The 57,650-nt window shown below is 43.0% G+C and overlaps 3 protein-coding genes, 1 long non-coding RNA gene and 1 pseudogene across 4 annotated transcripts; 2 read left to right on the forward strand and 3 right to left on the reverse strand.

The window, feature by feature from the left end:
• Positions 1-195: 195 nt before the first annotated feature.
• On the reverse strand, positions 196-1,561 carry LOC100280695 (thiol protease SEN102). Its single transcript, NM_001153614.2, has 2 exons — positions 1,053-1,561; positions 196-938 (listed from the first exon to the last, which is right to left on the reverse strand). Exons 1-2 carry the CDS (start codon positions 1,519-1,521, stop codon positions 337-339), a joined length of 1,071 nt encoding a protein of 356 aa, NP_001147086.2. The 5' UTR covers positions 1,522-1,561; the 3' UTR covers positions 196-336.
• A 5,426-nt stretch (positions 1,562-6,987) lies between these two features.
• LOC103638022 (uncharacterized) lies at positions 6,988-10,064 on the reverse strand. Its single transcript, XR_002265103.2, has 2 exons — positions 7,737-10,064; positions 6,988-7,641 (listed from the first exon to the last, which is right to left on the reverse strand). It is a non-coding gene; the product is annotated as an uncharacterized lncRNA (long non-coding RNA).
• An 8,912-nt stretch (positions 10,065-18,976) lies between these two features.
• Positions 18,977-24,938, forward strand: LOC103639756 (lipase). The gene is made up of 7 exons (XM_008662475.1): positions 18,977-19,018; positions 20,419-20,517; positions 20,700-20,756; positions 23,991-24,147; positions 24,293-24,492; positions 24,586-24,684; positions 24,750-24,938. Exons 1-7 carry the CDS (start codon positions 18,977-18,979, stop codon positions 24,936-24,938), a joined length of 843 nt encoding a protein of 280 aa, XP_008660697.1.
• Positions 24,939-33,325: 8,387 nt separating this feature from the next.
• On the reverse strand, positions 33,326-35,060 carry LOC103638023 (CBS domain-containing protein CBSCBSPB5-like; annotated as a pseudogene).
• LOC103638024 (ervatamin-B) lies at positions 35,059-37,180 on the forward strand. Its single transcript, XM_020544529.1, has 3 exons — positions 35,059-35,156; positions 36,029-36,369; positions 36,494-37,180. The coding sequence occupies exons 1-3, from the start codon at positions 35,059-35,061 to the stop codon at positions 37,096-37,098; spliced, it is 1,044 nt and encodes a 347-aa protein (XP_020400118.1). The 3' UTR covers positions 37,099-37,180.
• Positions 37,181-57,650: the final 20,470 nt, after the last annotated feature.

Below are 57,650 nucleotides of genomic sequence, written 5' to 3' on the forward strand. Positions count from 1 at the left end.
GTAAATATGTTTAGGACCGTCAGTATAGAGCTTCTCTGTACTAGTGGATGATAGTGCCGTGCCTGGGCCGAGGGCCCAGCACGGTGGCACTACCAGGCACGGCACGGATCCTTTATCGTGCCTAACCGTGTCGTGCCGTGCCTGGTCGTGCTAGTGCCAGTGTCGTGCCGTGCCGTGCGGCCCGGTTGACCATCTATACAAACGATAACATCGAACGACATAGGGCAATACACACACTGTTTCGTTGAGTTGTAGTTTATTTAATTCCATGCATCCTTCTCCAAGCATACTAGCTTGTTTAGGATCAGGAGGCAGCCGGTAACTAGTACGGAGATATCACATCACTGGGTAGTAGGGCTCTATGGCGATGGCGCACATGCCCTCCCGAGCCCTGACACGCCTCGCCATCCGCACGTAGCCATTCTCTCCCCATCCCTGACCCCACGAGTTCTTGACGATCCAGTACTTGCGTCCGCCGCTGTCGCTGCCGGTTGATCCGTACCCGACCACCGTGACGACGTGGTTGACGGTGGTGGTGTCGCAGGGGCCCGAGAAGACCCCGCTCTTGTAGAACTGGAAGGCCCTGCTCGCGTCGACGAACACGGCGACCGGCTGTCCCGCCACGGCGCGCTCCAGCTCGGCCTCGTTATTGCGCTGCACCGCCTGGTAGCCACGGATCCTGGCCGCGTGGTGACCAAGCTTGCCGCTCATGCATTGTCTCTGGCTGCCCACGTACGGGTAGTCCGACTCGGTGGTCAGGCCGCCGTTGCGGGTGACCCACTCCATGGCGGATCTAGGGGAACCGCCACGGCAGCCGTTGTCGTTGCCCCCACGGTCGCAGTCCACGATCTCTTGCTCCGACAGCGACACCAGACGACCTGTCTTTATCTGGTGCACACCTTCGATGGACGCCACCGTTGCAAACGCCCAGCAAGAGCCTGCACGCACCAAATCTTTGTCAGGCATGGGTCATAAATACATGCATGGCATTCGCATTCCCTCCGTTTATATTATTTCTAAGACAGAAACACGCATCAAGACGCAAACTTTACCACATTGTTGCTGGTCCTTGACCCGCGTCACTGCTCCCTTGGTCCTCCAGTCCACACTGTTGGGAGCCTCGCCGGTGTTGTTGCCGTTGGACATGCCTGCTGTGCTCATGGTGCCGACGGTCGGTGGCATGGCCTCAGCTGCAGGGGGCTGCTCGTCGAGCTTCATAAGATATGTGTCCTTGAACTCCTCCTCGGTGAGGTCGGTGAACTGGTTCTCACCGAGCTCATATGAGCTCCCGGTCGACAGCTGGTTCATGGTCTTGATGAACCGGACGTTCTCGCTGTAGATCATGAAGCGTTGCTGGAATTCCTCTGGGGTCGCATAGGTGCGGTTGTATTCAGCCTGCCAGGCTTTGAACCGCTCCAACAAGGGTATGGCTATGGTATCATCACTGAACGCCGTGCCTGCAAGGAGAAGGCTGCAGGCGAACATGAGAGCTAGCGAAGCTGAGGCGGTAGCCATGGTCATGTTATGGTGGATGTGATAACTAGTGCCTCTGCTGTCTTGTGAGCTAGCTAGTAGTGTGGCTGGGTTTATATAATGCATGGTGATGCACGGATGTAGTACTAGTACCGATGCTGCATGATATGACTAGCTAGCTAGGTGTGTACCGGTGTATGAGGAAGGGAAAAACAATAGCGTACCTTCCATGTACTTGGTATTTATTAGACAAAGGTTCTTTTCTTCATAGAAAATACGGGAGCAAATAAAGGAAATCAGGAGAATAAGGAGCTCTCTACTGGCTGCTTGTTAGGCAAGTGACCTAACGTCGTTCGTCCTTCGTCTGGGTGTTATCTCAATCATCACGTGCATGAGTGTGAATGCATGCATGGTGAGACAGGAGAGTTTGCCAAGTGCCTCATCAAGTATCAACTCATACACATAGTAAGGGCCCTGTTTTTTATAGTTTTTTTTCAGCTTCTAGCCACCAGAAACTATTGCAGACTGTGAAACGTCTAGCTTTTCAGCCCGCTTCTATGCAATTCAATTTAGTCAATACTATCTGAAATCAACGTGAACACAAAATCAGCCGAGTCGTTGCGATAGCAGGAAACCGTCACTTTCTACATCCTAAACCCTATGGACTCTTATTTTTCTCAACACGTAATCTCCACGATACTCAGATTCTCTGCACAACCAAACTCTCCCCACACAGCCAGATTCTCAGAAAAGCTCCTCAGAAAAAAACTGAATCAAACAGGCCCAAGGTAAAGCCATCCTACCCTGTAGTGTTGGATCGGGCAATAATCCGTTTATTTTGTTCGGTTATTTTGGTACGAATACTACCGGAATCATGTTCTTTGCCGAGTGTCTAGACCGCCGAGTACCTTTTTTCGGACACTCGATAAACCGAGTACATTTTTTCGGACACTACCCATTACCATACCCACCGCCCTATCATTTTTTATCGCGCATACACTTATCTACAACTACACTACTACATCAATTATGTTTATACTACGTTTTCATTTCTCATATACTATAACAAACCGAGAGTTATTTGATTATTTGAGACACTAAATGAATTCATTTGAAAATGTGACCAACTATAAAGTTGCATAACTTTTCAAGATCTACAAGTTATATTTTGATAGTTTCTACATCCGATGTCGTTTACAAAATTTGAATTTCAAATTTGAAAACTTCACACGAATTTTTCAATGATAAGATGATTTCAAATAAAAAATTATCAATTATAAAGTTTCATTATATTTAAAGACCTACAACTTTTATTTTGGTGGGTTTTCCCTTCGAGGTAGTTTCAAAAAATCAAATTTTAAAATTCAAACATAATTTTGCATGACAAAACGATTTCAAACCAAAATATTGTCAACTACAAAGTTTCATAACTCTTCAATACCTACAACTTTCATGTTGGTGGTTTTTTCTTTAGAGATTGTTTTCAAAATTCAAATTTTAAAATTTTAAAATTCATACGTAGTTTTAGGTGACAAGATTACTTCAAATGAAAAAGTTGCCAACTACAAAATTCTATAACTTTTCAAGCTCTACAAAGTTTATTTTGTTTGTTTGATCATTTGTTCATCTAACATGATGATTCTAACAATATGCACAAATCTAATACATCTCTCTCGTAGTTTCATAAACTTTTTTGAAAGTGTAGTTTCTTAAACTACGAGAGAGATATAGGTTTTATGAATAAATTTACTTTTATTTTGTCATATGAAGAAATGTTCAAAATATAAATTGTACATCACGATGAGTTATACAATTTTGTAGTTGAAAACCTTTTCATTTGAATTAATTTAATGCTTTAAAATGTGATTTTTAAATTGTCTTTGCCTTGTATTAAAAAAAGCACTCGGCAAAGGAACCCTTTGCCGAGTGTCAAAAATAAAACACTCGACATAAAGCTTCTTTGGCGATTGATTTCTTTTACCGAGGATTTTTTGCTTGGCACTCGAGCTTCTTTGCCGAGTGTCCGGAAAAAAACACTCGGCAAAGAGCCGAATTCCGGTAGTGGAAGAAACTTCGGTATACAAATTAAAAGGATGTTTGTTTGTGAAATCACTCCATTTAAGATAAGGTGTTGCATCATGAGTCCATTTCTTAAATTTGGTGGGATGATATCAATCCTCATGTTAGTACTAACTAACTATTGGTAATGAGGTGATGATGGATCAACTAATTTCATTCCATGAACCAAAAAAGTGAGAAAATGATTGACTAGCTTATTTTTTTAAACCAAACACCCTATAACAGAACCGTTCGGTGCGTTGTTTCATGAAATCAAGGAATAAAAATCTATATTGATACCGAAAATCAAAGAAATGGGAGGTATAGTTTGGTTTTGGCGTGGTTCGGTTTGTGGTATAAAGATTAGGCTGCAAACCGTATATAGGACATGAAACACAAGCATAGGATTTCAACCGAGGTGATTTGGTTCCATCACAAGAATATATATGTAGTGATCGATCGATATCGTTCCTAGTTATTTGGTCCTTCTTCAGTCGAGAAAAATACGAGAGCAAAGAAAATAACTGGTGATGTACAACTGTACAAATGCTGATGAACTGTATGTACTGTGAGCAAGGAAAACCATGTTGAGATCGAGAGTACTTGCCTATACTTGGTACCTGGGCTAATAAAGATTCTTCAAGAAAAATACGAGAGCAAAGAAAATAAAAGCAGTCTTGGAAACTATTTGTCAATCACCATGCAAGGACTCAATTGCAGTAGGACCAAGTCGGTACACAGTTCAAGATCTATTTGAATCATTTCAGTTTATCTGAAATCAGTGGCGGAGCTAGCCTCAAACTTCACCGACGTTGGCATTCTTAGGATTGGGGTCAACTACAATGGTGAACTGTAGCTTTTCAAAGGATTTGTTGAATTTCATCAGTTCATTGACCCCAACGCTAAGGGCAGATTTAGTGACATGGAAATTGAAAGGATCCATGAGGAGGATATCTCTTTCTATTCAAAATAGCGAGCGAATTCGTGTCCCGTGGATCCCAATTTTATTGTCACCAAACCAGCCCTAAAGGGTAGCTCTACCCTGTTTGGCATGCTTCCTTTTTGTTTTGCTCCATGCGCACCTAGGGCCAGTAAAGGGTCCTCTAATTTAGCCTAGCAAATTTAAGCATGGTGTTGTTATTAAAGGCCGAGCCAAAATACTATACAATTTTGAACTAAAAATAATTAGGACTTAGTTGGATTGGGAAGGAAGCATTAGGGGCCATGATTCATTAGTCATTATCACCACTATATGCACCATAATGCTTAACTAGCTAATTACCTGTTATTTGCTAGGGTTTTTATATCAGAGATATTAAAACCTCACTCGGTTTGGAGCTCTGTCTGCGTTCCGCGTGTTCTCCGGCTATCTCGATGCCGACGCGTGGCCGCGTCCTCGGACCCGAGTTGTCATTCGCTTTGTTTGAGCCGTGCGCTGCGTCTCGTCCTCCCCGGCAGCCGCCGCTAGCGCCGCCCCCCACCCAGCCATCTTCCTTCTCGGCTACCCCGCGAGCTTCTCCTCGCACTCCACAGACGTCACAACCGCCACCTAGCCTGCCCCCTCCTCCGTGCCACCCTACAACCACTCATGTCGTCATGCCGCTGGCGTAGGCGCTTCCTCCTCCTCCTCCGCCCACTCCTAAGCCAGCGCCACCGGTCGTCACTTCACCGATGCCCATGCACACTCGTCCTCTTCCACAACCCCCTCCATCGGGATCCATACCCCTTCTTCCCAACAGCAAACTCGCTGCCGCCAACCCAGCCACTGAGACCCAGTCCTCCTCCTCCAGTGATGGCAGCCTCTCGACGTTCCTGGCCAACATCTCCACCCTCATAACGCGACCCCGCATGCCGCTGACTCCTGCGGCTTCCTCGTTCGAGTAATTTCCATCGCTGAAACCAAGCAGCTAGTGCTTCTTTTCAAAGGCCAGATACTGCTCAACAGGAGGAAACATCCAAGGAACATGCACCAATCTAAGGGCCTGTTTGTTTCAGCTTATAGATTATATAATCTAGATTATAATCTAAATTATATAATCCAGATTATAATCTAGATATATTATAATCTACATGTAGTTTTGTTTGGTAGTTTAGATTATACAAATGTAGATTATTCACAAAGACAACAATACCCTTGTTTGTTTATTTGAGGTGAGAAAAGAAGTATGACATATATTGTAATTTCTATTTACATAACCATGAGTAGTGGGTCTTTTACCAAAATAATCTCAAATAAGGTACTCTTGGGGAGATTATGAGATTATCATAATATGAGTTTTAAATTATATAATCTAAACCCATAATCTAGTTGTTTGTTTACCTAATGAATTATTTGCGCTAGATTATATAATCTGAAGATATTATAATCTGAAACCCCAACAGGGCCATAATAAGCCTCCGCCTCTATGCTCACCTAGGATCTAGGGCGAAATACGACGGAGTGCAGTTTTTTGTCTGATATAGGGTAAATGAAATACGCGTTTAGCTATTTTATGCATCTGGAAGATGTTATTGGACGAGATTGATATTGAAAGCATCATCAATGATTTTGCATCTCGACATGTTATAACTTTATAAGACACTTTTAAGGTAAGATTATACTATGTATTCATTCGTTTACGGTGAACTTTTTATATATGTATGGAGTATTGCTTATATATAATAATGTCAATTATTAAAAAGGCCTCTCTTTTAAGTATCGATCTGGGCCTATGAAATCTCAGGAGGACCACCACTGATCGGATAAAGATTATATATATGACAAGAGAATGGAAGCCCAGGGCTTCCATCAGTACCAGAAAGCTCCAGCCAGGTATAGCCACGTCCCGTACCAGCGTGCGTCCCATCGGGGATGGGTTCTTACTCTACAGATTTTAGTGTAAAACATGAACCAAAACAACGTAAATGATTACGAATTTTAGCGTAAATCGTAGATCTGTTTCGAAACGGCGAATGCGGCCCGAAAAATACGGCGTAAAAATCTCGCGCGTCCCATCTGGCACGGGTTCTTCCTCGGACAGATTTTAGCGTAAAACATGAACCAAAACAACGTAAATGATTACGAATTTTAGCGTAAATCGTATATCTATTTCGTAACGGCGAATGGCGCCCGGAAATTACGATGTGAAAATCTCGCGCGTCGTACACGGGTTCTGACTCGGGTAGATTTCAACGTAAAACGTGAACCAAAATAGCATAAATCATCGATCTGTTTCGTAACGACGAATGGGGCCTAAATTACTGCGTGAAAATCGCACGCGTACAATCATGCGCAAGTTCTGGCTCGGGCGGATTTAAACGTAAAACATGAATCAAAACAACACAGCGTAAATGGGTATGAATTTTAGCGAAATCGTCGATCTATTTCATAATGGCAAATGCCACACATGAGGTTGTCGCAAAACACGTAAATAAATGTCATAAATTGGCGTAAAACATATCAATAGATGTCATAAATTGGTGAAAAAGGCAACACGTGATTTGAGGTAATTATAGCATAAAATGCAAACTAACCATCTACAGAACAGATGTTTCAGATTTTACAATAAGATACAAGAGATAATTATTCTTGTACTCAACAATGAGAAGGACATCTTCTTTTGGCAAGGCTTCATAAAAGAGTATGTAGTCATCATCAGTGTTATCACTAACTTCTACGGTGAACTCCTATGTTCAGTGCTCCGAATTAATGCAATAAAACAGAATTAATAAGGCGTCTTTGAGGTGGTATATGTATGAGTACATGATGAACTGCACAGTCCAAATACTCAGCTGAGTTCAAGAAGAGATCGATAATGGCTTCCCTACTCCCTGCATGCAACCACAGGTTTTATGTTGTTATCAGTCGTCACAGTGCACCAGCTGTAAAATATTTAGATCCAAGCCACTACTGCTAATGAATGCATATGACAATCTAGAGCCGTTATTTTATACCTCAATTATTAGCTCTACACTTGTACAACAAGCTTATCCATCTAAATGCTAGAGTCTATGACCACTTATTACTGCAAACTTATGCGAAGTATGGCCATTAGGAAAGCTCTTGCGCCCATCCTGTAAGAAGTTTTTCTCACCATGGCAAATCACATCACCAGTCACTTGATCGTATAACTGCACCCAATATATCGTAGAGGCACTATGTTAATTTAAGGATGAAAATCATCTCTAGGAAAGAACTATCTACACGCAAATGAATACAAGTATACCTGCTTTCCATCAGGAAAGCATCGCCAGAAGTCTAGCCTTGGTCTCCCTACTGCAGTCTTTATTAAATCAGTAAAGGCCACAGTTATCAACACAACAAAAAGAACACCTGGAGGATTTATATGAATTATTCAGCGACATGTGAATCAACAACTCAGCACAATGAAGAAGTAAACAAACAGAAGATAGCAGAGACATTTAAAAAAACATAGTGCTGCCGGATGCAGATCATAAATGGCTCTCGTGGAAACATATATGGATATGAAAATGAGCCAGGGACAGAGTATAGAGACCATCTAGCAAAAGGTTGAACACCCCACATCAGTGCTGAATAGAGTGAGTTCGAGCTTGCATCAGAGAACATAATTGTAAGGTAGTGTCATAAACATACAACGGAGCCCAAAAACTTCACTGCATGTATCACACAGTAATATTACTTACTTGTTGAGGGAGTTGTGGACATATAGTGCACACAAATGTCAACATGACAATAGCAGATCAATGATGCATCATAAGTTATTTATGACAATATAAAATAATCCCTATTTAACAGTAAAAGTATGTGGATGTTAACTTTAGAGAATTGATTAAATAAGAACAGAAAAAGTAAACTAGGTTAGGTAATATTTTATTTTTCTTGTCACATACTTAACCAGATGAATAAAAATATTAGTTGCAACAGACCTCATCAACCAAATAATAAAATTAATATCTGCATTATTTTAGGTAGAACCTATATTGTGAACATTTGTAGTTTTGTTAGTAGAGGAAATGATAGCTAACAATTCACTACGGAACCTATATGTTGAGAGTAGGAACTCCTGCAAACTCGCTGGATACAAAATCACTGGACATTAACGATCCTATGCAATACTAATAAAAACAAATCTTGAACAATCAACCCTAGGCCTATGTTTTGACGGATGATGCCACATATGGGGACCAGATGGGAAGACGACACAGATGAACCACTCTGAACAACAGATCGAATCACTAGAATCATGGATCTATACCTCCAGGTGACATACGAAGCAGTTGGAGCTGAAAAACGGCGGTGAGCCCGTTGGCGGTGTGGATCTGGTCAGTGGAGGGGAGGCCAAGTCGCCGCAGACACAGCGGTTGGCACGCGAGGGGCGTCCTCACAGGGGACGATGCGGTTGGCGTCGCCTGGAGAGTCGAAGTAGAGCGTGTTCCTATGATCGTCGATTTCGCTGTCGCGCCGCGGAACGCTACCGGCGCTAGGAACAACAGTCGTGCAGTCGCCGCTAGGAAGATGAAGATAGGGGAAGAAGAAACTGGCAACGACTACGTGCCTTCGGGAGATAAAGATGGGAGCAGTTAGGGTAAAGAAATGTGTGGGTAAAATGGGCCATCAAAAAAGTTCACGTGGGGACTAGTATGGATGCCCAGATTGTGGGAGCATAATCTTCTCGTGGGCCCAGAAAGCTAAATCGTGCACAAACTATATTTGCATAAATGGCAATACACATCATCGTAACTCATATGTTAATTTGGCGTAAGCAGTCGGGGATAGTAAACCAAAAACGGTCTGGTGCGGTCTGCACACCTAGTTGGTCGGCCCGGGCGGTAGGTGGTCGGGCTTCCTGTAGTTAAAGAGAGCCCAGGGCTCTAAATACATACATATATATATATATATATAGTTGACTATTTATATCATTGTTAATATATATAAATGCTAAGGTATATACACATGATGGGTGTACACCATTTGTACATGTTCGTGCGGAAGTAATGAAAAACGTTGATTTTTATGCTAAACATAATGTAGGGAGGTGCATGCGATACAAAATGAAAAGGCATGAATATGAATAAAAAAATGTATAGAGTAGTCACTAATTAAAAAACAATCAAAATGAGAGAGTAGTAGGTAAGTTGTTTTGCTAACTAGTTAAAAGTCTAGCTTCTAAATAATTTTCAAATACAATAGCCTTTCAAAATAGTAGCCCATGCGGAAGCACAGGTTGATGGACTACTAGTGTACTCTATTGTAATATGTTTGGATAGTACATTTACTTTGGTATTGTAAGTCTTGATACAATTTTTTCAATAACTAGGTTAAGTTGGCTAGGATAAATGCAAAAAGAATGACGGAAAAAATACATACAAACATAAGAGAATTCGGAACAGAGGAAACACCGACAAGAGGGTAAGGGATAGATCGGGACCTGCGTCATCCAAATCAATATCTATATCTATATCTCTACTACTCTATATGATGGTAGAGTGGGCGTCCACCTTTTTTTGGTGAAGCACGCCAAGCGCCCCTGCCCGCAATCCTAGCTCTCTCTCCTGCATCCCCCGCTCACACCACGCGTAATCCCCGCCTGCAATCCCACGCCCGCGTAGTCGCATTCTCCGCTCTCCCCGCCCACAATCCCCACCCACGCCGTTGATGGCTCTCCCCAGATGATACTGCCCCAGGAAATCTCACGTCCATGAAATCCCGCGACGTTTGATGCCTCGCTCCAGGAAATCTCGCGTCCACCACCTCCTCCTCGTCGATTATTATACCACGGCACCGCCCTCGTGTTCGTGTTGCCCGCCCCAATCGTGCGGCTGCCACGCCCGCCGCTGCCACACTGCTTCTGTAACACCCCGGGCTTTAAGGGACAAAGCCGGGTGCATCTCATACATGCGCCAAAGAAGACAACATATATAATAACAGAGTGTATAGAGATAAATGTCACAATATAATCAGAGTATTTATTACAATATAAGTTGGTCAAAATTTTATTAGCAATTACTAAGTATAAGTAAATACCAAACCTTAGTAAATAATAAGTAAAAGTAATAATAGAATAATCCTAATGCGATGCAAATGACAAATTGAGTTTTAATTTCATAGATTAATCATGTGAAGGTCCGAGCCGCTCATGGTCGTGAGCACGACTAGTATACCAGTTTTACGCTCTATAGAGGTTGCGCATCTTTACGCACAAGCCGTGTTACCCATCTGCCACGGGGTCATAAATCCCATACACCTCTACCAAGGAAGCGAGGCAGGGTAACACTACGAGGCATTTACAAAGTTCCACTAGCTTTAGAAAACCCGCTACAGTTTATAAGAAGCTCCAGTGCAGGAATCCCTCGCCTGATCGCCATCGCAGCAAAATCAACCCAAGGACCTCCCTACACTGACCACTCCCCTACTGCCCTTGCCCCTTTCGGGTAAGGTAGTCATCCACTAGCTTTCCTAGTTAATCAGCCAAGGGCGTCCCATTAAACCCTTGTGGTAGCACTGTTTTCCCGGGTGGTCGCTCCATGTTCCAATTAACATAATGATCTTATCATGAACATAAATTACATAACATAATAATTGGAACATGGATATAATAAAATATTAATCCCAAAACCATATAGAGCAATAACATAACTACCCAAGTGATTCAGGGGTAAAACAAGGTAAAAAGAATAAACAGACTAGGGTAACCTATTGGGTCCCATCAAAATTAAACCTATGCATTGAATAATGATAATAAAGAACATTATTGGGTAACAAAAGTGGATCAAGGGCACAACTTGCCTGGCACTTGAGATTCCAGTTACCAGGGTGATTCTTCGGATCCTCGAAACCTCACTGCTAGTCGCAGCAATGCAAACAAACATGGTATAGATAAAATTAACATCACACCAAACATACGTACAAACTGAATAATAATGATCTACGTGAAGCTACGAGATCGCGGGAACGAGAACCACTAAAATCGTAGTTACGGTTAAGGAGTTATAATTTTATAGATGATTTATGTGACTAAAATATTAAACTATATTATAAATTGGTTAATATAAATCATGTAAGAGGTTATTCTACAAATAATTATCTCAAATTTAATTTAAGTTATAAATTAACCATAGATCATATTCTAGTAATTTAGATTGATATGCAGTTTAACCAACTTATATTAAATAAAGATCTAATTATAAAAGAATGAGCCATGGTATAATAAATGTTGTTAATGCGTAGTAAATATTCATATGAGACTAACGCAACTTGAACGGATCAAAACGGAGTCAAAACAGGGGAGTTATGAATTTCCTAAGGTTTTATGTATTAGATACGAGATTAATTAAAAGATAAGTTTTAATATGTTTTTCATGTCAAAACAGAGGCAATAGGTGATAAACAACATTATTATAAAATTATAGAAACTGGAATGAACTGAAAAGGAGCTAGTATGAATTTCTTATGAATTATACAAGTTTTTCCAATTAATTTCATACTAGAAATCAATTTCCATATTTATTTATTTATTACACTGATTTCTGGACTGCGCGCGTAATAAACAGAGAGCGCAGGGGCTTCCTTATAAATAAGCCGAGACTCAACCAACAGTGATATTGGATGGCGGGTTCTATTCTAAAGGAAGGTGGGGTTTCTTTTGCGAAACCGGCACACTGAAAGGGTATCCACCAATTCTGGCCGCACGATCAAAATCCGATGGCTAACAATAGATCATGAACCGGTACGTGGCAGTCGCTACCGGATCAGGATCCGACGGCTCAAATTTTATAAGGTTTGATCCGATCCAACCCCTCGGATCAAAAGCATACGGCTGCTATCAACCGAGCGAAGGGGTATGAAGGCTTCTAATCCTAGCCGTTGAATACCAGATCGACGATCAGGGCGCCCCTTCACGCTTTCCTCTCTTCCCTGCTCACTCCGGCTGGTGGTGAACCCAATCTTGCGGCGGCGCCATTGACTGTGTCACGCAAACAGGCTAACCCGCGCACATCCCCGAATACCGAACGATCCTACACGAAGTATAGCGTATGGCAAATCTAATGGCGGGTTGTTTACCTGATGGGGTGGTGGCAGATTGGCTAGCCACGGCGGGAGGCGGACCCGCGGCGACGAAGGAGCGACCGCGAGAAATTCGACAGGTTATGGCGACGCCCACACCCGATTGCCAGCTTGCGCAGGATCCCCGGTCGCTGGTGAACGTCCCTGACCCCTCCTCGGTCCCCGATCGGCGGCACAGAGGGTGATAGGCAACGGCGGAATCCGACAACGCAGCGCAGATGCCCCGGCTTCCTCTCCCGCTAGACAATGGAGGCGATGGCGGTGGCGATTAGGGTTCCCCCCCGTTGATGGGTTGCAGCAGGATTTCAAGGCCGACTAAATAGCTGGGCGAGGCTAGCCACGACCGAGCAAGAAACAGAGATCATCACAGCACCGACTGCTGGTGAATGGATTTCCCGGTATACGCGGCCAGGAGGATGCGAGCTTCGGCCTTTATACTCCAAGCGGAGAGGGAAAAACGGAGGGTCCGGTTGGACGAACTACCGGAGCGAGCTTGTAGAGGGCGGCGAGATCCCCGGCGGAAACGACAGAGTCCGCTGCGAATCCTCCGCGAGGTGGGTGACGAACCCGACTGATGGGTCCCACCAAGTTTCCACCGCGCGCTTGATGAGTGGCTATCCAGTGGCCCCAGGCCGCCAGCGGCACCGCGAAGGGGCGATGTTTGCCGCGCGCGCAGAGTTAACGGGTGCTGGTGGGCTGACTCAATGGCCCCACAAGACAGTGGCGCCCCGCGCGTAGTGTGGCTGGCCCGTGAGCCCACCATGTCGGCGCAATATCTCTGCTGATAGGGGCATGCACGAGTTGGGCCGCGCAGGAGTCAGGCTGGCGTGGAGGGGATTTTGGGCCGAACGAATGGTGGCCCAATAGCGCAAGTAACTATTTTTTCCTTTTTCTTTTCTATTTCTTTTCCTTTCTTATTTCAAATTCAAATTTTTGTGCCCAAATTTGTATTCAGATCAAGTATGAAGTTTGAACACCCTAGTATGGGATGAATCCATTATTTAAATTTATTTTTCTGCCTTTGTGTAGTATTTTTCTCCTATTTTGATTTCTTTCAAATTTTCAAAATCAAACCTGTTTCAACTTTATGTTTGGATTTCAGATTCCCATTTCTCAAATATAAACCAAATGTGAATATATACTCTATTGTTTAATATTTTTTTATTTATGGGAGGAATAAATGGTTTCATGATAAATCCCTTTTCTCATTTTATATGTTTTCCTTTAAAATTGGAGATCTAATTACATGTTTTCAATAAAATGCATCACCACAAAATCAACAACAAATCAACCTTTCTTAACTATTTATTGGTCCCTTAATCTTCTATTACTTTTTGATGATGAGGAGAGAGAGTCCTAATAGATTTTCAAAGGTCTTCAAAATTCTCACAACCCTATTATATATACTCTTATTTCCTTATTCTATTATTTTATAATATATGTATTTATTTATCTATTTATTTTTATTTTTATTTTTTCCAATTTCAGGTCTTACAGCTGCCTCCCCCACCGCGACAACGCCCCCATACCCTAACGCATCTCCTCCACCGCGCCGCTAGCCTCACCACAGCGGAGTTCCTCCGCCTATTCCTCAACGTGGGACCTTCGCCCGGCCACATTGGGTGAGTCTTCACGTGCCACACCACAACGTTGTGATCTTTCTTCAGCGGGATCCATGTCGATTTTGGTCACGCGCCAGTCAATCGGTGGAGGCTATTGGAATCTAATGGCTGAGTCCTACACCGTCCTTGTTCCTTCCCGCGACAGCCACCCAGATCCTCCTCGCCTGACCTCTCCTTTCTCATTTTTAGGCCTTCCACTATATCTGCAATAAAGAGAAGGATCCAAGGATACTCCGTTCGGAGGAGCAAGGTAAGTCGACTGGCTCTATTCGGACCAAATGCTTTAAGGGCTACTCCGTTCGGAGGATCTGGTGGTTATTGTGGTCGTCACTAACAGTGTTCTACCTTGGACCAACTAGGAATGAGGTTAATTAAGGAACTTAAAGGGCAAACTCTGAGAGCATGTGCATAGATCCATAAAAGTGCTAGCATATGAAACAAAAATAGTGTATAGTCTACTTTACCTTTTTAAGACTGGTCGTCGATGAGAGATTAAATGGGTAGTATCTTATTGATGTATGTCAAACCTTGGTGCATGTAGTTCCAGAAAATTTGTGGCCTTGTGGACATGCTTCCGTTGTCAACAAAATATTTTGTCTCTCGGTTACTCAGTAGTATCATTGGTAGGAGTATTAATAAACCTGAGCGTAGATCAATGATTCTCATAGCCACATTTGCATAGGTCTCACTATCATGGCAAAACATGAGCGTGACTAACCACATTTGCATAGCCACAATTCCACTTCAAGACTCTATGTGATTATATCATGGCAATCCAAGACAATACGACACTAGAGTAAGTGCTCATTGATTTATCTATTTTAGGGTTTACCAACTACTTAGATTATTGATATAGACTTTCGTCATGCTATATTACAGGATGAAATGGGTGCGAAGTTTCAATCCTTTTAAGATAGAAATATTTGCCAAAGTCCTGCAAAACATATTAATGATAAATCAAGATATGACTCTAAAATGTTTTGACATGGTCGTTCGGCTGCTTGCTAATAAAGAGTCACGTAGGCCAAAAGGAGAAATCATAAAGAATATAAAGCATTATATGGACATGCGTTTCCGGGTAAGTTTGTTTCCAATCAATAATGTACTAATATATAGTATCTATATCTAATCCTAGCTCATGTGAAAATATATATACATATCCAGAGAATGGTTAGTTTTGATAAACTTTCAAAGTACCATCAGGACCCTACAGCTGAAGAGTTAACCAAAACACTCGATTGTTGGCCATCAATGAATTATTATATCACGGGATGTAGATATGTAAGTATGTGTTCATTTTGAATGTATTTATAAAGGGCACTTCTTTGCAATCCTAATGACTGATATTTTGCAGGTTCTTATGCCATGGAAATTCAACGGATGTTACGCCCTTTTCATAATAGATCATGTTAAATAGCATGTGACTTTTATCGACTTTACACCGACTCAAGATTGGTATAAGCACATGCCGTACAAGAGGTTTGCGGAAGCGATTATCATGGCCTCAAAAAATATAAGATTGCATACAACAAGAAACGTTCTGGATGGGCATATGATTTTTTAAGTGGGAACATACAATTCAGACTGGTGTTCCAATTGACTTAAGAGGATATTTTCTTCATACCACCTTCTCAGCAGTTTAAATTTTTTCTATGATAATCATTGTATATAACATAGTTGGCCAAACATTATTCTATAGGCTTAATAACAGCTACCTCGTTTTACAAGCTATGACCATGTGGGGGAATGACAGACGAATGGAATTTATTAGGGTGAGTGTAGTACCTTCGTTTCATGTTCAAACATACATTCCGGTTACATAATACAAATTTAATGTTTTGTTCTCTTATGTTTTTGTATGTAGGATGCAAAGATTCTTTGAAGGAAATTTGTGATTGATCTGTTAAGTTATTAGGACAATTCGTGCCGATATGTCATCCCTGCAAACTTACAACAATGACTTATCGATATCGCTAAAAAGAATTAGATTAGTGCATGGTTGTCGACACATTTGTATGTCATTACAAAATTCTAAATTGACTCTTTAGAAATAATTTGTTTGATATTGATAATGTTTACCACACGAATTTTGCAAATCATAGTGATGTTTGTCGTTACATTTCTATGTTTCATACAATTTTTTTACTTTCGTCGCAACGCACGGGCACTCACCTAGTTACTGTATTAAGAACCTAATGTGGGCACCTAGTGCTACCACGACTTCACCGTCCGCACTGACACTCTAGGCCCGCTCCACACGTCCCGACTGGTTCTCCCGCCCCGTGGTGCCATGTGAGCCCCATACCCAGCGCCTGCAGCGCTTTTTTAGCTACTGCCCTGTGGACCTCTAGCGCCTACCCATCACCCTACACTGTCCATGCAAAAAATAGTGAAGAGCGAGCACTCGAGCCCACGCTCTCCTACTCCAAAAATTTAGTGCGGCTAACCACCAAAGCACACATACCTTAGTGTTTAGAAATAAACAATAATTATATTTGAATAAATATTCTAATACATATTTATATGATATATAAAAACCGTAGCAAAGCATGGACAACTAGCTAGTTAAGCATTATGGTGTATATAGTGGTGGTAATGACTAATGAATCATGGGAGGGCCCTTAATGCTTCTTAAACCCTAAAACCCTAATGCTTCCTTCCAAATCCAACTAAGTCCTAATTATTCTTAGTTCAAAATTGTATAGTATTTTAGCTTGCCCTTAATAACAACATCAATCCTTAAATTTGCTAGGCTAAATTAGAGGACCCTTTATTGGCCCTAGGTGCGCATGGAGCAAAACGACACTAGTACAAAGAAGCTCTATAGTGACGGTTGTAAACCTATTTTCATTGGCGTTTTTTAAACCGTCGATGCTAGAGACCAGTAAAAATCATCATTTTTACAGGCGGGTAACTGAGGACCGCCAGTGAAAATCGATTTCCACTGGCGGTTGAGTTAAGAAAACCGCCAGTGGAAATTGATTTTCACTGGCGGTCGACATAATAAATCCGCCAGTGAAAATTATTGTCAGAAACATTAAACGAGTTTTAAAAATAGCAAAAAAAAATATTTAAGGAGCCCATCCCACCCGTCTCCGTCGCAAGTTGCGGCATTTTTCGCGCAAAATTCGCACGCGCGCGGTTATTAAGGAATTGAACTGCCGACCTCAACCTCGCGCATTCCCTCCGCTACCACTCCGCCTATGGTATGCTTTGTATCTAATTTGTAGTTATTTTGTCCACATATTACAACCAACTGAGTGTAAATTGTTTTTTGAGACCATAAATAAATTCAAATAAAAACGTTATTAACTACAAAGTTGAATAACTTTTGAAGTTCTACAACTTTTATTTTGACACTTTTTTCATCTGAGGTAGTTTACAAAATTTGAATTTTAAATTTGACATACTTAGATTCAATTTTTTAGAACCGAAATGAGTTCAAATAAAAAAGTTGTCAACTACAAAGTTGAATAACTTTTTGATATCTACAACTTTTATTTTAGTGGTTTTGTCATACGAGGTCATTTGAAAAACTAAAAAAATTAAGGATAAAAATGATTTCTAGTGGCGGTTCCTTAAGAAAACCGCCACTAGAAATCGATTTCTACAGACGGTTCCTTAAGAAAATCACCAGTAGAAATAATGAATTTTTATAGGCGGTTTTCTTAAAGAATTGCCTATAGAAATACAATTTCTAGTGGCGGTTTTCTTAAGGAACCACCACTAAAAATAGCACAGACGGTTGATAACCGAATCCATCTGTAAAAATATATCGCTCCGAAGGCTTTGAGCATTTTTGTACTAGTGCAAAAAGAAGCATGCCAAACAGGGTAGAGCTACCCTTTAGGGCAGGTTTGGTGACAAGAAAAATGTGATTCACACGAGAGGAAACCCTCGCTATTTTGAATAGCAAGAGATATCCTCCTCGTGGATCCTTTCGATTTCCCTATCTCCAAATCAACCCTTAGCGTTGGGGTCAGTGGACCAATGAAATTCAACAAATCTTATGAAAAGCTACAGTTCACCATTGTAGTTGACCCCAATCCTAATAATGCCAACGTCGATGAAGTTTGAGGCTGGCTCCGCCCCTGATTGACAGATAATGTCACACCCGGTTTTAAGGAACAAAGCCGGGTGCATCTCATACATGCGCCAAAGAAGACAACATATATAATAACAGAGTGTATAGAGATAAATGTCATAAAATAATCAGAGTATTTATTACATAGCGGAAGTCTTACAAAATAAAAGATGAATATAGCAGGAACTAAAATCTATCCTTGGCGCCAGAAAGCTGACTGGGAGACGCTACCTAGATTAAATCGAATGCCTCAGAGTTAGGCGGCTCCTCTTCGACCACCTGTTCTTCTCCTGTGGGGGGGGGGGGTGTGAGACAGCAAGAGTGAGCTCACATACGTTCATAGCTCAACAAGTCATGGGGAATAATGTGCATGAACTCACCAAAGGTGGGAGTTCATGTGAAGTGTAAGGCTGATCAACAAAATAGAGGCTGAGGCTGAGCATTGCTTTTATAAGTTGGTCAAAATTTTATCTGAGTGCCGGTGTGGGGAACAGTTCGACCTGGTGCGGTTCGTGAAGGTTGTTACACACGCCAGGTTGTTCTTGATCCTACGCATTGGGTCTTATGTGGCCACTGGTTGGAATCGTGGGTCACCTTCCTTTCTTCACTGTTACGTGATTAGTTGTAATTTTTAAGAGTTTTTTGGGTTTACCTGGCCATCAATATACCCATTGTCTATGGAGTTGCAGAAGCGTGCCGGTGTGGTTGCACTACATGCCAGGAATGATTTTCAGGACAAACAACGAGCCATTGAAGGTGCGTTGGACAATATGAATTTTATCTGAGTGTCTCTATTGATTATTAGTTTGGTTCTAATTGTAGTTGAAAGGGAAATAGGGTCAAACCTTTTCCTAAATAATTTTGGTGGTTGAATTTCCCAATATAAATAATTGGACTAACTAGTTTGCTCTAGATTATAAGTTCTACACGTGCCAAAGGTTCAACACAAACCAATAAAAAGTCCAAGATAGGGTTCAAAAGAAAGGAGCAAAAGAAAACCGAAGGCTGCCCTGGTCTGGCGCACCGGACTGTCCAGTGTGCCACCGGACAGTGTCCGGTGCACCAGGGTGGATCAACTCCAACTCGCTACCTTCGGGTTTCTGGAAAAAGCCCTCCGCTATAATTCACCGGACTGTCCGGTGTGCCAGCGGAGCAATGGCTACAGCGCAACGGTCGACTCCAACGGAAACCTAAAAAGCGCTACAGTGCGCGGACAGTGCACGCAGAGTCGGTGCAGGCGCCAGAAGGCGCACCGGACAGTGAACAGTACCTGTCCGGTGCACCACCGGACTGTCCGGTGGCCCCAGCTATCAGAGCTCCAACGATCGAACCCTAACGGCTGGGTGACATGGCTGACGCACCGGAGCGTGTCCGATGGCGCACCGGACTGTCCGGTGCGCCCATCGACAGCAGCCCAACCCCAACAGTTGGTTTGGTGGTTGGGGCTATAAATACCCCCAACCACCACCACTTCAAGGCATCCAAGTTTTCAGACTTCACATTCAATACAAGACACAAATCCAATAGAATCAAAGCCTCTCCAAGTCTCATTTCCACTCCAAGCAAATAGTGACTAGAGAGAGAGTTTTTGCTCATGTTCTTTGAGCTCTTGTTCTTGGATCGCTTTTCTTCTTCCCCATTTCTTGTTCTCAACTCCTTTGTAATCAAAGCAAGAGACACCAAGTTGTGGTGGTCCTTGTGTGGTCTAAGTGACCCATTTGATTGAGGAGAAAAGCTCACTCGGTCTAGGTGACCGTTTGAGAGAGGGAAAGGGTTGAAAGAGACCCGGTCTTTGTGACCACCTCAACGGGGAGTAGGTTTGCAAGAACCAAACCTCGGTAAAACAAATCACTGTGTCATCCACTTTATTTGCTTGTGATTTGTTTTCGCCCTCTCTTTCGGACTCGACTTTATTTCTATCGCTAACCCCGACTTGTAGTTGTGCTTAAAGTTTATAAATTTCAGATTTGCCTATTCACCCCCCTCTAGGCGACTTTCAGTAGTGTTTTTTCTGAATGTTGTACCATATGAAGAGTTTCACAACATACATCGTGAATATGATGAAGAAAGATGAGCTCTTCACTTCTTAGGGAGGGAATATTATCCTAGCTCGGGTCATAATGATGCATTCTTATTATTTTTTGTTGTTTTTGCAGGCCGTGGTGGGTGTGATCCTTGTCCTCAAGTTTGGAAAAGGCGAGGAACTGAGCAAGGGCGTGAGCACAGTGCTGGTGGTGTCCATCTGCCTCTTCGTGGTGGCCTACAAATGATGTCGCGTTGTGCCACCTCCGGTAGCTGTCTTCGTGCTCTTCACCTCGTTCATTATCGCCATGTCCATCTTCATCATCCTCTTGCTGATGGAGACCAAACATGTGCCCATCGAGGATATCTGGATGCTCTTTGATAGGCACTGAAACTGGAAGCGCATCTTCTGTAGGGACACAAATTAAGGCAACCTCCACCAGCAGCAGGAGACATCCAGAGCATGAACATGGTATGCAATGTGGTTTGATAAGTTTTCTACTCCTAAACATATAGGACGATTACTACTTGATGCAATCGAAATAGACTCATAGTTTAAGACGAAGTGCATAGTTTAGAGCGAAATAAGACTCACATATAACTAACACTACACATTGTGACATGATTGCAGCATGTCATACAAATACAATGTTATCATTTAGTTTCCAAAGAACGTTTCCATAAACCACCAATATCGTAGCTCCAGTTCATAGATCAGTTCTATTGTAGTATAAATTTAAAACAAGGACAATTCTTTAACAGAATATGATGACCATACCTTGACCTCGCCATACAGTTTCCTCTCCCAGAAATAGAGCTTCTCGGTGTTTCAAAAGTCTTTTACTCAAAAGTTGTTCCAATGGTGTTACCGTATTGTATCTTAGGTTACTATTGGATCATCACATTTCATTTCTAACATGTTCAAGCTAACATCCATGCTTCTTCGCTTTCAGACATGGACATGGTCCTCTTCTCCCTTTATGTTTAAGCCTCTGCAACTTGGTCTATTTGTGCCAAAAACTTGGGCTGTTTGTGCAAAAAAACTTCATGTTTATACTGTTCTGCACTATTGCAGTCGACAATACCAGCCTGCTTAGTTGCCACCATAGCTTCATCAAGATCCTGGACCCTGACACCATGCTGCACTGATCTGAATTCTGTTTTTTGTGTGCTAAGCTCCTTTGTCCAAACCTTTATGTAATTTGGTCATTTGGTCTATTGTCACTATATTTTTGGTATTATGCATCCTCAGGACAGGTTGTTGTGCTGCCATAACATGATTAGTAAGTTTTACTGTTCCTTCTTCTTGCTTAAGAGATCTTCTAATGATAGAAACTATTATGCATCTTCACATAATAGTTGGGTTGTATTATCTTGTGATCTAATATTAGATGAAGAATTTAAAACCTATAAATGATGGTATATTGCCACGTAAGACCTATTTGTTTGTGTATCTTTGTGTTATGCACTACATGTTTAGCTGAAAAATGCGAGCATGATGATTCTTTCATAGGGGTGAGTGTGCGTGTGTTGTGAAGCATTCTATAAGGTGTAATTCTTTTATAGAAAAACAGTTGTAATTAGGAAGAAACACACATTTTGTTGAACTTACTAAGAGCACAATAAAAAGCTTTAAAGAGGGGCTTTGTTATCCTTAAACCCAAGAGAAAATAAAAAAAATCAATTTTGTCTCATAGAAATCAAGTTTTAGCCACCATGATAGCCTTCTCATGTTATTTTACCCTAAAATTGTTACCCATTTGGAAATTTGATCATCACGTCTGCATCTCTTTTTTTCAAGTGGAGAGTGGTGGTTCTATATGCCTCTATCTACAAGGATGTCCCCATATTGGTTAACCTTTATGGTCGGTTTCATTTGGATAAAGGCATTGAAGAGCGCTAAGGGGACATGTCTAGCCTATATTGAGCGCTACTCTACATAAACCATATCTTCTATCTATAATTTTTTTACCTTTCCTATAAATAAGTTCTTTTATTTATTTCAGCTTACTCATCCTCATGTAGCTTCAATCCATCTGTCATAGGTCTCCAGCAAGCAACTTCGTGATGATTTGATGACCATGCTCATTGCTGGTCATGAGACTTCTGTAGCAGTCTTGGCATGGACATTTTATCTTCTATCCAATGCATGCTATATCAGTATCCAAAGCCCGCTCTGTAGTAACTTATAATATCCAATGCAGTGGTGTTCTTTTATATTGTCTTCGTAACTTACAGGTAGCTTAATATTTGTGTATTTGATTCGATTTCACCATCTTATAGTAGATGATGATGAGAAACCTCAGCATATAGACACACTTCCTAGATTAATATTGAGTTTTATGGTTAGTTGTAGTAACCTTTTAAACCATAGTTCCTGGACTTATCTTGATCAATACTTGTGACGTTTAGAAGACACTGATTGATTTTGGAATATGTAGCAACAATGAATAGAGGATAAGTAGTCACTTTTAGACACGGTGTATGAAAAGTAATATGTTTGTGCTCAGGTACCTAAATTTAAGGCACCTGAATTTTAACAACTTCAAGGGGCAGGGAATTCCAAAGGTCTTCCCAAGTACTTCCAAGTAAGTATTTTTTTCATTTTCAGTGTTTCCATTTTCTCTCACTACTGCTTCAGTCACCTTTCCTACCTATCTCATACCAGCTTTACATTACTACAATTTTTTCTTCATCAAATCCTTTTTGGGAGGCTTGGAAAGGTAATTTAGTACATAAATGTTGTGCTTTAAAAATGATTGATGCAGATTTATGTTGTGGTTTTTTTCTAGACTTCAGTTAATCATTTTATATGAGTCATTTAAAAGCATAGTAAAAGCCTCCATAGGTTTAATCCTATGAAATAATCTATTTTAGACTAGCATCTTACTTCCTTTGATCATTAAAGAATGGACAAAAAATTCTGGTCTTCTCATCCTTCACAAAGTGTAGACCAACTTCTAGGAAACCTTTTTGTTATAAATAAGGAATCATAGCCACATCTAGGAGTTCTTAGGCCTTTGAGATAGTAGAAATAATATAGGATACCTACCGTCACTTCGTTCAGGAAAATAAACGTAAGAGTGTGGTACAGTTCAATTGGTTGTTTATGTTCCCTAAATTAAAGACAATAGGATGTCTACTAGGTGAAGTTTATGTGGTAGGCTATAGTACACATGATGAGTTAGTTGACTGTATCATATCAGAATCCGATGGATTCGCTTTTCTCTTAAGTTTGATGTTTGCTATTAGTGTTGAACATAGTTCTACTGTGCAAGTACTTCACCTACATTGCACTCCTTTAGGTCCATTTTTGGGAACACTGGGATGGTTACTGAGAATAGTATAGAACCAAGGACACTTCAATTTTGAATGTATGTGTGAATTAGAAGTTCTTTGTTAAGGTAGGCTACTGGCTATTGCTATATATGTGCCAGTGTCTAAAATTGATAGCGAGGAAGTGTTTAAGAAATAGCAAATAGAGCTGATTTTGGTGGACCTGGAGCACTTGCAGTTGTCTTAAACAAGTCTTACACCATAGCATAACATAATAGCTAACTAATAGATGCAGATGAAAGTACAATAAAACATTTGAGACATCAATATTAGTAAAGAAAATTGAAGTTTTTTATGTTTAGAGTTCTCATTGAATTAGCAAACAACAATAACTTGTGTTTGCTCGCTGCTTGTATGTCTAATGTTGCAGATCCATCATGGGTTTTATTCTACATATAATAATACAACTCTGCTATATGAGATCCTGAAGTCTATTATATGGGCAAGAAAAACATATGGAAATCTACCTGTAAATGTTGTGGGACACTCCACGGGAGGGGATCTAGCTTCATTTTGTGCCCTTGATCTATTTGTAAGTATTTTTAATGTACTTGATTTATTACATCCAATTTCAATATATGCACTACAAATAACATGTACTTGTTTTGTGATACCATCGCATGTATTGTTAATATATCAAATGGTTGGCTTTATTGATATCTCTACATTGTGTACATGTTAAATTTGGATCACAGGACGTTGAGCTCATGACTTTTGGACAGCCTCGGATAGGCAATCCTGCTTTTGTTGTATGCTTTGGCGAACAAGTCCCAAGAACAATCCATGTGACCCATCAGAACGATATTGTGGCGCAATTACCACCATATTATTATTACCTAAGTGAATGGACATACCACCACTTCGCTAGAGAGGTACGTATTTGATTATAGTCGAGAAGAAGTTACAGAGACGCGTACTTTTCCTAGATTACCGTCCATCCATTTTTTGCATTTATTTATCTTCAGGTTTGGCTTCATGAGAGCATAGATGGAAATGTAGTTGACACAAATGAGACGGTATGTGATGATTCTGGTGAGGACCCGACCTATAGCAGGTACATATCAGTCTATCTATTTTGGACATTTATTTCTTATGTGTGTTTCATATTATTTGTGTTTTCTTGAAAAAGTGGGTCTATGGAATGAGTGTAGCAGATCATCTTGAGTACTACAGTTTCACACTACATGCTGATTCAAGGGGAACCTATCAGTTCATGATTGGTACAGCCAACCAAGTATACAACTACATTCATGAAGTTGATGGATCCATCATCTTGTTAAGATATATGCAAGAACCACGGGCTCTAGAATCAATGTGACTTTGTATGCCACGAAATGCACCCTTGTACGGTATTTTTATTTCATTTTGTGTACAGCTCATGAAATACTGTTGTGTACAACTCATCAAATATTGGGCACTCCTTAAGCTCTCCAGAGGGTAAGGACTAAGGAGAGGCTCACCTTTTTAAATGTGCCCCTTTGATCAAGTGACATTCGATACATGTAAGCTTCATAAGATTGCCGCACAATTCAATTTTTGTATATCAATAGCACTATGTATTACCAAGTTATGCAAGTATTAGGTGGTACTCCTTGTTTGGCCATTCCCTCATTTTGTTGCTACATGAGGCATTTCAAGATTTTTTACAGAATTTCACCTTAGCTTTACCTTCATTTGAGGTATGCGTTTGCTTTTTCATATCAAAGAATGCAGCCCATTGCAAACCTTCATTCATGCTATTCTGAACATGAAGATCACGATTCAATAGAGCCTGATCCCTCAAATACAGAGTGCCTGCTCTTAGCTAGAGGAATCAGATCCTGCTGTCATAGTGTCATGTGACGAAGCGACGCCGTGTTGTTGTCGACACTTTTGCTTTCTGTATGGACTCGTGTATTTACAGTCGGAGTCAAAGTCTCAACTCTCAATTTACATACATGGACAACATTCAACTCTACTCATTTAAATTTAAATTTCGTGTGTCATGCATCGTGTGTATATCTGATCTCTCTGCCGCTGCAAGGCAAATGCCTCGATGACCGCATGCCGCCACTCCACCATTGGCCCTCGGAGATTGCTTCCTCCTCAAGACTGTCCCCTCTACCTCGTGCACCACCCAGATGAGCGACCTCATGCCACGAGGCCAGCGCGCTCGACCGCGGCTCGAGTTTCGCTCCGATGTCATCCCGGACGGCTCGCGGATGTCGTTCTCCATCTCATAAAAATATAACACTCATTTGTATATAAGTTATTGTGATATTATATGTTTCCGTTGCAACGCACGGGTACTCATCTATTGACACATTAACTATTAAATAAAATTTGTTACCTCTCATATTATGCTCAGATTACTTACATATCCTTTAGCAATTTCAAATGGGCTGATATACAGAATATTGGAAATCCTTCATTGAAACGAGCTTCCTACTCATGTATCTTCATATATTTTTTCAGCATGCTCTGATCATATTAATACGAGGAAGTGGTGCTCGTTTTAAACTCTTGCATCTTGCAACATTACTCATGTAGAAATGATGTCACTGACTCATTGTATAATTTCTCTGATGGATATATGATTACACGATTACAGAAAATTCATGGAGCTGCTCTGGATATCACTAAGACCGCACATATTTTTCTCTACTACTTATTAAGGCTACAAGGGTAGTCTGCCTCTCTGGTTCTGTCGTTCTGCCTTCGATCAATCTGGATCGTCCGATCACATGGGCCCGAAGCTGACTGCCGCCCAGCAACCTCCGAGCTCTGAATCAATCGCGCGCAATCCTCGCTCCGCCAGACGCAACCACCTCTGCCCGCGGCCCACCCGCGTCGTTAGGGATGCTCTGAGTCTTCTCCCAACCGCTGATGTTGACCTCTGGTAGCGGTTTCGTGCGTCGCCCTCTCCACGTTCATGCGTCCGCCATTCCCAGTTCGTTCCCCTCACGATTTAACATTCCTAGAAATATACAAGTGTACCTCAGCCTATTATGGAAAAAATTAGATTAAATAGACATTTATGCTTATGTTTATTTTATATTTATTGATTTGAATATCTAAACTATGACGTTCTATGAAAGATCATTTTTGAATTTTTGCCATTAAATTTTCTTGTTAAATCTTATATACTACACTAATAGGTGAGTGGTCGTGCGTCACAGGCCCGAGTTTCTCTTCGACGTCATCCCGGACGGCTCGTGCATGTCGTTCTCCATCTCATAACAGTATAACACACATTTGTATATATAAGTTATTAAGATATTATATGTTCCCATTGTAACGCACGAGCACTGACCTAGTTTTTCTTGAAGAATCTTTATTAGCCCAAGTACCAAGTATAGGCAAGTACTCACGATCTCAACATGGTTTTTCCTTGCTCACAGTACATACAGTTCATCAGCATCTGTACAACTGTACATCACCAGTTATGTCACATCAAGTGCAGAAGAAGAAAATCCGTACTGGTTTTTACAGTTTCTACAGTAATTTTGTCTGTATGAATTACAACTACAGTAGTCTAAACAGTTGGCTTTAATCCGAAACGAGCAACTACATTGTTTCATCTCTCGATAAAAGAAGGACCAAACAACTAGGAACGATCACTATATATATATATTCTTGTGATGTAACCAAATCACCTCGGTGGAAATCCTATGGTTGTGTTTCATGTACTATATACGGTCTGCATCCTAATCTCTATACCACGAACCGAACCGCACCAAAACCAAACTAAACCTCCGGTTTCTTTGATTTTCGGTATCAGTATCAATTTTTATATATCCCTCGGTTTCATGAAACAATGCATCAAACGTACGGTCCTATTATACGGTGTTTGGTTTAAGGAATAAGCTAGTCCGTTATTTCCTCACTGTTCGGTTCGTGGAATGGAACGAGTTGATCCATCATCACCTCATTACTCATAGTTAATTAGTACTAACATGAGGAATGAGATCATCCCACCAAATTTGAGAAATAGACTTATGATGCACCACCTCATCTTGAATGGAGTGATGCCTCAAACAAAGATCATCTTCATTTGTATACCGAAGTTTCTTCGTACCAAAATAACCGAACAAAATAAACGGATTATTGCCCGATCCAACTCTATAGGGTAGGATGGCTTTATCTTGGGCCTGTTTGATTCAGTTTTTTTCTGAGGAGCTTTTTTGATTATCTGGCTGTGTGGAGAGAGTTTGGTTGTACAGAGAATCTGAGTATCGTGGAGATTACGTGTTGAGAAAAATAAGAGTCCATAGGGTTTAGGATGTAGAAAGTGATGGTTTCCTGTTATCGCAACGACTCGGCTGATTTTGTGTTCACGTTGATTTTGGACAGTAACTCCGCCTATGTTGATTGGAAGACTTCCTTAAGTCGTTTCAACATAGCCGGTCCCAAGCCCGGTAAAGGAGGAGGGTTGTGTTAGGTCCGGCAAACCAACGTCAAAACCAGCCAAATCTTATGGAGATGAAACCACAAAGAAAATCGTTGGGGCGTAACCCTCTTAGCGACGCGCCATATCGGAACCCGGGTATGGTGTTAAATGAGCAAGGGCCGGGCCGTCACCCCTTAAGTGACGCGCCGTCTCTTGATCTGGAGCCGGTGATAAATGAGCAAGGATCGGGTCGTCACATCCTTAGTGGCGCGCTACATCGACGCCCGGGTGTAGTGGAAAATGAGCAAGGGTCTTTGCATCTTCCTCGGCGGGTGCGAAGGGTAAGGAAGTTAGTCGAGCCAATTAGGGTTCGTGTAGGTAGTTGGAACGTAGGTTCCTTAACAGGTAAGTTACGAGAAATAGTTGACGTTGCGGTGAGGAGACGAGTAAATATTTTATGCGTTCAAGAGACCAAGTGGAAAGGACAGAAGGCGAAGGAAGTGGAAGGTACAGGCTTCAAGTTGTGGTACACGGGGACTGCAACAAACAAGAATGGAGTAGGCGTCTTGATCGATAAGAGCCTTAAAGATGGAGTAGTAGATGTTAAGAGGGTAGGAGATAGAATCATCCTAGTCAAGCTGGTCATTGGGGACTTGGTTCTCAATGTTATCAGCGCGTATGCTCCTCAAGTAGGCCTTAATGAGAACTCAAAGAGGGAGTTCTGGGAAGGCCTGGAGGACATGGTTAGTAGTGTGCCAGTTGGCGAGAAGCTCTTCATAGGAGGAGATCTCAATGGCCATGTGGGTACATTTAGCACCAATTTCGAGGGTGTGCATGGAGGCTTCGGCTTTGGGACTAGGAATCAAGAAGGAGAGGAAATCCTGAACTTTGCCCTAGCCTATGACATGTTTATAGCAAACACTTTCTTTAGGAAGAGGACATCCCACCTGGTGACCTTCAGTAGTGGCCAACACACTAGCCAGATTGATTTCGTCCTCTTGAGAAAAGAGGACAGGCATGCCTGCTTAGATTGCAAGGTTATACCTGGAGAGTGTGTGGTAACCCAACATAAGCTTGTCGCAGCTGACTTCCGTTTTAAGATTCGTTTACAACGGAATAAGCATAACAAGGTCACTAGAACAAAGTGGTGGAAGCTTAAAGGGGATGTGGCCCAAACTTTCAAGGAGAGAGTTATCGAGGAGGGCCCTTGGGCAGAAGAGGGAGACTCAAATATCATGTGGAGGAAGATGGCGATGTGCATCCGAAAGATAGCTTCAGAAGAGTTTGGGTTGAGTCAAGGAAACAGAAGGGAAGTTAAAGACACTTGGTGGTGGAACGAAGATGTCCAAAAGGCTATCAAGGAGAAGAAAGATTGCTACAAACGCTTACATCATGACAAGTGTGCAGAAAACATAGAGAAGTATAGGATAGCGAAGAAGTCTGCAAAGTGAGCGGTTAGTAGAGCCCGGGGTCAAGCCTTTGACAACCTTTATCAACGGTTGGACACAAAGCAGGGAGAAAAGGATATCTATAGGATGGCCAAGATTCGTGAAAGGAAGACAAGGGATGTCAACCAAGTCAAATGCATCAAGGATGAAGCAAACCAACTATTAGTGAAGAATGAAGAGATCAAGAATAGATGGAAGGAGTACTTCAACAAATTGTTCAATGGAGGGAATGAGAGTTCTACAATAGAATTGGACGAACCATTCGATGACAACAACAGGGGTTTTGTGCGAAGGATACAAGAATATGAAGTTAAGGAGGCGCTAAAAAGGATGAAGGTAGGAAAGGCGATGGGTACTGATGGTATCCCTATCGAGGTATGGAGATGCCTTGGAGACATAGCGATAGTATGGCTGACTAAGCTTTTCAACACCATCTTTCGGACAAACAGAATGCCCGACGAGTGGAGGCGGAGTACATTAGTACCAATCTTCAAGAACAAAGGAGATGTTCAAAGTTGTACTAATTACCGTGGAATTAAACTCATGAGCCATACAATGAAGCTATGGGAGAGAGTCATTGAACACCGCCTGCGAAAGCTGACGAGCGTGACCCAAAATCAGTTTGGTTTCATGCCCGGGAGATCAACTATGGAGGCCATTTTCTTACTAAGACAACTTATGGAGAGATTTAGAGAACAAAAGAAAGACCTGCATATGGTCTTCATAGACTTGGAGAAGGCTTATGACAAAGTACCCAGGAGTGTAATGTGGTGGGCCTTGGAAAAACACAAAGTAGCAACAAAGTACATTAATCTTATTAAAGATATGTACACTAATGTTGTGACAAGTGTCCGAACAAGTGATGGGGACACCGATGACTTTCCAATTAACATAGGACTACATCAAGGGTCGGCTTTGAGCCCTTATCTTTTCGCTTTGGTGATAGATGAGGTCACAAGGGACATACAAGGAGATATACCGTGGTGTATGCTTTTTGCCGATGACGTGGTACTTATTGAGGAGAGTAGGAGTGGTGTTTCGCAAAAGTTGGAATTGTGGAGGCAGACGCTGGAAGCAAAAGGTTTTAGGCTTAGTAGGTCTAAAACGGAGTATATGAAGTGTGATTTCAGTGCCATGGGGTATGAAGATGGCGATGTTAGTCTTGATGGGCAAGTGGTACCCAAGAAAGACACTTTTCGTTACTTAGGATCAATGCTTCAGAAGGATGGAGACATCGATGAGGATGTCAGTCATAGAATTAAAGCTGGATGGTTGAAGTGGCGGCAAGCGGCGGGTGTCTTATGCGACCCCCGGGTGCCACACAAACTCAAAGGCAAATTCTACAGGACAGCAATCCGGCCGGCTATGTTGTATGGAGCAGAATGTTGGCCCACTAAAAGACGACATGTCCAACAACTATGTGTGGCAGAGATGCGTATGTTGCGCTGGATATGTGGCCACACAAGGAGAGACCGAGTCCGGAATGATGACATACGAGAGAGAGTAGGAGTGGCGCCAATTGAGGAGAAGCTTATGCAACATCGTTTGAGATGGTTTGGACATATCCAACGAAGACCTGAAGAGGCACCAGTGCATATCGGAATAATTAGGCGTCCCGAGAATGTGAAGAGAGGTAGAGGTCGACCAACCTTGACGTGGACAGAGGCAGTGAAGAGGGACCTGAAGGAGTGGAATATTGATAAAGAGCTCGCCGTGGATAGGAAGGGGTGGAAGTGTGCAATTCACGTGCCAGAACCTTGATTTATAGTTCCGCTTTTCCTCCTTAATCGTTTGACCTTTTCTTGTGCCCATTTAGACCTTGCTGGTTCTTGTGGGTTTTATCTCTTTTATGTGTTCCCCCGTTTCGTCGTTTTCGGTTCTCCTTTGCCTTTGTTTCCCCTTTTTTCTTTGGGGGTTGAGCTCTGAGGTTTTCATACGGGGTTTCATCTCTAGCCTACCCCAACGTGCTTGGGACAAAAGGCTTTGTTGTTGTTGTTGTTGATTTTGTACAGTATTGACTAAATTGATCTCATAGAAGTGGGCTGAAAAGCTGGAGGTTTGACAACCTACAATAGTTTCTGGTGGCTAGAAGCTGAAAAAGCTATAAAAAACAGGGCCCTTGCTATGTGTTTGAGTTGATACTTGGTGAGGCACTTGGCAAACTCTCCTGTATCACCATGCATGTGAATATTCACACTCAAGCACGTGATGATTGAGATAACACCCAGACGAAGGACGAAGGACGTTAGGTCACTTGCCTAACAAGCAGCCAGTAGAGAGCTCCTGATTTCCTTTATTTGCTCCCGTATTTTTTATGAAGAAAAGAACCTTTGTCTAATATAAGTACTAAGTACATGGAAGGTACGCTATTGTTTTTCCCTTCCTCATACACCGGTACACACCTAGCTAGCTAGTCATATCATGCAGCATCAGTACTAGTACTACATCCGTGCATCACCATGCACTATATAAACCCACTCACACTACTAGCTAGCTCACAAGACAGCAGTTGCACTAGTCATCGCATCCACCATAACATGACCATGGCTACCGCCTCAGCTTCGCTAGCTCTTGTCATGCTGTTCGCCTGCAGCCTTCTCCTTGCAGGCACGGCGTTTAGTGATGATACCATAGCCATACCCTTGCTGGAGCGGTTCAAAGCCTGGCAGGCTGAATACAACCGCACCTACACTACTACAGATCATGTTATATGAGACGGTTAATTTTCACTTATTAAGACGTTTCTCAAGTGTCCAAATTTGATGGAGTCGCAAATGATGTCCCACATTTAAGACGATTGCAAACCGTCTTAAAATGATATTATATAAGGCGTTTTTAGTTTATAACCGTCTAAAAAAGGTATTTGTTTAATTCATTTTGTCCAATAACCTGTCTTGAATTATGTTTTATGTAAGGCACTTTTTCTAAACAACCGTCGAGTATACGAACATTTTAAGTCACAAGTTATTTAGTAAACTGTCTAAAATATTCTATAATAATAAAAACTTGTGATATGAAAACCGTCTTATTTAGGTGACATATACTAGACATTTTGGAAATCGTCTTATTTAGAAGACCGATATTGGACATTTTTGGAAGCGTCTTAATAAGATTTAAACAAATTGACTTAAATTACTATATATTCTTCAATTTATATTCATTTTTGAGATTCCACATTATAATAATTTGAAAGAGAAATACACAGATATATATATTTAATAATAATATAATTAATATAATATAGATGAGTATCAATCAATATTTCATACATAAGTGTACTCTAAATCTAAACCAAAACACTAAGATAATCTTGTAATTAGCCAAACAATCTGTGCAAGTGTGGAATACAGTGCAAGGGATACATCGGTTGCCGCTGCTGCTGCACCCCTCCTGCCGATGTTCCATGACTTCATTCTTGCTGGCCTCTTTCTCCCAAGCATTTCACCAAACAGTTCAAGTGCAAATGTTAGCTGTTTGATGACTCCAACTATAGAAATCAAGCAGCGTTACTACTAAGAACGCCATTGTATCTTCTCGGAAGGTCACTGATATGCCACAGTAGTTGCGTACACAATTCGCTGTAAGTCAAAACCAGCAAACAAAAATAATAAACATGCAAAGAAAAGGTGAAGTTGTGTGAGGGAAAGCACTTGCTTGTAACAAACTTACAATAATGGGAAAACCCTGACACAAGTCAGCATCTATATAGACTTTTGAAGCATTGATTATTAAAAAATACAAGTAGTACATTTATGTAGTACTTACATTAATGCCTTTTATCACTCTATATCCGTCTTTCCTGCAAGAAAAGGGTTTGATAATATCAAGATGCATGGAAAAAGAAAACATCATTAAGGAAGCATATGCTAGCTAGTTCTCCATATGACATTAATTCATCTTATGCTTACAGTATGCAGAAGCCCATGCATCCTTGCCAGCGTACTCGAAGTCTGAGGAACCGTCCCCTCTCTTCCGGTGGGCGTAGTCCAAGTGCAGCCTTAGGCTCTACAAAGAGGAGCGTCGATGAGCATCTTTGGGCAGGAAACAAGGGCGCACCTTTGCTTGGGAAACGATGCTACCTTCCAACCGATCTGTCTTGCGTGGTCTACGGCAGCTATAAGGTCACTGTCCGACGACAATATGACCTTATCATGGTCCTCGTCTTCATACTGTAGAGTGGCACCGGGAAAGGACAAAGAACAAATTAAACGTAGGAATTCGAAATGGCTGTGTGAATTGTTACAGATATTGAGAAAGGCACTAGGTTCAGCCAGTAGTCCAGTACCAAAATTTGTGGCATGTGTTTTCTGTCAATGTCATCGCCGACCCTCTGAACTCTGAAGAATGCTAGTTATCAGGTCTGTCAAGCTGCTCGTTTCTGACATTCCCAACACATAAAGTTCAGAGAGCAATTTAAATCGCTAAGCCAAGAAAAAAATGATGAAAAAACTCCAGTACGCAGGGATTGAGGTGAGGATGCATACCACAGTTAAATCTGTGCATTCTCCCTTGCTTTTCCTGAATCTTGAACCCAAAAGGGTTTGATAAACCAGAAGCTGGAAACAAGCCTGATCTTCCTATATCTGCTGCCTCAGATGCCACCTTTGTCGATCATTCGCTGGGAAAATGATAGATAAACCAGTTAGACGAAAGACATAAGATGCCATAAGAATGATACTCCCTCTGTTCAGAACAAGAATTAATGTATATCATTATATATCAGGTTTATGATTCATCTCATATATGCTAGCAGTTATATATCAGGTTTATGATTCATCTCATTATATATAGTATTGTATATGAAATTAATCCTCCTTATAATATCAACGTGATGCTTCCGAATAGTAAATAAGATTAGCAAGCATTAGTAAGCTGCTCACATTAGTAAACAAGTTACTTATTAATGCATTAGTAAGCCCCGAGGAAGCAGGCAAGCAACCGTCCTATCTGCACAGGAGCAGGCAAGCAGCCGTCCGCGTGGAGCCGTCTGCTGCGTGGAGCTCTGCTGACTGCTGGAGAATCTGCGTAGCTCTACTGCATGGAGCTCTGCTGGACTGCTGCGTGGAGCTCTGCGTGTGATAGAACATTAGCACTTTTGGACGGCATGAGTACAGACCTTTTGAACGGCGACGTCGAGTGGTCGCGGGGCGCGGGCTCAGCGGTCAAGGCTTAGAACGGCGACGTCGAGTGGCCGGTTGCAGGGTCGCGTGGAGAAGAGTGACTAGTGAGCGACTTAGAGCGGCGGCGGTGCTAGGTTTTCATTTTCTGTAGCCTGTACGAGCCACGGCCAATGCTTAGATGGGCTGGGCTCTGGAGCATAGGAGCAGGTCGTATTTTTTATTCTCGAATTACAAAATACGGTATACGAAACGGGATCTCGGTTAAACGGTCGGTAAAGCAACTCTATTATTTTCGTTTCCGTTTACCGGTTTTATATCCCGTTTTCATTCCGTTTTTGTTTTTTAAACGGGTTCGAAAACGATTGGGACAAAACTAACAAAATCGGTTATACGATAACGGTCAGATCGGGATTTTTCCATCCTACTTTCATCCCTAGCTAGAGTCGGGTCGCCTGGGCGCGCGGGGTCGCGTGGCTGGCAGGGCGCAGCAGGGGGCTGGGCATGGCCGGCGTCACTCGGCTGGAGAAGGGGCAGGGCGCAGGCTGGGTACGCGGCGTCCTGGGCGTGGAGCATAGAGCAGGAGAGAGAGAAAGAGAAAGGTGGCGGCTTAGGGAACACCAGGGGGCGACGACTGCTAGGAGAGGCGGCTAGGTCAGCAGCCAGGGAGCGGCGGCTGTGACATGGGCCTAATGGGCTTTAGGGTTTAGGTTTTTTTCTTTTTTATTTCTTTTCTAATTCCTTTATAATTTCAAAATATAATTTTAAATAACCATAAAATTCATAACAATTAACCCAAAATTATTTATAAATAAAATAGTTATTTTTGGACTAATATTATTATATATATTATTTAGTTTTTCATTTAAGAAGAAATGATATTCAATATCCAGAATCACTTATGAAAAATCAAAAATCATTCCAAATGCAAATAAATGATAAACACTTAAAAGAAAATTTATTACCATAATTACCTTTAATAACTAAATGCATTATTTTTATCTAATGATTTTTATAGTGTTACAAGTTTTAAGAAAGTATACTAGCCCAATTCATTATTTACTACATTTTTTCATAGTATGTTTTATCAAAAAAATCATATAAAGATGGTTTTATATTTAGAAGTGTCTAGTATACTCACTAACATCTAAGACAGTTCTTATAGTCTAGACGACTCTAATAATATCTTTATTTGAGATGGTTTCATATATAAAAGTGTATAATATATTAACCAGAATCTAAGACAATTCTTACATTCTTAATGACTCAAAAGGTATATTTATTTAAGATGGTTTTCAATAACAATATGTCTTAAATCAATATAAGACATTTCTTACGATATAACTGTCTCAAAATACTTCTTTATTAAAGACATATCTCAACCAAACCGTCTTATCTTACTCATCACTATATGATAAAAGACGCTTCTATAAAATGCACTGATATCCATCTTAAAATGTGCGTCTTAAATAAGCATATCTCTAGTAGTGCTATGCGACCCAGAGGAATTCCAGCAACGCTTCATGGTCTACAGCGAGAACGTCCGGTTCATCAAGACCATGAACCAGCTGTCGACCGGGAGCTCGTATGAGCTCGGTGAGAACCAATTCACCGACCTCACCGAGGAGGAGTTCAAGGACACATATCTTATGAAGCTCGACGAGCAGCCCCCTGCAGCTGAGGCCATGCCACCGACCGTCGGCACCATGAGCACAGCAGGCATGTCCAACGGCGACAACACCGGCGAGGCTCCCAACAGTGTGGACTGGAGGACCAAGGGAGCAGTGACGCCGGTCAAGAACCAGCAACAATGCGGTAAAGTTTGGGTTTTGATGTGTGTTTCTGTCTTAGAAATGATAAAAACGAAGGGAATGTCATGCATCTATTTATGACCCATGCATATGTAAAAGATTTGCTCATCATCCTTGCATGCGTGCAGGCTCTTGCTGGGCGTTTGCAACGGTGGCGTCCATCGAAGGTGTGCACCAGATAAAGACAGGTCGTCTGGTGTCCCTGTCGGAGCAACAGATCGTGGACTGCGACCGTGGGGGGAACGACCACGGCTGCCATGGCGGTTACCCTAGATCCGCCATGGAGTGGGTCACCCGCAACGGCGGCCTGACCACCGAGTCGGACTACCCGTACGTGGGCAGCCAGAGACAATGCATGAGCGGCAAGCTTGGTCACCAAGCGGCTAGGATCCGTGGCTACCAGGCGGTGCAGCGCAAAAACGAGGCCGAGCTGGAGCGCGCCGTGGCGGGACGCCCGGTCGCCGTGGTCATCGACGCGAGCAGGGCCTTCCAGTTCTACAAGCGCGGGGTCTTCTCGGGCCCCTGCAACACCACCACCGTCAACCACGCCGTCACGGTGGTCGGGTATGGATCAACCGGCAGCGACAGCGGCGGCGGCCGCAAGTACTGGATCGTCAAGAACTCGTGGGGTCAGAGATGGGGAGAGAATGGCTACGTGCGGATGGCGAGGCGTGTCAGGGCTCGGGAGGGCATGTGCGCCATCGCCATAGAGCCCTACTACCCGGTGATGTGATCTAAACAAGCTAGTATGCTTGGATAAGGATGCATGCATGGAATTAAATAAACTAAGCTCAACGAGACGGTGTGTGTGTGTGCTGCGCTATGCCTATCGATGTTATCGTTTGTTTGCTAATGTAACATTTATCTCAAAAGGCAATGACTTTTGGGGATGCAGTATGTGTGTTCTTACATTAAATAAAGAGAATCACAATTGATCTCTTCTCTGTCACTGCTATATGCGAGCAAGAGGAGGTTAGTTTGACAGCTCTGTCTCAGGCTGGCCGCCTGAACGTTTTTTTCCTTTTTGAACTAGAGATCATTTTTTCCATCATCGAGAAAAGGTAATGCAATGCATTGAGATGTACACGAGCTGATAGGGTACATATAATGCATATGAACTAACAAAGTTCACAAAAAAATTCTAAAAAAATTCATACATATTTTCCCATCCTACTTCTATTGTATACAAAATTTCAAGATCAAATTCGTTATATTTTAGTTGTAATAAAAAATATAAAATTTCTGACAAATTTAAATTAGAAAATCGGATAAAATGTTCTATTTTTATTACGTATTTGATAATTTACGGATTAAAATGAATTAAAATAGAGTGACTAAAAATTAGTCCCTAAACATCCGTTTAGTCTCTAAATTTCTAAATACCAAAACTAAAACTCGATTTTAGTTTCCAAAATTTATAAACTAAAATAGAATAAAATGGAGGCAATAAAATAGAATAAAATGGAGGAACTTAATGTTAGTCCCTAGAAACCAAACATCTATGTTTCATGAGTTTGGCATCAGTTGTTGCGAACTTTTAGTAGAGATGAGGCATATTAGCTCTACGGTGATCCTTTTGTCAATCTTCGAACACTTACCGACATGCTATTTTTGGATGTCCCTGTTATTTGGGGTGGCATCTTATGCCATGTTTGTTTCGGATTATAATATCTCCATATTATATAATCCAACACAAATAATTCAGCAGGTAAACAAACATCTAGATTATGTGTTCAGATTATATCACTACACGACGGTTCACTTACAGCGACCTACGGTTAGTTGCTAAAACGGCCTTCAGCGACCTACGGTTGGTCGCTAAAAACTTATAGCGACCCATAAGGATGGTCGCTTTTCGGCGTTTCGAACCCACGAGGACCGTCAACCGACTAGTGAATTTATCGCTGTGTGCCCCTGCCCAGATGGGTTGATGCAAGATGGAACACAAGCGAGAGGGAATGAGGCTTATATTATCTTGCACCGGGGTGCTCGTAGTAGGGGTTACAAGCGTCGCAAGAGGGCGAGAGCGAGAGAGGGAGAGAGAGAGAATTCGGTCTTGAGGTGAGGCGCCTGAGTTTGCCTCCAGTCTCTCCTGCTCTGCCTGCCTCTGCTCGTCCTCTCCCTGTGTGTGTGCCCCGTTTTCGTTTGTGTGCGTGCGTGCATGTGTGCATGTGCGTCCGTGTGTCCGTGCCTTAGGAAGGCCCTGGTCATCCCCTTTTATAGATACAAGGAGATGCCCAACTGTACAACGGGGCTGTAGCTATGTGCTAACGTGGCTGGCGGAGAAGTGCCTTGAGCCTTGTACACGTGCTAACGTGGTCGTCGGAGAAGCGCTTGAGCCCCGTAGAAGTGTGGCTGACAGTGCGGCCCGGGGTCCTGCTGACGTTCCCTTGCTTCCGTAAGAAGCTGAGAGCCATCGACGTCATGGGCGCACGCGGGGAACCATCATTACCTGCTATCGGAGTAGTTTGATGTGACTTTTGTCTTGTTCCTTCGTAGCAAGGGGCAACTAGCTAGGGGTAGGGTAATGATGGATCCTGAAAGCATCTAGGCCCCTGGTTGGTTTTAGTGATTAATGAAAATGTAATATTATATGTGACTAACGTGTGTTTTGCAGAGACAAATGGTAAGTTAGGTCGCATGACAGGTAGAAGTACTACAACGTGAAAACAATCCCGGAGATAAGAACTCGAAGCGACGGCTAAAACGACGAAACAAAAGGTGAAGGTCTACAGAGTCCGAGTGTCAAGGAGATGTGGACACTCGCGGTTTAGTTAGGTCTTTTATTCTCTTTTAGCCGTACTATAAAGAGGGGTTGTCGATGAGTAGTTTGACCAAGAGAGTTCTAATGTAGTGTTGGTGCACAATCACACTCACATACGATGCTAGGTGTCACTCTAGAACTCACTCATAAGTTAGAACGAAAACCGATTTGAATATCAGTTGAAAAAACAAGAGTTAGTGTTTCTGGCCCTGGGGCACCGGACTGTCCGGTGTGCACCGGACTGTCCGGTGCACCCTCTGCCAGGTGGGGCCAGGCTGGTCCGGGGCAGAGGCTTTCCCTCCGCAGAAACCCGAGAGCGCAGGTTTCAGAGTTGAATTTTAGTGGCGCACCGGACATCGCACCGGACTGTCCGGTGTGCCATGAGTCCAACGGCTAGCTGTCAGAACTAGCCGTTGGAAACGACCGTTGGCGCACCGGTGGCGCACCGGACTGTCCGGTGCGCCATTGCGCAGTGAGATGCCTATAACGGCTAGTTGGTGGGTGAGGGCTATTTATACCCCTTCCACCCACCATATTCAATGTCTTGCACTCCACATTTATTCCAGCACATTGCTAGAGCATTGCAAGCACCAAAAGCCTAGTGAGGAGATTAGAGAATCATAATCCGCGTTTGTTCCTCATTAGCGCTAGTGAGAGCCACCTAGAGCACACACCACTTGCATTAGGCTTCTCTTGGTCAAGCGGAAGTCTACGGCTTGTTACTCTTGGTGATCGGCATCACCTAGACGGCTTGGTGGCGTTGGGAGCTCGGTGATCACCGTGAAGATATTGTTGGTGACCCGACTCAAGTTTGTAAGTGGTCTCGAGGGATCCACCGCGCCGGAGTGGCAAAGGATCATCTCGTAGTGAGCACTTGGTTCTTGCGAGGACCAAGGGGGAGCGATACCCTTGCGCGGGTGCTCCAACGAGGACTAGTGGAGAGTGCCGACTCTTCGATACCTCGGGAAAAATTGGAGGAGTCTTCTAAACCTTGCTTTACATTCCGCACTTAATTCAAGCACTTTACATTGTGTATTTGTTTAGCAAGTATTTGAAGTATTGTCTTAGCTTTGTTGCACTTCTAGTATTATATTCTTAGTGCTAGTTGTTGGGGTGAAGTTGGGCTCTTGCTTAGCTCTTGCTTAGGTTTTAATTAGTGTTGATTTTTAGAAAAGCCCAATTCACCCCCCCTTCTTGGGCATCGTGATCCTTTCAATTGGTATCAGAGCCTTGTTGCTCATAGATTAGCTTAACCGCTAGAGTTACGATGTCCGGTGGGGATGGACCTCCTCCCGTTTTTGATGGTGACGATTTTCCTTATTGGAAAATTCGTATGGAAGCATACTTAGAGGCTATAGACATTGGCGTCTATAAAGGCGCCACACAAGGATTCCCCGAACCTAGAGATCGCACAAATCTTGTAGGTGATGAGTTCAATTATGAGAAATGGAATGCTAAGGCCAAAAACACCCTTTTTAGAGGCCTTTGCAAAGATGTGTTCAATAGAGTAAGAAATCATAAAAATGCTCATGATTTGTGGATAGACATTTGTGCTCTACACGAAGGAACTAGAAGTGAGCGTGAGGAGAGATATCACATAGCCATGCGAAAGTTAAATTCTTTTGAATTGCTTACTAATGAAAATGCAAATGCTATGTACTCACGTCTCAATATTCTTGTAGAAAAAGTTAATGGATTGGGGCTTACTCAAATCTCACAACCGGATGTTGTGAGGAAGATTCTCAGTGTCCTCCCAATAGACAAATATGGACACATTGTCACTGTGCTACATCAAATGGATCTTTCAGTTACCACACCTACACAAATTTTGGGAAAGATCAATGCCCATGAAATGTACATGCACATCAACGACAAAGAAGAATCATCTTCCAAAAGAAAGGATTTGGCTCTCAAAGCAAATCATGAAAGAAAAGGAAAAGCAAAAATACAAGTTGAGGAAGAATCCTCAAGTGATGATGACCTTGATGCAAACATTGCCTTGATGGTAAGGAAGACCACCAAGATGTTGAAGAAGCTAAATAGAGAAGGCATCAAATTTGATTCAAGGAAGAAGAAATTCTTTTCCAACAAAAGGAAGCCCATTTCTGAGATGGACTGCTACAACTGTGGTGAACTCGGTCATCTTGCTCATCAATGCAACAAGCCCAAGAAGAATAAGTTCAAGGGCAAGAAAGAAGATGACAGCGATGATGAAAAGAAGGAAAAGAAATTCTTCAAGAGGAAGGATGGGAAGCAAAAGAGGTTCCACAAGAAGAAGAATGGAAAGGCATATATTGTTGGTGACTGGCTCACCGACATCGAATCATCAAGTGGGTCTTCTTCAAGTGAAGAAGAGAATGATGAAAAAGTTGCCGCCATCGCCGGGGACTTCTCTTCACCACCACCATCGCCATCATCAACTTCTCACCTATGCCTCATGGCTAGGGGTGAACGGAAGGTACAAAATGATATTAATATTGCTGATGATAGTGATAGTGATAGTGATGAGGAATTTGCTTCACCTTCATATGATGAGTTAGCTGACTTGCTTAAAGAATATACTCATATCATTAGAAAGTCAAAAGCTAAATGTGATAGGTTGAAAAATGAAAATGAATCTTTAAATGCCAAATATGACATAGTTATAAAGGCTAGTGATGAAATAAAAGAAGAGAATAAAACTATGTCATCAACTATAAATGAGCTCACAAACTCCCTAAAAGAAGCTAAGGAAAAATATGACAAATTAAATGAAGCTAATAGGGAGTTGCAAAATAGACTAGTAAAGATCAAGGAAGACTATACTCAAATTAAATTTGATCATGACAATCTTCTTGTTGAAAATGAACTGTTATCTTGCAAAACACATGAGGCTATTAACCCTGTTGTTAAGTTTGATGTAGCAACCTCATGTGATGATTTGAGTCAAGAAGAGCAAACTAGTCTACATGCTGAGTTGACTGAAAAAGTTGAAGTCCTGACTTTAGACAACCAAAAATTGAAGAATTATTTGACTGATGCAACTACTAGAGGAAAGGTTGCTATTGAGAACAATGATTTCAACAATGAGTTGGCAGTGGATAATCAAAGGCTTAAAAATGAGGTCAAGAAACTAAAAAGTGAAAATGAACATTTTGCAACAAGTGTGCAAAAGTTCAACAAGGGTCAATACCTCCAAAATGAGCTGCTTATGAACACTGTTATGAAAAACAACAAGAGTGGTATTGGATACAATGCTTTTGTGCAAAAGAAAGCTACCACTCAATACAAGCCAAAGCAGACTCACAAGCCTATCAAATGCTTTGAGTGTGGAAATGAAGGTCATTTTGCCCACAACTGCAAAGCCAAACCACCAACTCCCTTGCCTAAGCACTCAAGACCATTTGCTTTCAATGCTCACTATGTTCTAAGAAAGGTTGCAAATGGAAAGGTTAAGGTTACATTCCTAGGTCTACCAAACAAGAGTAGACCTAGACAAATCTGGGTGGCAAAGTCCTTAATTGAGAAAGTCACTGGTCCTATGCAATATAGGGCCCTCAAAACTCAAGCTTGAATTGTCTGTGGATGTAGGTGAACTACAAGACCGGTGGGAGTCATTGGGTTATTGACAGTGGATGCACACAACATATGACAGGCAACCCACGGATGTTCACCTCACTGGATGAGAATGTTGATGGTCAAGATAAAATCACATTTGGAGACAATTCAAAAGGAAAAGTGCAAGGACTTGGCAAGGTGGCAATCTCAAATGATTTATCAATATCAAATGTTCTCTTAGTTGCACCCTTAAGCTTCAATTTATTATCAGTGGGTCAACTCTGTGATCTTGGACTTCAATGCTTATTCACTCCAACAGAGGTTATTGTAACAAAGATGGATGATGAATCAATGGTGTTCAAAGGTTTTAGGTACAACAACCTCTACTTAGTGGATTTCACTTCAGAAGATGCAGACTTAAGAACTTGCCTCTTCACCAAATCTTCACTTGGATGGCTCTGGCATAGGAGGCTTGCACATGTTGGGATGAGCACACTCAAGAAGGTATTAAAGAAAGATATGGTTAGAGGATTAAAAGATGTGGTGTTTGAAAAAGACAAGCCATGCAGTGCATGTCAAGCTGGAAAGCAAGTTGCTAATACACATCCTACTAAAGCTTTCATGTCAACATCAAGGCCACTGGAACTACTTCATATGGATTTATTTGGACCTACAAATTATGTAAGTGCCGGTGGCAACCTCTACTGTCTAGTGATTGTTGATGACTTCTCAAGATACACTTGGATGTTCTTTCTCCATGACAAATCTGAAGTTGCATCTATATTTAAGAAGTTTGCCAAGAAAGCACAAAATGAATTTGATTGCAAGATCAAGAAGATTAGAAGTGACAATGGCAAAGAATTTGACAACACCAACATTCATGAGTACTGTGATGAAATTGGGATCAAGCATGAAGTATCTGCAACATACACACCTCAACAAAATGGAGTTGTTGAAAGAAAGAACAGGACCTTGATCACTCTTGCAAGAACCATGATTGATGAGTATAACACACCGGAGAGGTTTTGGGCCGAAGCTGTCAACACTGCTTGTTATGCATCAAACAGGCTATTTCCTCACCGGCTACTTACGAAGACTTCTTATGAACTGCTAAATGGGAAAAAGCCAGACGTCTCTTTCTTCCAGGTGTTTGGGTGCAAATGCTACATCTACAAGAAACGCCATCACCTAGGGAAGTTTCAAAGACATTGTGATATTGGTTTTCTTTTGGGTTATTCATTAAAGTCCAAAGCATATCGAGTATTCAACCATGCCACTGGCGTGGTAGAAGAAACATATGATGTGGAATTTGATGAGACTAATGGCTCCCAAGGAGCACTTGAAAATCTTGATGATGTAGGTGATGAGCCACTTAGGGAAGCAATGAAGAACATGCCTATTGGAGCTATCAAACCAAAAGAAGATGAAGAAGAGGTGCAAATCATTGACAGGCCTTCTTCATCAAATGTACCACAAGATGATGAAAAATATGAGAGGCATGCAAATGAAGATACATTTGTCTCTCATGAACAAGCAAGGGTACAAGCCGAAGATGTTGATGCTCCAGGATCTTCTTCCCAAATGGTTGACAGGAGAAACTCATCACTACTTCAAGCTCATCCTCAAAACCAAATCATCGGGAGTCCTTCACAAGGGGTTATTACTCGATCACATAGACATGCTTCTTTTATTGAACATCACTCTTTTGTTTCTTGTGTTGAGCCTACTTGTATAGATGAGGCGCTACAGGATCCGGACTGGGTGAATGCCATGCATGAAGAACTTAACAACTTCACCCGTAACGAAGTTTGGACCCTAGAGAAGCCCCCACAAGATGCAAGAATCATTGGAACAAAGTGGGTGTTCAGAAACAAACAAGATGATCAAGGTGTGATTGTAAGGAACAAGGCAAGACTTGTCGCAAAGGGATTCTCTCAAGTTGAAGGCTTAGATTTTGGAGAGACCTTTGCACCGGTTGCTCGACTGGAAGCCATCCGTATCCTACTTGCACATGCATCATGCTATGATATAAAACTTTATCAAATGGATGTAAAAAGTGCATTTTTAAATGGCTTCATAAATGAACTTGTATATGTTGAGCAACCGCCTGGATTTGAAGACCCTAGATATTCTAACCATGCTTACAGGTTGTCCAAGGCGCTATATGGGCTAAAGCAGGCTCCAAGGGCTTGGTATGAGCGCCTTCGCGACTTCCTCATCGAAAAGGGCTTCAAGATCGGGACCGTCGACACAACTCTCTTCACAAAGAAATATAACGGTGATATTTTCATTTGTCAAGTATATGTTGATGATATAATCTTTGGCTCGACAAATGACTATCATTGCAAGGAATTTGGTGAGTTGATGTCAAAGGAGTTCGAGATGTCAATGATTGGTGAGCTAACATACTTCCTCGGCTTTCAAGTCAAGCAAATGAAAGATGGTAACTTCCTCTCACAAGAGAAGTATACCAAAGACTTGTTGAAAAGGTTCAACATGGAGAAGTGCAAACCAATCAAGACCCCCATGCCTACAAATGGACATCTCGACTTAGATGAGGGAGGTAACCTGGTTAATCAAACTCTCTACCGTTCTATGATTGGTAGTTTATTGTACCTTACCGCATCTAGGCCCGATATTATGTTTAGTGTCTGCATGTGTGCTAGATTTCAATCTAATCCTAAGAAAGCTCATCTTCGCGCTGTTAAGAGAATTCTTAGGTATCTCAGGCACACCACAAGCGTTGGTCTGTGGTATCCCAAAGGAGCTACTTTTGATTTAATTGGCTATTCCGATTCGGATTATGCCGGTTGCAAAATTGATAGGAAAAGTACTTCTGGGGGATGCCATCTGCTTGGTAGATCACTAGTTTCATGGACATCCAAAAAGCAAAATAGTGTTGCCTTGTCAACTGCCGAAGCGGAATACATTGCCGCAGGTGCTTGTTGCACACAAATTTTATATATGAAACAAACTCTTCTAGACTATGGCGTAGTTCTAGAAAAGGTACCTTTGTTGTGTGATAATGAGAGTGCTGTTAAAATTGCTAATAACCCTGTACAACACTCTCGCACCAAGCACATTGATATCCGTCATCACTTCCTTAGAGATCATGTTGCTAAAGGAGATATCATTTTAGAAGGAGTGAGGTCGGAAGATCAATTAGCGGATATTTTCACTAAGCCACTTGATAAGACCCGCTTTTGCATGTTGAGGAATGAACTAAATATTCTTGATCTCAGAAATTTTATGTAAAATGTCAAATGGTGTTATCAAGCTTGCATTGCATGTTTAAATTCCTTGTCTTGCATCTAGGGCTTGTCTAACCTAGTTGAGATAACCGCCAACAAAGCGAGTGAAAAAGCTTAACTCGGATCAAACTTGACAAGTCTTAGTTTTAAGCTTTTAGCACTTAAATTCTTACTTGTTATGCAATTGTTGGTTCTTGAAATATGCATGAGGTACTGCACTAAGGGGGAGTATTCAAAACTCAAATCACTCATGAAAACCCCTAGTGCAAGCCAAAATGCAAATTTCACCATTTGCCTATTTTCTTTAAAAATTATCTAGCCTATGGCAAAATATTTTTGAAAAATGTATGAGGGTGCCAATACCTGTCCCAACAAGTGTTATTTTGTGTGATTATAAGTTGGGATTTGGTTTGGTTGGGAGTTAGATAGAAAAATTCAAAATTTTCCAAACTCCCTTCTGTCTGGGCTCACCGGACAGTCCAGTGTGCACCGGACACTGCACTGTGCAATGTCCGGTGCACCGGCAGCCGCGCGCTCAAACTCCATTTTTCTGTGCGCTGTCTGGTGTGCACCGGACAGGCACTGTAGACTGTCCGGTGTGCCCATATCGCGTTTTAAAAAAAGGCCTCCAGCCCGAGACCGAGCCAGAGGCTCTTTTTTTCTCCCTGCCAGCGCCCTCTCTCTCTGTCTCTGGCGATTCCTCCCCGTCGCCGGCGATCTCCCTCACCGGCGTGCCCTGTCTCCGGCCGAGCTCCGGCGACCCCGTCCAGTGCTTCTCGGTGAGCAACCTCCCTTCCTCCCCTGTCTTCTCTCCCTCTCAGTTCTCTGTCTGAGGCAGTAAAGCACCTCCATTCCACCCCTTTGTCTATTTTTCAAATTCCTGTCAAATCCAATGAATCCAAAAGGTGGAATGTGTTCAATTGTCCCCATTGTGTATCCCTGCAGGTTTCTAGCTCCTTCGGGAGGGTTTTCCCACCTCAAATGGCCATTTCTCCGAAACCCTAATTCCTCGCCCTCCAAGTGTTCGGTGAAATGCCCAAACCAGCCAAAAATGCTCCAATTGAACCCAAATTTTTCAGGCACCTTTACAACACTTCCAGTAACATACTTGCCAAATTTCACGCCAATCCGAGATTCCAGGCTTAAAGTTCACCAAATTCCCCGTTTCCAGCGATCGTTTCCGAGCCGGGTGCCCAAATCTCTTTTTCTTCGCCTAAATTCAAACCAAGCACACACTTCACTCATATTCACCTATATAAACCTATTCGTGAAGTGTCGGCTCAATTCCATGTCGTTTCGTGCCTCAATTCGAATTCCAAACCTCCTATGGCACTATTCATCTTTCAAACGTCGTTTTCACGCCGTTTGACCTATCGATCGTCTCGTCTCGTGTTTTCTGTGCCATATTTCTCTGTGTATGTATTTATTCACATTTCATATACTTATGACTATGTGACTAATACGTGCTCACCTCTTCTGTCATTTCAGTGAACTTGATTGCCCGTGTGCCGTCTCCTGTCCTGCCTGGATCGTCACCTCTCGTGTGAGCTTTCCAGACATCAGTTCAGGATGCCGCGCACGAAGAATGTGTCGACGCCAGGGGGAGGCGATGATGAGGATCCTCGTCGTCCCTTCAGGCAGGTCAAGGGCAAGACCGTTTACTTGGAGCAGCAGGAAGGCCGCAAGAAGCGGCGTACGGACAGAGCAGCCCGTGCAGCGGCAGCGGCTGCAGCAGCTGCTGCGCAGGCCGAGCTTGGAGATCAGTCGCAGACTCCGTCAGATCAGATCGCCTACCGTGTTCGTCGTCTCGCCTCCCAGCCTCACTCCTCCACTCACACCTCCGCTTCCACTCCACCACCCACTCTGCCTGCTCCCGTCACTCCTATTGCTCCATCCACCTCCACAGCCATACCCGCTACCTCCACTACGCCAGCTTCCACTGCTCCTCCTCCTCCCGCTTCAGCTCCTCCTATCCCTCCACCTCGATTCCGGGAGCGTGATGAGACTGAGGTTCGACCCCTGGCTACGGACCCTCGACTGTTTGACCTTCAGCGTGCTACAGCGGCACGAGTACATAGGTTCAGATACGTACCCGTGGAGTCTTGGCTACCAGCTCAGAGAGACCCTGCAGCAGGTGACCTATTCAGCACACGTATTCAGGAGTCGTTTTTCAGAGCTCAGATGTCTGCTCAGATAGCTCTGCGAGTGCACTGGCTTTTGGATCTTCCAGCCTTTCTGCTTGCAGCCGGTGCTGACTCTGAGGCGCACCTCACCTATCTGCCTGGCCTTCAGACCCTTCTGACTACCAGCGGCAGGTATGTTTAGGAGTGGGTACGAGTCTTCTACGCCTCTGTATGGATTGACCCGGATCATCACTGGATGAGGTTCCGTTTTGAGCGAGAGGATGTCACCATTACTGCTAGTCAGATCCGCCAGCTTTTTGGATTTCCCGAGTCGACGACTCGTCTTCACAGCCTCTGCTACGACACTTCTGACCCTCCTCGTCGCCCTCACGGTGGTGTGGCTCCGGGTACAGCTCACGTTACGGCTTTGTTCCGCCCGCCCTTCACAGATGGGTCGCGTCGTTCACCGGCAGATTTTACTATAGCAGCAAAGTATTTATATGAGCTTATCAGACGGACTCTTCTGCCGAGGATGGGATACAGGGAGGCTACCACACATATACAGCTCTGGCTCCTCGGTGCCCTGGTCTCTCACTCTGAGTTTGACGTTGTGGACTTCCTGATTTGTGAGATCGAGGACACCGTTTTGGATGGGATTCGTGCTCGTCGGCAGTTGCCCTATGCTCACTACTTGTGCCACATCTTTGCGCAGCTGATTCAGCCTCCTCGGTTTCAGGGCACCCTTGAGGCCTCACGCCTAGTTTTTGGATCCTACCGTCCTGCGCCTGAGATTCCTGTGCCAGCTTCTGCTCCTGTTTTTGACTCTCAGGCCGAGGATGCAGCTCTTCGTCAGTTCGACACTCAGATTACAGCAGCTGATGATGATGATGATGATGATGATGATTTTGGGGTTCCTCCTCCGCCTCCGCCTCCTATGCCTCCACGCTCACATGATCATGAGGCTGGGAGTTCTAGTGCTGCCCCTGCTACTCCTCAGGCTATGGACCCTGCTCTTGCTTTGATTCTCCAGACTCTCTCTCAGCAGCAAGCTCACCTGGCAGCCGAGCAGGCCCGGTTATCCGAGAGGATGCTCTCGATGTTTCAGAACATGCAGGACAGGCAGGATGCACTTCAGCAGCAGCTACTTCAGGATCGGGCTGAGAGTAGGGCCTTCATGGCTCTTATGCTTCAGCAGTCTGGTGTCTCAGTACCTCTGGTTCAGTCTGCTCCACCTCCTCCGCTTCACGCTCCAGTTGTGCCATCGATTTTGTCAGGCCCCCCTGTTGGTACCTCTCCACTCCGGCCGGTTGAGAGCACCTAGAGGGGGGGTGAATAGGTGATCCTGTAAAACTTCAACTTATAGCCACAAAAACTTGTTAAGTGTTAGCACAATTATTGCCAAGTGGCTAGAGAGGAGTCTCAACAAAACACAATACCACAAGAGATCAAACACAGAGAGGACACAGTGGTTTATCCCGTGGTTCGGCCAAGACCAACGCTTGCCTACTCCACGTTGTGGCGTCCCAATGGACGAGGGTTGCAATCAACCCCTCTCAAGCGGTCCAAAGACCAACTTGAATACCACGGTGTTTTGCTTTGCCTTTCAATATCCCGTTTGCGAGGAATCTCCACAACTTGGAGTCTCTCGCCCTTACACTTGAGATTCACAAAGAAATACGGAGTAAGGGAGGGAATGAGCAACGCACACAAGACTTCAAAAGATCAGAGCAACACGCACACAAGCAGCAACAAGAGCTCGCAACACTACTCAAAGAGTTCACAACTCCACAAGAGCTCTATATGCTATCACAATGAAACGAATGCGCGAGATCGATGTCTTGGTGCTTAGGAATGTTGTAGGAATGCTTGGTGTCCTCCTCCATGCGCCTAGGGGTCCCTTTTATAGCCCTAAGGAAGCTAGGAGCCGTTGAGAACAAATCTGGAAGGCCATCCTTGCCTTCTGTCGTCGGGTGCACCGGACAGTCCGGTGCACACCTGACACTGTCCGGTGCCCGATTTATTTCCATAAACAGCGCAGTCGACCGTTGCAGACCGTGGAGATCTGGGAGCCGATGGCGCACCGGACATGTCCGGTGCACACCGGACAGTCCGGTGCCCCCTTCCGACCGTTGGCTCGGCCACGTGTCGCGCGCGGATTCCGCGGCCGACCGTTGGCCCGGCCGACCGTTGGCTCACCGGACAGTCCGGTGCACACCGGACAGTCCGGTGAATTTTAGCCGTACGCCGTCGGCAAATTCCCGAGAGCGGCTTCTTCGCCCGAGGCAGCCTGGCGCACCGGACACTGTCCGGTGCACCACCGGACAGTCCGGTGCCCTAGACCGAAACAGCCTTTGGCTGTACACAGCCAACTCTTCTCTTCTTTCTTCTTTCTGTTTCTAACACTTAGATAAGTATATTAGTACACAAAACCAATGTACTAAGGCTTAGAAACATACCTTTACTTGTGATTTGCACCTTGTGCACCCATGGGCATAGATTAACATTTAAGCACTTGTGTTTGCACTCAATCACCAAAATACTTAGAAATGGCCCAAAGGCACATTTCCCTTTCAATCTCCCCCTTTTTGGTGATTTATGCCAACACAACATAAAGCAACTAGAACAAGTGCAAAATCACTTCAAATAGAATAAATTTGAGTTTTATTCAATTTTGGCATATATGGATCATCCTTTGCCACCACTTGGTTTGTTTTTGCAAATCAAATTCAAATCTCTATCTCTAAGTCAAACACACATGTTGAAGCATAGAGAGAGTCATTCCAAAAGAGATTGATCAAAGATTTCAAAAACTCCCCCTTTTTCCCATAATCAACATTTCTCCCCACAAGAAACCCACTTTTGATAAGAGAGACAATACAAGAGTTTTGACAAACCAAAAGCTCTATTCTACTATTTTCAAAATTTCTCAAGTGGTAGCTGATCCATTTATTGCTTTATCTTCTCCCCCTTTGGCATCAAGCACCAAAACGGAATCAACTTTGGCCCCTTAACCCCATTGCCTCACCAAAATCTTCAATAAGAATACAAAGGCAATAAGAGTTCGTGAGATGGACTTGGAATAAGTTACCCTCTCATCGGAGTGCAGTGGAAGTCTTTCATGGTCCAAGTCCACCTTTCCCTTTCAATTCTTCTCCGAGACTAAATCAAGCAAACTCAAGTATATGGTTAGTCTCAAAGGGTCAAGTTGTAACACATCTCCCCCTAAACATGTGCATCACTTTGCAACGGACTTGTGAGGTCCAGGGAGTGTTTGTACAACTTGAGCACCACAATAAGCAACAAAATGCAGAATGAACATGATCAAAGGCATAAACACATGTATGCTACAATTCAATCCAAGTTCCGCGAATCTAAGACATTTAGCTCACTACGCAGCCTGCAAAAGGTCTTCTCATCTAGAGGCTTGGTAAAGATATCGGCTAGCTGGTTCTCGGTGCTAACATGAAACACTTCGATATCTCCCTTTTGCTGGTGGTCTCTCAAAAAGTGATGCCGGATGTCTATGTGCTTTGTGCGGCTGTGCTCAACAGGATTTTCCGCCATGCGGATAGCACTCTCATTATCACATAGGAGTGGGACTTTGCTCAGATTGTAGCCAAAGTCCCTGAGGGTTTGCCTCATCCAAAGTAGTTGCGCGCAACACTGTCCTGCGGCAACATACTCGGCCTCAGCGGTGGATAGGGCAACGGAAGTTTGTTTCTTAGAGTTCCATGACACCAGGGACCTTCCTAAGAATTGGCACGTCCCCGATGTACTCTTCCTATCGACCTTACATCCAGCATAATCGGAATCTGAGTATCCGACCAAGTCAAAGGTAGACCCCTTTGGATACCAGAGCCCAAAGCAAGGCGTAGCAACTAAATATCTCAGTATTCGCTTCACCGCCACTAAGTGACACTCCTTAGGATCGGATTGAAATCTAGCACACATGCATACGCTAAGCATAATATCCGGTCTACTAGCACATAAGTAAAGTAATGACCCTATCATTGACCGGTATGCTTTTTGATCAACGGACTTACCTCCTTTGTTGAGGTCAGTGTGTCCGTCGGTTCCCATCGGAGTCTTTGCGGGCTTGGCGTCCTTCATCCCAAACCGCTTTAGCAGATCTTGCGTGTACTTCGTTTGGGAGATGAAGGTGCCTTCCTTGAGTTGCTTCACTTGGAACCCAAGGAAGTAGTTCAACTCGCCCATCATCGACATCTCGAATTTCTGCGTCATCACCCTGCTAAACTCTTCACAAGACTTTTGGTTAGTAGAACCAAATATTATGTCATCGACATAAATTTGGCACACAAACAAATCACCATCACATGTCTTTGTAAAAAGAGTTGGATCGGCTTTCCCAACTTTGAAAGCATTAACAATTAGAAAGTCTCTAAGGCATTCATACCATGCTCTTGGGGCTTGCTTAAGTCCATAGAGCGCCTTAGAGAGCTTACACACATGGTCGGGGTACCGATCATCCTCGAAGCCAGGGGGTTGCTCCACGTACACCTCCTCCTTGATTGGCCCGTTGAGGAAAGCGCTCTTCACATCCATTTGGTACAGCCTGAAAGAATGATGAGCGGCATATGCTAGCAAGATACGAATTGATTCTAGCCTAGCCACAGGAGCAAAAGTCTCCTCGAAATCCAAACCTGCGACTTGGGCATAACCTTTTGCCACAAGTCGAGCCTTGTTCCTTGTCACCACTCCGTGCTCGTCTTGTTTGTTGCGGAACACCCACTTGGTTCCCACAACATTTTGCTTAGGACGAGGCACCAGCGACCAAACTTCATTCCTCTTGAAGTTGTTGAGCTCCTCTTGCATGGCCAACACCCAGTCCGGATCTAGCAAGGCCTCCTCTACCCTGAAAGGCTCAATAGAAGAGACAAAGGAGTAATGCTCACAAAAATTAACAAGTCGAGATCGAGTAGTTACTCCCTTGCTAATGTCACCCAGAATTTGGTCGACGGGATGATCCCTTTGAATCATCGCTCGAACTTGGGTTGGAGGTGCCGGTTGCGCTTCTTCCTCCATCACATGATCATCTTGTGCTCCCCCTTGATCACACGCCTCCTGTTGATGAACCTGTTCATCGTCTTGAGTTGGGGGATGCACCTTAGTTGAGGAAGAAGGTTGATCTTGCTCCAAGTGTTCCTGTGGTCGCACATCACCAATCGCCATGGTGCGCATAGCGGCCGTTGGAACATCTTCTTCATCTACATCATCAAGATCAACAACTTGCTCTCTTGGAGAGCCATTAGTCTCATCAAATACAACGTCGCTAGAGACTTCAACCAAACCCGATGATTTGTTGAAAACTCTATACGCCTTTGTATTTGAGTCATAACCTAATAAAAACCCTTCTACTGCTTTGGGAGCAAACTTAGAATTTCTACCTTTCTTCACTAGAATGTAGCACTTGCTCCCAAATACACGAAAGTAAGATACATTGGGTTTGTTACCGGTTAGCAGCTCATACGACGTCTTCTTGAGGAGGCGATGAAGGTAGACCCTGTTGATGGCGTGGCAAGCCGTGTTCACGGCTTCCGTCCAAAAGCACTCGGGGGTCTTGAACTCTCCTAGCATCGTCCTCGCCATATCGATGAGCGTCCTGTTCTTCCTCTCTACCACACCATTTTGCTGTGGTGTGTAGGGAGCGGAGAACTCATGCTTGATCCCTTCCTCTTCAAGGTACTCCTCCACTTGAAGGTTCTTGAACTCGGACCCGTTGTCGCTTCTTATCTTCTTCACTTTGAGCTCAAACTCATTTTGAGCTCTCCTGAGGAAGCGCTTGAGGGTCCCTTGGGTTTCAGACTTATCCTGCAAAAAAGAACACCCAAGTGAAGCGGGAAAAGTCATCAACAATAACTAGACCATACTTACTTCCTCCTATGCTCAGATAGGCGACGGGTCCGAAGAGGTCCATATGCAGCAGCTCCAGAGGTCTTGAGGTGGTCATCACATTTTTGCTGTGATGTGCTCCTCCCACTTGTTTACCTACTTGACAAGCTGCACAAGGTCTATCTTTTTCGAATTGCACGTTAGTCAAACCTATCACGTGTTCTCCCTTTAGAAGCTTGTGAAGGTTCTTCATCCCCACATGTGCTAAGCGGCGATGCCACAGCCAGCCCATGCTAGTCTTAGCTATTAAGCATGCATCTAGACCGGCCTCTTCTTTTGCAAAATCAACTAAATAAAGTTTGTCGTCTAATACACCCTTAAAAGCTAGTGAACCATCACTTCTTCTAAAGACAGACACATCTACATTTGTAAATAGACAGTTATATCCCATATTGCATAATTGACTTACAGATAGTAAATTATATCCTAGAGACTCAACTAAAAACACATTAGAAATTGAGTGCTCATTTGAGATTGCAATTTTACCTAACCCTTTTACCTTGCCTTGATTCCCATCACCGAATATAATTGAATCTTGGGAATCCTTATTCTTGACGTAGGAGGTGAACATCTTCTTCTCCCCCGTCATATGGTTTGTGCATCCGCTGTCGATAATCCAGCTTGAACCCCCGGATGCATAAACCTGCAAGGCAAATTTAGGCTTGGGTTTTAGGTACCCAACTCATGTTGGGTCCTACAAGGTTAGTGCAAATATCCTTAGGGACCCAAATGCAAGTTTTGTCTCCCTTGCATTTTGCCCCTAACTTCCTAGCAACTATTTTCTTATCCTTTCTACAAATCGCAAAGGAAGCATTTAAAGCACAATAAATTGTAGAAGGTTCATTCACTACTTTCCTAGGAGCATGAATAATGTTCTTTTTAGGCACATGATGAACAACATTTCTCCTAGACATATTTCTACCATGCATATAGGAAGAACTGGAAACAAACATGGCATGGGAGTCAAAATTATCATAAGCATTATAACTCCTATAAGCATTTCTAGTTTGTCTCTTATCATGATACATAAATGCATGGTTTCTTTTAGTACTACTTGCCATAGGGGTCTTCCCTTTCTCCTTGGCGGAGATGGGAGCCTTATGGCTTGTTAAGTTCTTGGCTTCTCTCTTGAAGCCAAGTCCATCCTTAATTGAGGGGTGTCTACCAACCGTGTAGGCATCCCTAGCAAATTTTAGTTTCTCAAAATCACTTTTGCTAGTCTTAAGTTGGGCATTAAGACTAGCTACCTCTTCATTTAATTTAGAAATGCAAGCTAGGTGTTCACTATAAGCATCAATGTTAATATCTTTACACCTAGTGCACGCTACAATATTTTCTACACAAGATGTGGATTTACTAGCAATCTCTAACTTAGCATTCAAATTATCATTAATGCTCCTTAATTTAGAAATTGTATCATGGCAAGAAGATAATTCACAAGAAAGCATTTCATTTGTTTTAACTTCTAGAGCATGAGATCTTTGAGCTTCTACAAATTTATCATGTTCCTCATACAACAAATCATCTTGCTTTTCTAAAAGAATGTTCTTTTCATTCAAGGCATCAATCAATTCATTAATTTTGTCTACCTTGGTTCTATCTAGGCCCTTAAACAAACATGAGTAATCTACTTCATCCTCATCACTAGATTCGTCCTCACTTGAAGAAGCATAGGTAGAGTTCCGAGTACATACCTTCTTCTCCCTTGCCATAAGGCATGTGTGACGCTCGTTTGGGAAGAGGGTTGATTTGTTGAAGGCGGTGGCGGCGAGTCCTTCATTGTCGGAGTCGGAAGAGGAGCAATCCGAGTCCCACTCCTTGCCTAGATGCGCCTCGCCCTTTGCCTTCTTGTAATTCTTCTTCTTTTCCCTCTTATTTCCCTGTTCCTGGTCACTATCATTATCGGGGCAGTTAGCGATAAAATGACCAATCTTACCGCACTTGAAGCATGAGCGCTTCCCCTTTGTCTTGGTCTTGCTTGGCTGCCCCTTGTGACCCTTTAGTACCGTCTTGAAGCGTTTAATGATGAGAGCCATCTCTTCATCATTAAGTCCGGCCGCCTCAATTTGTGCCACCTTGCTAGGTAGCACCTCCTTGCTTTTTGTTGCTTTGAGAGCAAAAGGTTGCGGCTCGTTGATCGGTCCATTCAAGGCGTCGTCCACGTACCTTGCTTCCTTGATCATCATTCGCCCGCTGACGAATTTTCCTAGGACTTCTTCGGGCGACATTTTGGTGTACCTGGGATTCTCACGAATATTATTCACCAAATGAGGATCAAGAATGGTAAAGGACCTTAGTAATAGTCGGACGACGTCATGGTCCGTCCATCTCATGCTTCCATAGCCCCTTATTTTGTTGATAAGGGTCTTGAGCCGGTTGTATGTTTGGGTTGGCTCCTCGCCCCTTATCATTGCAAACCTTCCAAGCTCGCCCTCCACCAACTCCATTTTAGTGAGCATGGTGATGTCGTTCCCTTCGTGGGAAATCTTTAGGGTGTCCCATATCTGCTTGGCATTGTCCAAGCCGCTCACTTTATTGTACTCGTCCCTGCACAAAGAGGCTAGCAACACAGTAGTAGCTTGTGCATTTTTATGAATCTGTTCATTGATAAACATAGGGCTATCCGAGCTATCAAATTGCATTCCACTCTCTACAATCTCCCATATGCTAGGATGGAGAGAGAACAAGTGAGTACGCATTTTGTGGCTCCAAAATCCGTAGTCCTCTCCATCAAAGTGAGGGGGCTTGCCAAGTGGAATGGGAAGCGAATTTGAACTTTGCGGAATACGAGAGTAGTCAAAAGAAAAGTTCGAATTAACCGGTTTCCTTTTCTCGTAGTCGTTGTGGTCGTCGTCCTTTTGGGAAGAAGAGGATTCGTCGCTGTCGTAGTAGACGATCTCCTTGATGCGCCTTGTCTTCTTCTTCTTCCCATCTTTGCGCTTGTGGCTTGAACCCAAGTCGGTAGACTTGTCATTCTTCGGCTCGTTGAAGATAGACTCCTTCTCGTTGTTGTCGACCACCATCCCCTTTCCCTTAGGATCCATCTCTTCGGGCGATTAGTCCCTTTCTTGAAGAGAACGGCTCTGATACCAATTGAGAGCACCTAGAGGGGGGGGTGAATAGGTGATCCTGTAAAACTTCAACTTATAGCCACAAAAACTTGTTAAGTGTTAGCACAATTATTGCCAAGTGGCTAGAGAGGAGTCTCAACAAAACACAATACCACAAGAGATCAAACACAGAGAGGACACAGTGGTTTATCCCGTGGTTCGGCCAAGACCAACGCTTGCCTACTCCACGTTGTGGCGTCCCAATGGACGAGGGTTGCAATCAACCCCTCTCAAGCGGTCCAAAGACCAACTTGAATACCACGGTGTTTTGCTTTGCCTTTCAATATCCCGTTTGCGAGGAATCTCCACAACTTGGAGTCTCTCGCCCTTACACTTGAGATTCACAAAGAAATACGGAGTAAGGGAGGGAATGAGCAACGCACACAAGACTTCAAAAGATCAGAGCAACACGCACACAAGCAGCAACAAGAGCTCGCAACACTACTCAAAGAGTTCACAACTCCACAAGAGCTCTATATGCTATCACAATGAAACGAATGCGCGAGATCGATGTCTTGGTGCTTAGGAATGTTGTAGGAATGCTTGGTGTCCTCCTCCATGCGCCTAGGGGTCCCTTTTATAGCCCTAAG

This window comes from Zea mays, chromosome 9 (genome assembly GCF_902167145.1).
Source record: "Zea mays cultivar B73 chromosome 9, Zm-B73-REFERENCE-NAM-5.0, whole genome shotgun sequence".
Classification (NCBI taxonomy): domain Eukaryota; kingdom Viridiplantae; phylum Streptophyta; class Magnoliopsida; order Poales; family Poaceae; genus Zea; species Zea mays.

What these genes read in the sequence shown, in the direction of transcription:
- LOC100280695 (NM_001153614.2), bottom strand. Translation starts at nt 1,521, where the DNA reads ATGACCATGGCTACCGCCTCAGCTTCGCTAGCTCTCATGTTCGCCTGC. An exon ending in CAAGGACCAGCAACAATGTG is followed by an intron (nt 939 to 1,052) that starts GTAAAGTTTGCG and finishes TGGTGCGTGCAG; the next exon opens with GCTCTTGCTGGGCGTTTGCA.
- LOC103639756 (XM_008662475.1), top strand. Translation starts at nt 18,977, where the DNA reads ATGCCAGGAATGATTTTCAGGACAAACAACGAGCCATTGAAG. An exon ending in CAAACAACGAGCCATTGAAG is followed by an intron (nt 19,019 to 20,418) that starts GTGCGTTGGACA and finishes TTGTTTTTGCAG; the next exon opens with GCCGTGGTGGGTGTGATCCT. An exon ending in ACATCCAGAGCATGAACATG is followed by an intron (nt 20,757 to 23,990) that starts GTATGCAATGTG and finishes CTAATGTTGCAG; the next exon opens with ATCCATCATGGGTTTTATTC.
- LOC103638024 (XM_020544529.1), top strand. Translation starts at nt 35,059, where the DNA reads ATGGCCGGCGTCACTCGGCTGGAGAAGGGGCAGGGCGCAGGCTGGGTA. An exon ending in GGAGAGAGAGAAAGAGAAAG is followed by an intron (nt 35,157 to 36,028) that starts GTGGCGGCTTAG and finishes GTCTTAAATAAG; the next exon opens with CATATCTCTAGTAGTGCTAT. An exon ending in CAAGAACCAGCAACAATGCG is followed by an intron (nt 36,370 to 36,493) that starts GTAAAGTTTGGG and finishes GCATGCGTGCAG; the next exon opens with GCTCTTGCTGGGCGTTTGCA.